We start from the raw sequence: 71603 nt of genomic DNA on the forward strand, positions 1-71603 counted from the left end.
AGGTCTAAAACTCAATTTGTTTGTCTCAAGTACTAAAGTAAAAGAACACAAGCACACACAGACGTACAGCCCTGTTTGTTCTTGTGCTCTCTGGTACTTTCATTGTAAAGAATCTAAGGCAATGCATTGCTGACACAACTCCCATGAATCTTAAAAAGAGAGATGAAACACACATGAGTCCTTGAAGGACCTGCACACTGCCCCACTAGCTGTCTGACTCTTAGTTTGGACTTAGTCAAGTGGGAAATGAGCAGAAATGGCTCAAACACCTAGCTATCACCCTGTCTGTGTCTGCTACCTTTTAATTCCCGCCTTTATCGTTTGTCGTCGCTTGGTTGCTTCCCTCTCTTGTCTCCCTTATATATTTTTTTTCCAATTACTTGAGTGCACAAAAGCCCTTGCCCATTTGGAGCGCAATAAATTATCGTCTCCTAATTAGACCGGGAGGCGGTAAAAGCATGTCCGTCCAAGTTTGTTTCAACCTCACTGAAGATTTTATGATTGAAAGGTGCAAACTAATTGGATTCATGACTGGCTGTCTGGATAAAATAGCTAGAATATCAAAGAGGGATTGAGTGAGTGATTGTGAAGGCCGGTATATAAATACAGTGTGTGGGTGAGTTTTAAGAGAAGACATACAGATTGCGAGAGAGGCGGGAGATGGCAGAGGATGTAAGGAAATGGAAATCTAGGATATGGGTTCGTACATAGCAACGAGGTGAAGAACATGTTTTGCAGCTTGAGAGTGTAACTTTTTGCTTCCTGGCTGAACTTTCCTAAAACATTAGGCATGTGGTCATTCCTTCATTTGGGCCTTAATTGTGCCCCAAGACTTATTTGATCAATAAACCAAATTGTTTATCACAAAAGCCTTTGGTGCCCCGTCTGGTGCAAACGATAAGAATGCAAGGCAGGGGCATACGTCGCAAGTTTTTGATTTAGATCGATGCAATAAGGAAGAAATTAGATGCTAAATGGGGGTTTGGCATGAACTGGGTATGGTTATGTGTCATTTGGAAGGTAGGGGGAAAATAAGGAGAGTCCTGATAAGACGCTGCGCCAGAACTCATTCTCATTCACAACCCTATATCTGTCTGCTCGATGGGACTCACACTATTGTGGGAGCATGGAGCGGTTGTTGAGCTATGGGTTGCAAGTCATGAGCACCATACCGGAATGGATAACACATTTGTTGAATTGCATTGATTTGTGGTAAGGCTTAGTGGTGCTAAAAGCTGGGATGAACAGGCAACAATGGGATACCTGCTGCTAACTCCAAATCCCCCAACAGCTAGCCTGTAATTAGCACAGGCTGGATGAAGGCTAATTGCAGGCTAAAGCTTTCATTTTAGCTTTCTACCCCAACATGCAGGGGGAAAAGACAGCCTTCTTGGAGGATTGTCTTGAGGTCAGCAGTAGCTAACACTGTCCAGACAGCTTCTGGGCCCCTGTGGCTACTCCACCTCCTCACAGAAGAGGCCCAACTAGCAGCTAAAAGCCTTGCAGCAGCCTCCCAGATGTCCTTAAGCCAAGTGAGGAGGGCCACTCTAAATCCAGACCAGGTCCTGAAGAGACAGCAGCCTGGCCTTCACAGATGTGCACTACGCTCTGCATCAGCCAAACGACTCGCTGCGCCCTCGCTGCGAGGGGGACCCAAGTTCCCATCGGCGAAAACACGTGGGTTTGCTGTCCTGGCTCTAAGATGGTGGAATGAGCTCCCCATTGACATCAGGACGGCAGATAGCTTGCACATCTTCCGGCGCAAACTGAAAACTCATCTCTTTCGACTCCACTTCGAGCGTTAGAACTATTAACGAAGCACTTTTATACTAATAAAGGACTGGCTTATCTAAAGCCAGTTGAGTAGCACTTGAAATGTTTGGCTCTATGAAACCTGATGTACTTTATGATTCTGTTTTCTTCAAGGTTGTGTCTTCCTGGTCGAATGTACTTATTGTAAGTCGCTTTGGATAAAAGCGTCAGCTAAATGCAATGTAATGTAATGTAATGTCAGCCAATATCCTGGTCTCTTGCTATAGCAACAGACGCTGACCGGATAGGGGGAACAGGTTTGCGATAGCTAGAAAAGGCCATTATTGACTAGCTATAATGGTGAATCTCGGCTGCAAACAAGCAACAGGCATGCTTTGTCTGACTGTTAGTCACAATAGCTAATAACATTTGCTGTGTTCTTAAAATAACTACGTACAATTAGCCTGTGAGGGCAAGTTGACATACACACTCAGTATTGAGCCTGAATCTTGTTTAGGAATAAAATGAAATGACCAACAACCCTTCTGATTGCATATTGATCTCTACAAAACTCTCATGAAACATTACGACTACAGTCACACCTTATGACTTTTTCTGGTAACTGTTCTCTGCCCACGTTAAAATAGACACAACCATGGCTTTTATCACTGCAATAGCTTCTCAAATTGAGGATTTAACAGATAGTGACTTGAAGAGAACGCTTGATGGAGGTCCAAATGAATTACTGACACAAGATCTGCCCGCATTTCATTTATGGATTTGTCCCATTTAAGTGTAATAAAGTTGAAATCAGTAAGCATGAGGAGATGAGATATGACATGATAAATGGACATGATCGATTTGTGTTTCGAAAGCCAGACCAGAGGCCTCAGCAATATTGAAATGCACGACGACTGTAGATTACCATGGATAACAATCAATTGATTTGTCTGCTTGGAAAAGGCATCTTTCTTTGACAAACGCACACACTCACATCTCCCAAGTCTAGCCTTAGCAGGGAGAAGTTCAATAATCATTCTCTTTCCAATTACTGTTCATTATCCAATGACATTTATGTGGGCTGCTTGTTTGCTTATTTTCTGAATCCGAACAGTGACATCTGCTGGGCATTGAGAGGATTGATTTTATTTATGCCACAGGACAGCATGGAGGGACAATCTTTGGCATAGCCCATCAGATATGCTTGCGGATTTCTATCTAATTCATCCATGACAGTTATACATTTTCCTTTATGTCTTTACCATATGGATAGCATGCATCTGGTGAACGGAGAGGGGGGGAAGTAACACAGTCGGTTGCTGCATCAAAGCATTTTTGTGTACAGTAGTTGTCCTCTTAAGATATACTATATGCTACATTTGTGCTTCTTGAAATATGTTATGGAGAACAAGCAAATGTCCTTAAGACTTAAAAAAAGAACGGACGCATGTAGCAGCTGCAGGTGTGTCAGCTCCTGGTGCTAAGAGGGGACAGGTGACTGGTTTGATTACTGATGTGAGGCACCAACTGACAAGAACAACACTGTGTGACCTATGCTAAATGCTAAATGCTTTTCATGATGAGTCCTTCAATCTGCGTCCAGTGAGGAATGTCTACTCTCAGAGGGGTCTTTCTGATTGATTGATTGATTGAAAAGTTTATTAACAGCTTGTATATTGGGTACAGTACAGCTCAAAACATACAATTGTTAAGGGGATGCAGACCAGAGAAAGACTTTCGTCTTGTTTACATCAGGGTCCCCCATTTCCAATTCATCATGTCATTTAAGACATATAAGACATATTTGACATACAGATGGCTTATTTACAATTTACATACAGGTGGTTTTTTACATACAGATTGCTTGTTTACAATTTTCATTTTAGATTTCGTTCTAATACATCCTAACCGGACATTTAAGACATACCAAGTCTACAGATATACAGTTAGTAACAGAGTCTAAAATGCGAGTATATACATAGATGGGGGGGGGAAGCTGTCCATTGAACGACAGGTTGAGATTTGTACCATTACCGGGCCAGTTTTGCAATGCTCTCCCCCGAAGGTGCTCTTTAAGAGAGGTTTTGAAGGTAAGTATAGTTTTACTTTCCTTTACAGTTGTGGGAAGAGCGTTCCACCTTGATGTGGCATAATTGCGAAACGTGTATTCCCCCTTTTTTGTGCCAAATCTGGGTTTCACATGATTTGTGGAGCTCCCTCTGGTGTTATGATCATGGTATTCCTTGACCTTTGGGAAGAATGTTGACATGTACATGGGTACCATAGAGGTGTAGTGGATCTTGTAGACCAGGCCCATTGCAAGTAGCTGTACTCTGTCGTCTACTCTAAGCCATCCTAGGTTGTCAAAGTGGGCAGAGGTGAGGTGGGTTCTAGATGAAAGGTCAAGCAGTAGTCTGACCAGTTTATTTTGCGATGTTTGAAGTTTTATTTTTAGCGCCTTGGAGGTGCTATGGTACCATGACGTGCAAGCATAGTCATAGTACCCTTGAATGAGTGCTCCTGCCAGAGTCTTCAGGGTGTTCTTGTTTACCAGAGAGGAGATCCGGTATAGGAATCTAGTTCTTTGATTGACTTTTTTATTACATTGGATGCCATTTTGTCTACTTGTTGAGACTCTGATTCTCTGTTACAGTGGGGACTGCAGACTCAGAGGCAGCTGTGGGACACGGAGGCCAATCAGACCGGCTCAATGGGACAACCTTCAGACCGGTGAGTACAGTAACTCATTGTACTCATTGAACAGATGTGTGTTAGCAGCTGCTGTGTGTTTGTGTGGACTCAGCTGAGTGTGAAGTTGCTTGATGCTGTGTGACTGTGGCTACATTGTTGTTGTCTGCTTTGTCGATGTTTAATTCTGCTGCAGTCTCATTTTTTATTCATGTTCAATAATACTGCTTGCCCTGTGGTGTTCGTGGCTTGTTGTATTTATTGCTGATCATTTTATCTTTTGTAATTAATTATTGTTGATTCTAGAGGACCCTTATTGTATTTGTCTGAATGAGAGTCAGTTGTATGATGTCTGCAAATGTCTATAGAGGGACTTTGTTGTTGGGTTACTTTTGTCAACAGATGAGAGTGCTAGCAACTATTTGCATTTGTGTGTGGCTTAATTAGTTTCTCTTTTTGCATATGTGTTTTCTATTATGCACGATCTCTGCCTGCTGATGTTTTATTCTGCTGTTGACTATACAAGTGTCATATTTAATGAATGTGGCTTGGCAATGCTTGTAGCACCCGCTGTGGCTCTTTTATTTATCTCTGTCAGGTGTTTTTGTTTATCACATGTATGCACAGGTTGCAAACATATAATTGGTTGTTAGTTTGTGGTGGGATGCTATTCCTCATATTGACCTTCAATGCTATTTACTTTTCACCCTAAACATTGATATAATGTATTCAGAAAACATTTTAACTGATATCGTAGCACTCTTTCCATTCTTGATAATGAAGGAATTCTGTGTGCTCAAAACTGTTTGGTTTTGGAGCACTTTTGTATCCAAACAGAGCAGTTAGTCTGAGGATCCAAAATATCTGACAAAGCTTTGTTTTATCGTTGTCTTCCCGGTGCTTTTATAACAAAAATCTGTCCCATTTACCAGATCTAATCCTGGGGGAGTTTCTATTATAGCTTCTCTGCTTATGCAGCTATTATCTTTTTGCTGGAGATTTGTCCACAGTAGCTTCAAATACATCGAGTTTGTTTACCACATATACTGTAAATCAAGGCCAGGAGGGCCCATACAATGCATGCAGAGCTCCTCTGTGAGCAGAGACACTGTGTCTTTTGAAGTCTCTCTCCATGCTGTGGCTCGGCTGTTAAAATCCTCTGGGGACGGCAGAGCTTCCAGGCTGCCCTTACAAGTGCAGTAGCAGTGGGAGCAGCACAAATGGCGGTGTACAAAAGTGGGCCAGTGTTTGCCTAAAGGAGAGTGGAAGGTCAGTGGTTCAAATTCCAAGATCCAATGGGGAAAACTGAATGACTAACAGTTTCTGCTTCTTGCTTAAGAAGGTGCCCTTGAGGCCAAAAAAAAAAGGCCTGAGCTCTTTAAGCTGCTAGACCGTCACAGCTCTCAAGTGTGAATATAGTGTTGCTATGTCATTGTATTTGAACCAGGTGGTGCAGAGAAAACAACACACAAGCTCAGCAATCCTTCCCCTGGCAAAGGTTTGGCTTTATATAATAGTTCTCAACCTTTGCATTACATTTTGGCCGAACAGCAAAATCCCAAGGGACATTGAGTTACTGTATCGATTTGTTTAAATGTCATGCAAAGTTTTGCATTTGAACACGAAAGGGTCAGCAAGCACATTTAACTGTAGCTCCAATTGGATCCAGTTGGTGGAAAAGGTTAGAATTTAGAGCCAGAGCAATTGTATTTTTGCATTTAAAAGGATGGGTTGTTTCACAATCTGAAGGCATACCTCTTTTTAGGCAAGGAATTCGTTATCTCATGTCAAGGGAACAACGTGTCACTTAAGAACAGATCTGTGGCATATTGTATAAAGTAGTTTCAGAGGCAAGTCTTCAGAAGATAATTGCTCTCTATGGACCAAACATCAAGACATGACACAATTCGTGCTGGGCTTGGTATAGTTAGAGAAGTGCAGATGGCCTAATATTGTGACTCTTGATTTATACAATACAGCATCATCGGGGGGTAGCCAAGAAAAGTGCCAATATTACTTTGTGTACTGCACCTCATTGAGTGACTACTTTCTTCTCCACTAATGACAGGTATCAAAGCTTTGAAACAAACAGTCCAGTCTTGTATGAACACTGAATTACTAACGCCTCCATCATTAGGGGAAGGTGACCTGACATTTGTTCTTGGGTCTTTTTATATGTTTACCTCAGTAGAGTAGTTCACTTGATAAACTGAACCTCGTCTTCTCTAGTGAACTGCACACGCTGAGGTGTGACATTAGCATTTGTCCGCATGATTCATCACGTGGAAGTACAGATGCTCTTGAGTGATTCAATGCCTCTCTTCTTTTTGTATGGTAATACAAAGCATAACTACATCAACTCCTGTAAAGTGATGGTTAGAGCCCACTTTGCGAGATGAATCTACGAAATCTAGTCCATTGTTAAACATCTGAGAGTGGTTTTGTGAATGGAGCGAAGTTTCTATGTGGGATGTGAGAATTGCTTCCTTTGTCCCCCAGAAAGAAAACAAACACGTGTGCTGGAATTTAACCCCGCCCTGCTTTATGAGACTGACTCCTGACATTTTCACACCGTAAACAATTGCACACTTTAATGTGAAAAGGAACAACGTTTACTTTTGACCTTCTCATAGACTTATCTCAGACGACAGTGATGCAAGCTCTCATATCCTGATTTCTATCAAGATGTCCACAGAGACGGAACAATACAACACCGTGGTCATACAGTTAAAAATTGAAACGTTAAATTAAGCACTACATATTCGTATCGGATACAATAAAATCATACAATTCAATTAATTTCCCGAGGAAACACAGATTTAAAGAATACTCTTCTTACTTTTTATGTGTACCAGGTATTGAAACAAAGCAACATTTAGAAATACAACCAAAGCTTTGTATTAACACTGAGGAGTGCCTTTTGTTGCCACAGTTCAACATAATTATATATATAACACTTTTGAATCATAGCACGTCGTATTAACAATATCCCCTTTTGTTATAGGGGTCTAACAATGTAGCTATATCATGTATGTCCCTTTTTGAAGTAGCCAGCCAATGAGTGACCCTACTGACATCATTGATGTGCGACAGGTCTGAGAACAGCCGCCTGTGGCTCTGTCAACAAAGTGAGGTATAATTCAACCTTTTTAAAGAATAATCTGCATGTAGATTTAATCGTAAAACCTCAGTGTAAACATGACATGTAAAATGTAGTATTTAGATAATGGGAAGACACTATTAAAAAAACTAAAAAATGAATGACGCTGGCACACTCATGTCCTATTAAACGGGAATATGCTTGTTTGATAGAAAAGTGAGAAAGACCCAATGTGCATTTTACCCCTCAGCTCAACTTGCAGAGCCTAATGACTGGAATTGTCTGGCTGCCAAAAAAAGAAAATGAACACAATTAATCAAACAGAACACAACACTGTCCAAATGTAATGCATGTTAATTGCACCAAAATGAATAAAGTAGGAACAATGTGCAAAAACAAGGTCTACGTGTACAGTAAGGGAATCGTCCATTTAATATTAGCATACTTCTATTTCGTCTTCTGTCATTTTAAAAAATATGTTTTTAACTTATGTAAAACTTATGTAAAGACATCTTACAGTAATGGCTACTTTGGTTCCTTTATAATAAACAAGGAGAAGATAAGGGGAGATTTGCGACACATTTACAAAAATATACATCTGTCCCTTTGCTCTTTCTGCCGCCATGATTGATTAAAGTTAGGGGTGTGTGTGTGTGTGTGTGTGTGTGTGTGTGTGTGTGTGTGTGTGTGTGTGTGTGTGTGTGGTGTGTGTGTGTGTGTGTGTGTGTGTGTGTGTGTGTGTGTGTGTGTGTGTGTGTGTGTGTGTGTGTGTGTGTGTGTGTGTGTGTGTGTGTGTGTGTGTGTGTGTGTGTGTGTGTGTGTGTGTGTGTGTGTGTGTGTGTGTGTGTGTGTGTGTTCTTTCTGGAGTTTTCAAAGTGCTATATCTGATAAGGTGATGTTAAAAAGGAAATGAGGAATTGATTTGTGGCTTGTATCCTAGTTGCCATGGTACAAATGCACCCATCGTGGCCCAAAGTGCCTGAGAGTAAGAATTTCTGGCTCAGCTCCGTCTTTTTCCTGGTCCTCCTGGATCGACTGCTGCTCCCTATAATCCGTCTTGAGTCAAACAATACATGAACTAGAGCTATATTTGCTATAAGAAATCAACTGAAAATCACATGAGAAGCTTGATAAGACATCACTCCAGACATCTCTTCCTCACATACTAAAGCTGCACTAGGTCATTTTGCACAACTGGTCTTGTGATTTTAAATGTTTTTTTTATTACCTCTAGGTGCAAACATGTAATATAACTAGAGCAAATCTGATTTGAAAACATGGGATACTCTTCTGTTCTCTATCCAAAGATGATCATCTCCACAAGTCCTACCCAATGCAGCTTTAACAAAATAACGTCCAGTTCATTCGTATATTCTCGCCAGTCCGTAGATTTCAGTTGTCGAGCTCCAGCCCCTCGAGGGTGGTCCGGGATGGGTAGGCCAGACAGAATCGTCAGACACTTATTCCACACGTTGAACACGGGGCACACGGGCTGCACGAAGGACACGTGGAATGTGTGCAGGTGCTGGGAGCCCACGGCGTCGTAGAAGCTCACGGAGCCGACGTCGTAGTCCAACAGGATCCCGACGCGCCGCAGGTGGGGCGAGGGCTCGATGGCCAGCTCCTTGCTGTTGTGGCGAACCACCCAGGAGTTGTTGCAGCGGCAGAGCACCCAGGAGGCCGAGTTCTTGCCAATCCACTCGTGCTTTGGAGCTGATTTGTAGGCAATACCCACAGCGTACCTGAGAGGGAAGGGAATATTCTGTGAAGCTTTACTCAAACAACCCCACAAACTCTCAATAGAAAGGTTTGGATCTGTTAAACTCACCATGTGCTCCCTCCGATCAAAGCCTCCCAGTAGTGGCGGCCGCTGTCGATGTAGACGTTCCCCACCACGCCGTAGCTGTTCTGGCTGGTGAAGCGCTCCTGACTGTGGCCCTTCTTGGACGTGGTTTCGTCGCGCTCCACCGTCAGGTTGTCGTGGGACACCTTCAGCTTCTTGTGGGCCGATTTGGGGTCCAGCTTGAAGGGCTGGCCTTGTGGAGGAGAAAGTGATTGGAAACATTAGAAACATGCTTTACACAGAACAGCTCATTTATGTTCCCATATCCATAATATATTAAACAAAACACTTGTAGTTTATATTATAGTAAAGGTTGACCCGATATGGAGTGCTCTTGTGCTTACTGTTGGTCTTCAGAGTCCCTGGCTCGCTGCTCCTGCTTCCTGCTTGGTTAATGGCCTTGACAACGAAGATATACTTGGTGCCGCTCTGCAGACCGTGCACCGTGTAGTGGTTCTGCTTGATGTTGGGAACAATCATCCAGCTCTCCAAAGAGTTACACAGACCTGGGGAGAGAGGAGAGAGGAGGGTGAGATACGGAGAAAGAGGCACACATGACAGGGAGGGGAGACTCTGTGTAGTCAGTTCATTCGCTAAGAAATCGTATTTTTTACCCTAAGATAATTTATTTACTTCAAAATGCCTCTGATGTACTGAACAGTACAGTGGCGTGAGAGCATGGTGTACTCAATGAGCCTGTGGCAGTGGTGAGAGGGTGTGAAAAGGCACAAGAGGAAACCTTTCACACCTCGTTGGCTTCATGGCTGCACTGTGCTCACTCAGGTTTATGTGGGTCATTTAGCATGTGTTTCATTGAACTGCACGTCATAATACAACATCCTAATGATTGCATGTATGTATGCTTGTTCATGTCATGGCTTTGTTCCCCCGAGGAAGGCAATCTGTTTGTTGGCGACACAGAAATTAATAATCTTTCACAACCAGCAGCCTCAGTTTTCCTTTCTTACAATGCTACTCAAGAACTGTCAAGAAATATACAAGGATGCCTTTTGTTGCCTACTCTTCTTATCTTAAGCAGTATCTTAAGATATTTTGGCAAATATGTTTTTGTGGAGTAGAATATCAGCCTGAAAATAACAGATTGTATATCATGATTTAAAGATGCATGTTTCCTTTCTGGTTCCTAGTCGAATCATTTGTGATAAAGGCATGCATTTAAAGCAACTACTGCTGCTATTCCTACTGGTATACTCTGAAAGACCTAAATGAAATACATAGTGATAGACTCACTCTTTCTTATCACATTAAGACACCTTTCCCACAGGAACTCTAATTAAGATAACTGTGCTTAACAATTACACTTAAGCATGTTGTTTCTGTGTTTTTATTAAGTCAACCTTTTTCCCTTCTCATTAAGTGATTCATCTGAGGGGGGATTTTCTGGCGTGTGACTCGGATGCCAACACTCTGACATTATGGGATGTGAAAACATGAGGTGAGAGAAATCACAGCGTCCCGGTGAACAGAAAGAGACAGGGATGTGAACGTGAGAGAGGCAAGAAAGGGAAATGTCACATTAGCTTAATAGCTGTCTGTTCCAAACATCCTTTAAACTAGGTAAAGTAATGACAAGAAGATGCAAAGATGTTAGCATAGTTTCCAACTGTGCTATTTAAACATTGAGCATGGATTGACGTAAGATCTTATCTACACCCATTTGAATTATCTGCTGCACCATTGTCGAACCACATCCTCCTTTCATCTGTCACTGGCTACAATCCATTGATGTGTGACAACATCAGAGGGTGATAGTGGCATAGAGGCTGCAGGCTTCACTTCAGGAGGTTCCACTTCCACCGCTACCTCGGCTTTTAGTGAAGCACTTCAACTCAGCTGCCTTAGGGGAGCTCGTGGCCACAAGTAGAGCGGCATGATTGTACTTCCAGACCTCAGATCTGTAAAAAGTCTTTAAATGGTAAAAGAAAAGTCTGAAGAGCATATTTTTATAAATATTCAAATGCAAGGTGTGGGACAACGGCCAGTCCACTAGATACATGTTGTTTTAAAGGGGCCCAATTGTGCTCTTTGGGGTTCTCCCTTCCCTGGCGTGTGTTATATAGGTTTGTGTGCATGTCAATGGTCTGCAAAGGCTAAAATCGAACCGGTTGAGCAATCACTACAGAGCCGGCCAGCTAACAAATCAGAGCAGACTGGAATCTGGTTTCAGACAGAGGGTGAAAATAGGTGCTGCAGCTTTTTGAACATTAAAGCATGGAGACATGTCACAGTAGAGGTACTTACTGGCAATGTTAGACTGTCCAGTAAAGATAGCATACTGCAGCTCATAAGATACCACCGTGAACTCATCATCAGACGTCCAGTGGACAGAGATGGTGTCGTAGGACGCCGTGCACAACTCTTCCCGTATGCACGGAGCATTCGGAGCTGTAGAGAGTGAGAAAAAGGAGAGTCATCGAACAAGATCTAATGCTTATCATTTCTATTGAACATAGTTGCAAATTCTAATATTGCAAAATGATCACATAGAGTAGCCCCAATTAACCTCGTACGTTTTCATTTATGAGTGCAAAAGCTTCATTACACAGCGGACTGAAGATGTTCTTTCCACTAGAGTGGTAGGTTGAGCAATTAAAGCGTTGCAGAAGAGAAATAATCAAATATTCACTTAAACGTCTCACATCAAGGCAGCGGTGAGAGTACAAATCATAACCCTTGTTGTTACATAAGCTTTCTTACACTCATGTGTCCGCTATGCATATGTTCTAGTTGTTTTGTGGGAAAAATAAAACTTTTGTATTCACAAAACCTCTACCAGAGAGAGTGGACTGAAGTAAGCTACAAAGGCAAGCCTGAATTCATTGTAAAGCCACTTCCTATCTCTTTCTGTGTCTGTCACTCTCCCCCTCTCCCGACCCCTCTGCCATGAGTGGCTGCACATAGTGGAGTGATTCACTTAGTGAAAAGGCCCTCCAGCGAAGCCCTCATGCGTCGCAGAGAATAAATATGAGCCAGCCATTTTCACAGTCCTTCAAATCCACTACACACAATGCCTTGTATTTGTCCCCGGCACGCTCATAATTCACGCTGTGACATTTTGATGGGTCCTCGCAAATGGGACGTCGGAAATGAATGTTGAAAATTATTTTTTTTAGTTAATGCTCCTTCAAACACAGTGCTTGAAGACGTGTGTTTTTTAAAAAGCCGGAGTAGAAGTTTGATTAAAGGCTTGTTTGGTTTTATGGTCAACGAGGAATGGAATAAAGGGCCAGACTATAGATCAGACAAAAAGTATTACTTGCTTTGGATTCATTTTTGCCGATAATAAAGAAAGCCTTTACGATGTTTGAGAATTAAAATGCCCATTCACTTTGACTTCTATGAATTAAAAACAATCAAGAAATAACTTTGATTCAAACACAAAGGTTTACCAGTAAGGTAATCCAGATTTTCCAGCAGCTTCTTCTCTCTGGTGAAGTCCAGGGCGACCGTGTCGAAGGTGTCCGTTAGGTTTATCTCTGGGATCAGCACTTGAGTTGATGCTGATGCCATGGAAACCCTAGATCATAGAAACAAGGACGTTTAGCGTGCTTATCTAACTCCTCAAAAGTTTAATTAAATCAGTCTCTGTTTCTGAAAGAATACTGTTGCTTGAAGGACTCCAGCATAATTATTTGTTTGTATTTCAGTCACTCCTGAGGATGCACATAATGGACACCAAGTGTTGTTCTCAGCTGCCAAATTAATTAGTCAGAAAGCTTGAGGAGGGGGTGGAATAAGATTATGTTAAATTAAAGATGGCTTCCCAACTTTAAAGTGTTGGCTCGTGGGGAATTCAAGCACAAAAAGTACTTAAATTGTTTCTGAAAGTGCACTCTTTGCCCTATCCTTAAAGCTTTAAGTTTGCAGAATAATATCACTGTGTGTGGGCTCTCTGACCTCTCGTTGATGCACTTGGCGGTCTGCAGGAAGCGAGCGTGATCCGTTTCTTTCAGCGTCTGATCGGCCTGCGTGATGAGGGCCGAGGACCTCTCGATGCACTGCTTGCAGTTGGAGATCTGTTGGGCGAGCTTCCGAATCCTTTGTGTCTGGAGAGACAGGGATCAAAATAATCAAACCAAGAACGCATGAAAACCAGGGTGGGGTTGATTAACGATGAGAACGTAATCAGAGCAGATGACAGGAAATGACCCCAGAGAATAAGGTTGTATTGCTACAAGACGATGGATGTTAACATTTCCAAGTCACACACAAAAGGTTGCATGATGCACACTTGTAGTACTTCATGTTTTCTTAATGCTATGAACATTAAAGGTGGTGATTTATAGCAAAGGGCATGAAGGCGTCTATAGTGTATAGAGGCTCATATGTTCTGGCCCTCCTTCTTGTTTTCTGTTTTCTGAGGTTTTGTATAAAAGGTTTCTTTTCAGTCTACATGAAACAGACACTTCAAGGTTACCTCTTTCTCTCGATGTTATGGAGAAAGTAAGAGGAGCTATGGTTGTGATTGCACGTCTAAGCTTCATGAGATTGAATAGGAAACAGTAACGAGTGGGTTGAGCTTCTCCCATGTCCGTGCTGATACCTGGTTGTCATGGCGTTACGATGATTCTATTGCACGCAAATCTGGGAATTCATTTTTCCCCTCGTTTGCCCCCCAGTTTCATTCCTTTCTCCCTACAGTATGAGCGGAGATGTAAAGAGACATATTGAGGTCAGTGACTGGGTTGAGGTCAAAGGACTTTTGATCAGCAGTTTGGCTGCTAGAGAACCCAAAGCACTGTCATTTCAATCCAAATGTTGTTCTGTTGGACTAAAAATAAATACCTCTTTATCCAAGTTTTTTTCTCTGAAGTGATACAAAAAGTAAAGTGCAAATGACACAAGGGAAATCAATCGCTCGTGGGTCTCGTGTCTTATTAGATGCAGAGAAAAAGATCCGGCTTTGTAATACACGTGCTGTCTCATAGAGTATGCTCTAGTTTTGGCCGGTCTGAGAGTTTCTCCCTTCTGTTCGAACGGAAGGGGTTTGAATTTGAGGCAGCTGAACAGTTTGCCGTCTGCTCACCATAGAAGGTCAAGTGGCTGTAACAAAGTATTGCAATAGACGGATAAATGGGTTCTGATGGTGACTTGGAGTGCTTTCAACGCGCATGGGATGCAATAGTGAGGAACAAAGAGGATGACATTAGCAGTCTGTTGCAATCCAACCTTTACTGTGAATGCCACACTCTGATTTGAAGCACATTTGGATATTTCATTGTATCCAAGCAGGAATATCAAATCGTCCCATTGATGATAATTGAATGTGAGGAAATGGTGAAATGAATTAATGTTGTTTGTAGTGGGACAGGAAATTGACAAGACTGCATGGAAGCCTTTAAAAAGATGGCACAGTGTAGTCACAGCTAAGAAAGGATATTAAAGTGAAATGTGGGTATAAAATACACAGAAAAGCCAAATAAATGTCATCCCTCGCCCCCGTGTTCACCTCACCTTCCCCTCCTTGATCTTGCTCCCGATGATCTGCCTCCTCTGCTGGATAATTTCGATCAGGACATCACACTCCTCCAGGAGCTTGCCCTCCTGACGGGACGCGTTCACCTGAGAACCGATTCACACACAGAGCATTAAATAAAGGGAGAAACTGATGGATGCTGCGAACAGAGAGCGATATCTACATTTAGTGGCTATGCAACATGTCGGCCGAGGGACAGGATGTCATTTCCATCCGTCAGCCAGCATCTGAAGCAAGTACTTGAGGAAGACGAGCCATATTCAGCCATTTTGTCTCCCGCTGGCTGGAGGGATGAGTGACAAGTAAAGTAAGCAGAAAGAGAGCAGACATGACACTCAGAAATATGCAGAAGAACCAGACACCAGTGTGGGACTAAAATAGAATGTAATAGCTTGCATTTTATTTTTAAATTACCTTTTGTGAGGCTCTAGAGCTGTCAGTACTGTATCTCAGTTTTAGTGTTAGCCACTCGTCCACCATTAGATAGAAAGGCATTCGATACTTTATTGCTTATAATTGTACCATCATCGATTTCCAATGACATTGGATAATTTTTGCTTGACTGACCATCTTATTAGGGCTTGGTTTTTTGGGGAAAAAGGGAGTGATTTAGGGAAAGAAGTAGCTTTTTTTTCCATGGTAGACATTTTGGATTTTGTAATGAAACATTTATCATTGTTCACATTATCCGATAAAAACAAGATTAAAATTAAATCTTTGTTATAAATTCACGTCTTAGGGTTGTAAAAACATTCAAATGTAGAAACTGACTTTATAGCTAAAGTCTATTGCTGTCGTAACTTTATATTAAAGGATATTAAGTGTGGTGGCAGTGGGTTCAAACCCAACAATGATGGCAATGAAACTTAATGGAAAAGGTTTAATTTAGTTGGAAGGTGTTTGGGAAAGTGCCGTGCTGATTTTATCCAGGGTTGTTTTGCCATGAGGGTCTTCAGAGGAAAACCAGCATGCCGCTGTATTCTGCGGGGTGTTTGATTCACTTGGAGCCTTTACAGTGTGCTATAAAAGCTGTTCAAATGCAATTATAAGACTGCAGGTCCTACCATAATGTGCAGTTTCTCATTTTGGTCATTTCCTAGAGCTCCTTTCAGCACCTTGTAAAGTGTGTTCTTCTCGCTGTGGTAAAGCGATAGCATGGGGAGCAATGAAAGTGAAGTCTGCAGTGAGTGTTGCCAAGCCACCAAGTTATTCATACACTCTCTGTTACACACACGCATGTTGACAGGTGTTTTAATAATGACATCACGGGGAGTCGTTTGCCTTTCCTACACCGAGCCAAACAAGGGCTGGACAGGACTTCTTCAATATCCTCAGCGTGGCCTTTCAAAACGGCATTTATGTGCTTTTCTGGGCCAACAGAAACAATTTGCCACCTGGGTTACAAAGCTTTCAGTATGTGAAGACGTGCTAAGCCGTATAATGAAACCGCCACTGCATCTGCTTTTCAACACTGCTAATTGGAGCCTCCGATGTCATTGTGACTGCTCCTGGGAAGCTGGAGATGTTGAACGGCTTACTCTGTGAAAAAACATGTATATATGGTATGTCTTTGTGGCATGTTGTACACATTTAACATACTTTATACAAATCTTTATATATTGGGCTGCCAGGCTATGAAGCCTCTTTGAATATAGCTCCCAACTAAACTAGAAAGTATTCTTTGCTGATTCACTTTGCCTGACATTTTATTATTAAAAACGAAATATGAATAAACATGACGTCCTCCAATATTGCTCATCTGACTGGAACTACCGCCCACAAGGCTGCAAGGACAAACACACACACACACACACACACACACTTTGGTCACAAATCATTCCAGTAATAACTAATATTTTAACATTTAGACAAAGAGTGTCAAACATTATAATAGTCAATAATTGGTTGATGTAGTAGAATGATTAAGTTGCCAAACACACACACGCACAGTGTTTTACCAAAGTACATCATGTGCAAAGATGTGGGGCATCTAATGGCTGTGGGCAGAGCCCTCTGGAGCATGTGAACAGTATGACAGATTGCTCCCTGGTAGAGACATTACGTGATTCATTTAGTCACAGAAACTCACACACACACACACACACACACACACACACACACACACACATACATTCATAAGTGACTCAGTCCTCCAGGATATGCAAAGTTGTTGAAAGGCACCCAAACTGAGCTTTCCTCGAGGGAGGTAACTTAACTAGTCCAATATATTTAGTGACACGATGCGTGTTTTCTACAACATTAAGCCAGAGACCTCAGCTGTGTGACTTTGCTCCAGTGTAAGCATTCATTTCCCCTCACTTGGAGTCAGTTTATTTATTGCATTTGTATACAGACACTGACAACTGCTGCATTTGACCCATATTTGACCATTTGTGATTATATAATGGATTGGATTCAAACAAGATGGATAGGTTGTAACATGATTAACAGTGTGAATTGAAACAACATTGGTTAGGTTCAGGCAAAAAAACGACTTGGTTACAAAAAATCATGTTCTCAAGTAATATGAGTTTAAAAAAAGTTGAAATAAGCTGACATGTTCTTCGTTTTACACAGGCACCAACAAAGGCCTTCTGGGTAAATAGTCCTGTCTGTGTTGGTAGTTTGTTGCTCATTTCACTGATACACCATCTAAATGTCAGTTTATATAGTAGCATAGTGCGATTGATCCACATGTTGCCAGCAATACAGAAAGGCCAGGATTTAAAATGGTGTGGTGCGGAAGAATTCAATTGTGGCTATAGTTAAACCTCTGCAACGTTTCTCAATTATAGTTTTCCTTTCTAAGTTTGACTGAACAATGTGCTTTTTCATTTAACAACAAATGGAGTCTCATAAATGTCAGAAAGTATCAGGAGCAAACTCCAGAGAAGCTTTGGGGAAGATGTGAAATATTCAGCAAGCTGTCAGTGCGATGCTTTTACTGTGGGAAACCTCTTTTAATCCCAGTCACATCCACGCATGTCATGGAGAGCTGCAGGTTTCTATGCATTTTTACGAGTTTATTTTTTCATGATCACCACCAAGTGCCATCCTCTACTCGTGCAATAGGTCTTTTCTCACCCACACAGTACACAAGCTACGGTGTGTGTAACGCTGTGACCATAATGCACTGGGGGTAAAATGGGTCAAGTTCTTTGCTCTCTCTTGATTAAAAGCATTATTTATACATTTCTAGGATTTTTAAAGTGGAGTGTTTCCTTTTTGTGAGAATTGAGGGTGTTTTTTTGTATTTCAAATGACTGCACTATAAACATTTAAGCAGGATGGTGACACCGAAAGATACAAAATAAATTGCACTTAAGGAAAACGTTTTTAAATCTGCTTAATAAATCACAATCCCCTCTGCTTGCAGTTTCTATATGGCCTGCCATGCAGAGAGGCTGCCCTCTATTTCTAAGCCAAGATGTCAGTGCGTTTTAACCCTGTGGCAGTGCTTTATTTAAAGCTCCTTAGTGGGCCAGCGTAACATGAACAGGCAGGCTTTACACTGAATTCCCTTCAGTAATGCTAAACCCACACATTTATCTTAATACAAATATTAGAAAAAACCAGTTGCTTTACAAATATTTTTTAAATTGAATAATTATTTCTTAGAGTTTTAATGTTGTGGCTAACCGTTGGCTAAATAATGTTAATTATGTCAAGTAAAATAGGAGATGTCAGTGTAGAATTAAAACTATTTATATGTTTTATATATAAAAGTATTTAAATAATAGTTCTGAAAGTAAACATACAACATGATGACAGTTTAGAGACGCTATATTAGAGTGGTGCACTTAGAGGACCGCTGTGACTCACCTCTACATGTTGACAAGTCTGGATCAGTTTCCCCATGATAGACTCCAGCTCATTGTTCCTCTTGATCAAATTGCTCAGGTTGGAGTCCAGGGCTTGCTGTGGCAAACACAAAACAACACAGAGTGAGAAAGTAAAAATAAATAGCTGGGAAATAAATGCAAAGGAACAGACGTGGAAGGCAGAGTCGTAAATCAAAGGAGGAGGAGAAATCAACAGATTCCCCCTCTATAGGTTTTTCTGCTTACACAAGAAGTTGTAAGAAAACCTCAGGTGATGCATCAACAAAGTTCAACAGCAAGTGGAAAACAACTAAACAAGATAAATTGAGCAAAGAATATTTGATTCCTCAGCAGCAAAGACTATCTTCCCTCAACTCTTCTTCCTAACAAACATCCCAAACTCACTTTCCTCCGTCTTTCTGACTAGGTGCGTTCAGTTTCCACGTACCTCTGAGCGTGCCGGGTACCCATCATCATCATCCCTGCACTGCCTCCTCATCCTGCCCCGTGCGAGCCTCCGACAGAGGAGCCTTCTCTAGGAGAGGATGTGACTGGGGCAGCCTCTCCACTGAGCACCAAGCCAAGAGCAAACCCGACCAAGCGGCAAATTAGGCATCAAAAGCCTTCCCTATGAGAGCACGAAGCAGCGCTCTCGGCTAACGAACCGGCAAACAGGTGACAGCACGTCAGCTCTGTCCCTTAACGCTCCTCCCTTCCTTTTTTATCTCCCCTCCCCTTTTTGCTGCTTTTCATCCGCTAAGGCACAAGCTGTCTCTATTGCTTTCCAGACCGTCGTGTTATTGCCAAACCGAGCATGCTTAAGCCGCTCTAATGCCACGTCTCCACCGTCCTGTGCAAAACTGTTTTTCTGAAGAATTTCAACTCACAACTGCTGAGATTTCCCTGCATGTTTTTGAAAATGCTGTAAAAAGGGAATTGAAGCAAGGCCCGACTGTCAAATACCAAAGATAGCTTGGATTAGAAAGCCCAGGTTCCTGAACACATCATGCATTTGGGTAAATCCTTCACTTTCTGCATCTACAGTAAAGTCAAACAAATATGGCAAGCAAACTAGCTAGATATGCTACATTCCCACTTTTTAAGCAGCAGTGTAAACGCAGCCAGGTTCAGATGTTACGTGGAGGATTAAAAAGGAGTTATCCCAGGGGGAATATTGAATGAACAACAACCACAGTAGACACAGAAAGAGACGGTGGGATTTGTGTGTGCTGCTGTGGCACTAGGGGGCTTGATGGGTGGCCTTAATACGCCGATGACACACAAAATCAAAAGCGGCATAAAGGTCTTCTCCGAGATGAATGTGGCGCTGTCATGGCCATTATCATCCATAGGGATAAAAATAAACCAGGCTTGTATGGGATGATGAGAAAAAGTATCACCACGATAAGTCAGCAGATGTTAAGCGGTGTATGCAGCAAAACGAATGCATGTAAGCGAAAAGGGCGAAACATATTTGTAGTCATGTATACGCTTATGGTCGTGCATCAAATGTTGAGAAAATAAACTCGACATCTCCACACGCACATCTAAAATAAGTAAAGTAACCCTGTGACATAAGGGAAGTAGCAGGGATTTAAAAAATGAAACCTGCTGTCAGTCTCATCTGTGTGTTTGTGGATTGTATGCACAGTTACAATTGGTCATGAAGGGGTTAACCCACATATTCAGCATCTATGTTGACTAGTATTAATCTCTGCCATCCAGCCGCTCACCTGGCTATCACACTGCTTGTTTATCCTGAGTATATCTCTCCATCTATCTGCTATCCTGCTTCTCCGTCGCCAGTGCAAGCCAGATGTGTACCCAAAAGTCGTTTAATCTCTGCTCTGAACCAACTACGCTAAACCATGTCGACTTGATGAGTTTTTAGATACACAGTAAACCAATAGATTTGGATTAAAAGTGTTGAGCTGCACGCCTGTAAAAATCATTTCACATCCCTAAACTAGAGGCGCGATTCAAGTACATATAGTCAAAGGAACAGTATGGTAAATAAAAAGGGGATCTTTAGGGAGAAATGGAATATTATGTTCAGCATTATGTTTTCAAAATCACCTGAAACTAAGAATATGTATCCTTTTGTGTAAGCCACCTTAAGTTTTCCGTTTACACTTGGAAAGGGGGTGTGATCCACAACCTCTAGATTCCCCTAAATGCTACAAACTAGTCCTTTAAGTATACTTTTGGAGTGAGCACTTCCATTGTATACTAGTTCCCTTGTATACTCTACTCCTGAGGGAAAAAAGCAGCTATAAATCTTGTTTTTGGTGACCTCCAGTGGTTACTGGAGTAGTCAGCAGTTAAGGGTGTGTCTGTAAACTGTGACATCACTATTTGGTGCTACCTTTTAATGAAATGTATACATTGCAAGATACATAGACATATAACCTGCCATGTCTTTAAAAGAAAGGATTGTTGACAGGTCTCTGATCTTCAGACGTCTTCCTGTGACAGAGGTAGAGTGAGTTTTGTGTGCATCATGCTGTGCTGCAGCGCTCAGATCTCTCACAGAATCCACCCTTTGAAACCGAGGCACACTTTGCATGTGTGTCATCCTGAACGCCTCCCTACTGGCTTAAAAATAGTGTTTGTGGCTCTTGATATTTTTATACTTTTGTAAATAACTATAATACTAAGTTTATAGGTTGTTCTCTATTTGATGTTGGGCGACGGTGTGTTTGCTCGACACACTCTTTCCTACAAGTGAACGCATGTGTAAATTGAAACAATATGTTTGTTTGTATCAGTCTGTGGGAAAGAGAGATGACTGCTAGAAAGAAAGTAGCCCTGACTTGGAAGCAAAGCACAACACAGAAACAAGGAAAGAACATTATGCTGGGGGAAACTGAAAGGACACAGAGGTGTTTGTGATTGTGTTTGACTGAGAGTCAAGAAGACCCCCAGCAAAGGGAACAATCTTTGCGGAAAGGAGACAGTGGGTGCTGCACTGTATATCTTCAAGTGATGGCTATAGAGAGAGAACCAGGGCTTTATTTGAGATGTTTACAAACTGGTGGATCTCTAACAAAACTGGGGCAAAGGACATGATAGACATTTTTTATTCAAATTCACTAGTCTGGACTTTGCAGAATCCAGCCCCAACATTATAATCCTTAAACCGGCTGTGATGTATATGTATTACGATGATTTAAATGATTTCTCACATTTATCCCTTTGGGATTGAAGCCTTTGCAGAACATGCACCAAATATGTATATATAATATGTACCTATATGACACACTACAGGAAAGAGAAAACCCAAAAAGCGTAATAGGGCCTCTTTAAAGGGACCTTGGTTATTATAAGGGATTTGTGGCAATACTTAAAGATGTTTTGCCCTTTTGGCTTTAGCACTTTTTTGGCTGCTTTTTAAGGAATTTCTAAGGATGTCAAAAATGTCAACATAATATATACAATATGAGGAACATAAGTAAGGGAATGTGTAGCCACGATAGAACAGATGAATGAGACAGCTGGAGGACATTAAGGTTATATTGTGCTTATCCACAAAGCTTTGAAATGTTATGTGTCTGTTCATGTTTTATTGTGCATGTTGCCACTTGACAACCTAACGTTTGTTGTTCCAACACTGAAGGGCGGCTGCAATTGAATACTACATAAACACAACAAACCTATGATTTGAAACTAAAGCTGACAACACACACAAACACACAACTGGGCTCATATTTTTTACCTCAAGGTTCTTTCTCCTCACACCCAGAGCCAAGGACTTTAAAAGCTATTTCCAGACGCCTTCTCCGTCAATTTCCTGTGACGGGGGTAATGTTATCTCTGAAAAAGGATGGGTGTTCCCACAATAACCTCCACGGCTCTTATCACACACCACAGCACTGCCACTGAAAAAGAAACTATTCCAATCATCTTCTTTCCCCCCCTGTGCTGAGAGGGGATATCTCAAATTCTAGAAGATCAGTACAAAGAGCGATGTGTATGAAATGGTCTGGAAAATATGACCAAAACAGTTTGGACTTATCAGACTCCAAAATGAGAGAAAAGCACCATATCTCAGGGAAAGGGCTGTCTGAGACATCTTAAGTATTTCAAGTTTGAACCATTTGGGTTACCTGACAAGAGTGTTTCGTGCCTGTTAGCACTTTCTCTCTTAAGAAGTTCCCCCAAAGTTTTCTGTACTTATGAATTAAAAATCAAATGTGTTGTTCAGCATGAATATTGCAGGGCTGTTGGGTTGTTTTCAGAGCTAATTAGCGTACATCGAGACCTCCATTTATTTCCTACCCTGTTTCTGCTCAGTCAAAACCCCGACCATTTGCAACAAAACTCTTAAAAGCGTCGACCTAACTCAGCACATTATAATGTATTATACATTTTACAACTGACATGTTTTGCTGAAAGTTTCAAACGATTACATTAAGATTACATGTGTTATATAACCATAATTGAAGATGAGTGTTTCTGTCAGGATTTGTTTGCATGTTTTTGACACGTATGGAGTAAATAGCCTAGCTGTGATTAAGTAAACTAAGATTGAACTGACATACAGAACTTAACTCTCTACGTTAAAACATAATTCAGCCCAAGCCTGAGATATATTTTATTCAAGATGCGGCAAAATAATAAATAAGCATATTGCGTGTCTTCCCTTAAATGCTGGGCCTAGATTCTTAATCTAACAGGGTCTTAACCCGTAGTGTGTATCAAACTCACGTTAGGTGCCAGATGGCTGTCGTGAGATTTTTAAGGGGCTGACAGTTGGTCAAATCCCCCCAAACTAATGCGAGGAAGATTTGTTTTCTGTGTGAGAAAGAAGATGCTGCCCGTGTTTATACAACTATTGTAAGGGTAGAAGGTAGTCTCGAGTGTGAGTGTGTGTGTGCCTGGGTGTGTGTTTGTGTGTGACAGAGGGCAGGCTCAGTTAAGTTAATGAAGCAGTCATACGTGTATCGTTTCTCCATCTGCACGCAATGTCCTCATTACGACTTTATATATAATCCTCAACATAATTCAATCATAAATAAAGTAAAAGATAATTTCACTGAACCAGCAAGATTTGATGTTAAAATAGTAAGTTCCCAATAGAGTGCACGTTAATGAACATTTAAAAAAATGGTTAAAATGGACTGTACTTATATAGCGCTTTATCCAGTCTTTACGACCCCTCAAAGCGCTTTACATACTACATGTCATTCACCCATTCACACCCATTCATACAGAGCAGTACCACTTGCTCTAGGACCTAACATTCACACACACTCACACTCACACACCGTTGGCCATCGGGAGCAACTCAGGGTTAAGTATCTTGCCCAAGGATACATCGACATGTTGGCTGCACGGGCTGGGATCGAACCCACAACCTTCTGGTTGAAAGACGACCGCACTCCCTCGCAGCCACAGTCGCCCTTTTTTTTGGTTGCCAAAACTGTGGTGATAGTTTGGTTAGGTGTATTCACAAACATAACTTGGTTTAGTCTTGGAAATATCCTGGTTGACTTGTTGGCTGTCTCTGAAGTAATTGCATAGTTTTGGATTTTGGAAGTTAATAAACCGTTTTTTCTTTCTCTGCAGTTGATATGGACATTCTACTAAAGCTGTTAACCCCAAATGCGTATACGTTCAGCATCTCAAACTGTAAAAGACACACAGTTTGAATGTCCTCAGGCAGTTCATTTAAATTAACATGTATAGTGTGAGTCACAAGTATATGGTGTCATGCAACCTTTAATAATGGGATTAATTATACTTAGTGTATTTCTTCAGGGGTTGGAAACATGTATTGAACTGCACGTAATAGTACACAGCAGGGATTCAGAGTACGTACATAATGCATCTATGAGGCATCATGGTTGTTGAGTCTCGTTTGCGTGCACAGGCCATATGTTGCTACCTGTGAGCATGTCAGAGCGACGAGAAATCTGCTATTGCGGTGCTTTTTAAATGACAGCAGATAAGTAGCCTGTATGATAACGGCTGGGTGTGCTGACCTGTGCTATGTTACGTTCTCTCTCTGGATGAATGGAGGGAGCAGGATAATTAGATGATGCACTGACCTGTAGCCTCCCCGCTAAGTATTCTTCTTTTGCTGATACACTCAAGATGAGGAGGCACAGACCTTGTCAGCCATGATGACAGGACATAAAGCCCGTCATGTGGAGCAGAAACACTTGGAAACCAGCAGCGGACGTATAATAACAGATCAATGAGTGGGATGTTTTTTTGCTGATTTTCTTTTTCTTGAGAAACAAGAAAAGTGCTGACACTAAAAACGTTTCAAGTGTTGCTTTTGGCTATTTTTTGGTTTTCTCTTTTACTAATTTAACAAAGCTACATGTACACATGTCTCACTAATACCTTTTATTCTACACAACTAAGATTTTGTTGCTGTGTTTCTTCCATTATACCACCAAAGTTGTGCCTCCGCTCTGAGGAAGTATTACAAACAACCCACTTAAGATAAAATGGACTTTTATTAATCCCTCGTGGGGAAATTGTTTTTCTGCATTTGACCCATCCTAGTGTTGGGAGCAGTGTGCTGCCATTTTGAACGGCGCCCGGGGAGCAGTGTGGGGAACGGTGTCTTGCTCAGGGACACCTCGGTAGCACTTGGTCTTGCCGGGACTTGAACTGGTGACCTTCCAGTTGCCAAGTCCCTATCGACTTTGCCACCACCACTTGAACATGTGTTTCAAACCTCTGGTAAAAGAGAAACCTGTTTCTCATAGAAGTCAAACCACAGCTTTGCATTTTAAGCTTAGCAAGGCTGAACAAACATTTTCAGAGTCAGCGTGCAAGAGGGTACTGATGGAAATGTTCCCTGGGTAAATTACGCTTTGGAAACGCTTTTGTTCGCATTGTTCTGCGAGAAAGTCTGTGATATATGGGATTATCAGAATTTGACCTTCATTGGCTGCATCTGCTGTATTATAGGAGTTACATGACTAACCCCGAAGTGTATGCAATTCTAAAATAGTCGCGTATCCCTTTAAGAAATGTTCTTTATTTGTTATGATTATGGGATTATTTTAGAAAAAGCATCCGGTGGACATTCAGAGTAACACATCCTTCTTCATGAGCTCTGATGTAACACACAGATATATACACACACACACACACACACACACACACACACACACACACACACACACACACACACACACTGCCTCTCTGGCCATCACCAGCACACTCTAATAGCCATGCACAATTAAGCACACCTACACCCTGCAGGCAATTGGCACTCATTAACCTGCAGCCTCATTGAAGACACCATGCCTCGTCACTAATGACACTCCACATATTCACTGTGTGTGCATGCCTCTGGATACCCTCCTGGCACACTGGCAGGATATAGTGATTATGCTAATTGCTTAATTATTCAGCAGATATATTAAGTCAGCATGAGATGATAAAATCTCACTTGATAATCGAGTTAGATAGCTGGGTAAGGATAATAGGATATTGCAAACTGCAGAGCAGCATAAAATTACAGCTTAAAATAAAACATTTTTGTTAATGGAGTGTAAACTGTCCAAAAATGTTAATATAAAAACTTTGATGTATCTGCCGTTAAAGGCTCCAGGTTAATTAGAGTTCAGGTTTTAGAGAACTTTGATAAATCTTTTAAAGCCAAATCATCCCAAAAAGGAACAAATGAAAAAGAACTTGGAACAAAAGAAAAGTCAACCAAGGTCTGTGCTTACCTTGAGTTTTTCATAGCGGTCGCTCAGCGCTGCCACCTGGTGGTCTCGGTGCCTTCCCACCAGTTTGCACAGCGAGCAGATCAGCTGATCGTCCGTGACACAGTACATGTTCACCTTCTCCTCCTCGTGCTCCAGGCACTGCAGCCCCCTGAGGTGGGAGTCTGGCATGGGCTCGATGAGCCGGTGGGCGGTGAACGGCTTCTTGTTCGGGTGCGTTGCTCGGAGGCACTCCTCGCAGTACGACACCTCGCACGTCACACACGTTTTCACGGCATCTTGTGGCGGGTCCTGCTCACAGAACTGGCACTGGATGGGCTCAGGAGGCGTGCCCGGGCTGGACATGGCGGCACTGAACGGGACCAACGCCAACCGGTCTCTCCCTTCCTCTCCGGGAGAGTTGGGCCCGCTGTGGGGCGCAGGCAACGCCAGCGGAAGAGGGATCCCAGCCGAGGATGAGGCCCTCTGTACTCTATCAATAATGTTCTGCAAGGTCACGTTTCTCTTTAGTCCTTCTAGTCCACGTTCAGGACTCAAGGAGATGACATATCTACAGGTGGGGCACTGGAAGGCGCCGATGCTCAGAACTGATTCGTTGGTGGTACAGTGAGAGATGAGGATGCGATGGGCGCAGCCGAAACACAGGCTGTGAGCGCAGGGCAGCAGCAGTGGGTCTTCAAAGAGCTCCAGGCAGATTGGGCAAGTCAGCTCTGACTCCAGTGTGTCCATCCTGCTCAGAGGAGGCCAGGCGGGACCAGGCGCAGCGTCAGCGAAATCCAGAAGAGCCGCTCAGCTGTCTGCAGGCCGGAGACAGAGAGATGGTGGAAGGAGAGAAAGGGGAAAGAAAGCAGAGGGATTTGTGATTAAATGGTGTGAAACTGCTTTATAACTCAATGGAGCAGATCACTGAGCAGACTTAAAGAATGGAAGTGTTAACTGCTGGATTATCTAAGTCTGTGTGAAAACGGACCATGAAAGCAATTGATATAAAATACTAGACAAATAGAATAGCTTCAAAAAATGTGACATCTTCAAATCAACGGCAATGATGCAATCATTAGGTAAAGACATGCTGTGTGTTGACCAACGTTTGCAGATGTGACCGGTATTGTTTCTGGCTTTGCAGTTGCAACACTTTAGTTCAGATTGAGCTTGGTTTAACAAGACTGTTTTTCACAGCAGACCCTTAAATGCACCACTAAGGAAGGGTTTTCAAAAAGTGCACGCATTCCAAAAGCTCCTGGACAGACACCATGTTGTTTAATAGTGTATCTCCATGTTTAAATTAGCAGTTAATGCGTAGTCATGTGTTCTCTGCAGTAAAGGTAATGCCCTCTGTGAAGCTCCGTGGTTTGATTAGAAAGTTAAACTGTGCATGTCAGTAATTGAGAATGGAACCATAGGGAGGGGTATAATGTTGATCCTTTTAATTTTAAGTTTCAGCACTTAGCGCTGTGGCAGTAGGGTGTAGTTCTGAATTTGGGTGCAGCAGTGGCAGCTGCAGGCACAGCTGTAGTCAATTGGTAATTAGTGCAAATGTCCATTTATTCCCCCGCAGAGGAACTCGGCCTCCATTTCTGTTTGACCCTGGTGCTGAAAGTCACCCATGTTCAATATGTGGGATACGTTTGTCTGTGCACGTCTGCATTTTCATTTGAAGTTTGGTTATGCCTCAGAGGGAAAAGCCTACATTCAAAGCATATGAATGCAATCAACATATAGTTATTATCGTGTAAGAAAAGTCACAAAACAAACTTTTTAAGATTAGATGAAACCTAAACAAACCCTTCAAGGGAATTAGATTCAAAGAGATTAATTTCTACAGAAGCAAAGAAAGCGATATATAGATAAGACTAGCCCAAATGCAAACTATTGAAGATGAAATAACACAATTGAACTTGTGCTGTTTGAATGCATAAGAGAAAAAGCCTCAAACATAGTGAAGATGTGTTTTTCCCAAGTGGAAAATGCAAATTGAAGCATAGCTCAAACTCATATTTAATATAATTCTAGTCTAAAAATGATAATAATCACTGTAATTACTGTTCTGAATCGAATGCATGCGTCACTGAGGCACGGCCAGTCTACCGTATTTGTTGTTTCAGTAGATGTCGGATCGCCACACTCACATTATCCCTACCCCCCATATCACACTATCTTTACGCATGGTTTCCTTTCATCCTCTGTGCCTCGCCCGTCATATCTGAGGTTAGATAACATTAATTTGCAGATGAGGATCAGTAAACGGATTGAAGGAAAAAGAACATTCTTAGGTTTATCATCAAAACTAAAATTGTGCGAGTCAAGAAACTCTGCTGTCCAAGATAGTCCGTATGTTAACATATAGCAGATAGCGTTTAGAGGGAGAAGAGGGCAGATATTGAGTAGGAGAGATGGAAGAGATGCAGCAATCACACGCTCCAAACAAAATGAAATGTGTTTGGAGGGCCTGAAAACACAGCAAATCCTCAGACACTCACATCTACACGTGTCCATACGCATCGATACACACTTAGATTCCTTCAAACACACGGCAGGAGACACAGAAGAGCCTCCCTCAGGTGTTTGTGTTGCCAGAGATATTATATCAGTCCAGTAAAACTCAGAACTCATGATGTTTAAGCCTTTTTGCTCAATTTACCACAACATTAATACATGAAAATCATCATGCTCTTGAATCAAGCTTTGTTTGCATGCATGTTTACAAGTGTGCAGTCTTCTGTCTGGTATTTTCTTCTGGGGCAATACAGCACATATTGGTGTGTCCTTAATATTGTATTATTGAAAGGTTTGGCATATTAACATGTAGGAGGCCAGGTCCAGGAATAAAAAGCACCAGCACTGGATCATTAAGTCTCACTGCTGGCGACTGTTGAATATGAGCAATAACCTAAAGTCAATGCTTGAACACCTGGATTGAATTATAACATGTTTAATATGGCCATCATCTTACATAACATGCTAACACCGTTTAAAAATCCTGCAGCACAGTTCCCTAATTGTATACAGTATCCAGTTATAATATGTTGAAAACCATGCCTCAATCAAAATCTATAACAAACAGTAATGTATGATGTGTGTAATGTGCATTAAGTTAATTTAGGGTATACATCGAGGTGATGTGTGTTTGCTGCAGTCGATCCCTGTTCACAAATGTCAGCAAGGAAACATACAGCATTCTAAAGAAGCAGAGAGAGGAAGTGAGTTGACAAAGAAGGTGAAGTTCGACACTGATGGAGCTCTGACAGCTGACACCTTGACAGCTGGGGACATATGTGGGCGCCAAAGCATAAAGGGAATAAATCCATCTCATTCTGACAAAAAACAAAACATATAATCCTACATTTGACATGCAGAGTTAGATGGATCCAAACTGGCTGGGTGAAATGCCTCTTAGCACACCATAGGTGACACTGTTGAACCGTGCATCGAGGTGACGAGGCACACAACACACGGAGGAAGAGGAGCAGAGAGAGGAACAGGAAGTCAGACTGGAGGAGGAAACAAATCCAAGTTGTTTATTTTCCCACCATCCCCTTTCGCCTCATGACTGTCAGAGCTGCCACTGTGTAGAAAGACTCGTCTAAAGTGCTGGCAACACTAACGTCAGTACCCATTCTCTTCAGTGGGGGGCAATACAAAACAGAGTGAGCATCAGTGGGAGCATCATCCGGCTATTTCCCTTCAGCGTCTGCATGTGAGCAATAAACAAGGCGTCTTACCCATCAGAAAAAGACTGTTTATATGCTTGTGCATTATGTGAATGGGCCATAATAATGTAAGAAAATACACAAACATTATATGTGTTTTTTGTAGTTTTTCTTCTGCCAAGTATGGTAACAAGTGTTGCTTTGCATTAAAGTCACTTAAAAACATATTTAATATTCAAAATTGGCACCACACATCATGTATCGGTATGTATCCTATTTGAAGCCTAATTGCTGATATGTCAGCTCTCCAACTGTCATGGGGACAGCTTATGGTTGCATATTTTTTCATTATGAGTTCCTTATATAAGATAAGATAAGATGGACTTTTATTAATCCCTCGTGGGGAAATTGTTTCTCTGCATTTGACCCATCCTAGTGTTAGGAGCAGTGTGCTGCCATTTTGAACGGCGCCCGGGGAGCAGTGTGGGGAACGGTGCCTTGCTCAGGGACACCTCGGTTGCACTTGGTCTTGCCGGGACTTGAACTGGTGACCTTCCAGTTGCCAAGCCAAGTCCCTATCGACTTCGCCACCACCGCCCCCATTATAATGATTTCTGTTACTTTGAATGTCCTTTGTAGCCTCGTCTGGATGCATAGAGCCTTTCCCTGCTCTTTAGTTGATGTTGGGAATTGGGAACCCGAGCAAATGTTCACCAGCACGGTACTACATTTTCCAATCATTGATGAGTTATCCTAAAGCCTTTTAGTAAGCAACATTTAAATGTATTTTCTTTTTGCCCGGGGCATGCAGCTTCACCTTTAATATTTTAGCACAAGTTGATGTACGTTGCCATCAGCTAGAGTAAGCTGAAGACAAATTAACTGGAGTCTGTCGGGGAATGTATAGGTCAAGTTGACGGACGGTGTTTGGTAAAAACTGAAACCAAGTGCCTGAAATGACATCTAAAAAATAAGGCTGTATCAAATTGCAGTTAAATGTGCACATCTTATAGTTCAATGGGAAGATATACCAGTAAAATAAAATGTTTGGCCCTATTACAGTACTTTTACTTGACATACTGTACTGTTAACCTCTGCACACAGCTGCAGTTGAAGTTCACGTCCTTACCGTCTACAGATAACAGAATGATATCTGACAGATATGATATGCTTTGGGGTGTGTCAGACGATCTGTGGTAGAGATGCCCTTCCTTCAAAAAGAATCAGATTCCTGCATCATCTTCTTCTCCTTCTATTCCTGACACTTCTTTGTATTGCTCTGCCTCTCTCCGGTTACAGAGCCGTGTAACCAAGGTCCAAAATGTTACCTTTCTATTTTGAGAGGAACAAATGTCATTTCTCTGATGCTACTGGTAAATGTGTACTGTTCTTATTTTTGAAATAAAACCTTGTATATGGTCTCTCATCCGTAAATGTCAGCGAATAACCTTTTGCTTTAGAAATGTTTTCAGTGTGAAAGAGAAAGCTCACTTTTGATATTTTGAAGAGACCCTAAGAAAACAAGAAAACACTTAACCATTTCAGCACTCCGATATGAAAGGGGCCCTTAACTGCCCTGTAGTGTGTTATACAGGTTTTAGTGCATGTAAATGGTCTGCAAAGGATACAATCGCTTTGTTTACTTCTCTACACATCTAAGCGGTTGACCAATCACAACAGAGCAGCCAGCTAACCAATCAGAGCAGACTGGGCTTTGGTTTCAGACAGAGGGGTGGTCACAGTAGAGACACTACATACAGATATGATGAACCTGGAAATGAGCATAATAGGGCCCCTTTAAAACTCTTTCAACCTGTTTGTATTTGGCTAGAATTCGTCTGCGCTCTTCTACTAAATATTTGATTGACTTTGGGTCAAGGGAGGTTGTGGCTCTCCCTTCCACTCGCAGTTTAAGCTGTTCAAATTTTTATAGGAGCTCTTTCTATCCATCTTCTAAAAACTGATTCTACACGAGCACAATGCGGGCAAAAAACAGGGGCTGTGTTTCTGAAATGGGAAAATGATGTGAGTGGTTTCTGTGGTTCTCCATAATATATGGTGCAGATCAAAATGTACTCCTAATGATTGTAGGACGCTTTATTCGTCTGACTTTATGATATTTTGTCCTCTTTAAACTCTGCTTCAGGGGGGTTATATTTTACTTTTAGCGTTTCGGTTTGATTAATATTTTATAACTAGACCGTCTTTTGCCAAATTGAGCTGAAGAAGTTATTCCGCAATGGCAGAGGGGAGTGATTCAATTTCCAATATCACTCATAAAGATACAGCGAGGAGCCAAAAGCTATTTAACACTCCTCAAAAAAACATTTTGGTGGGTGGAGGGGGCATTTGGTGGGTTGATGTGAGCGGCTGTGGCAGTCCATGTAGCAGAAACTAGAAGTAGGTCATCCCCATTGACCTGACTCACACAATCATCATACACTGTGTGTCGCTGTATGATTATGCTGTTCCAATTCTCTCCACAGGAGGCAGAACATAGCAAACACACAGTGAGATGTTGGTACCAAGCGAAAGAGGGCAAACCATCCGCAGCTGAGCGTAACCATTATCACATCTGCGTCTCGTAAAAAAAATCCACATTTGGACACAATTTCTCTGAAATATTTTCACATGGGATTAAACTGAAGGTGGCAAGACTTTTAAGAAATAATTCGGACATTTAATACATTTACAGCAAAGGCGTTCCAAATGTGTGGCACAAACATCTCTTACTTTCACAGTAGAGACTCACCAGTGCTCCATTATTCAAGTATTTTGTGAACCCTGCATAAATGATTGAAACTTTTCCTGAATTATAAAACACAACCTTATTTTTTCTTTCTCTTTTTTAAAAACGTCCCCACTCTTCATATTGTACAACATCTAAACATTTCCACACCTTGTTTACCTCTCTTTCTGTCGAAGAATTTGAAAGAACCCTCAACCGCTTATGGGATTTGATATTCACAATCTGCTTTCATAGCAGCAGCGGATAGCCCGCATGGAGAGATTAACCTCGACCTCACGGAGTCGTGGAGAACACGTTGTCTTTTCAGGGTCACGCTCTCCGGGCCAAGGTCAAAGCAATGTTCCTTGCAGATTTATATTTTGCTTGGAAACAAGAATGTTATCGTTCAGCACACAGATATGCAGCCAAGCAGAAAGTGCTCCCTGGCATGTGGAGCTAAATATTATTCTGAAGCATTTCCTTGCTAAATATTTGTCTTTGGCACTGCTTGTAGGAAGTAAATTGTGCCACCCAAGTGCTGGAAGAAATTAATTAAATGTCGTCTACACTGCATATCGGAGCGCAATGAAAAAGTGAGTTAAAAACTACACTTTTAGGTAGTGTTTGAAGTCCAAATCAAAGGAGAATTAGATTTGAAAATCTCCCTCATCTCCTCACATCTCAACTCCCTCTCCTCTGCCCTGTACAGTTAACTAGACACACACACAAACACATTATGTCTTTGTCTGATTCCAGTCACCCCGCCATGTTGATCGCTAATCCGCTTCCTACCACACTATAGCCGTGACCAATGGTGGCCTTTCATGTTGCAAAGCGGTCAGTCACACCTAACAGGATTGGCTGGTCGTAGCCAGGGATGCCGAGGCTATTAGTGATTATGATAAAGGGTGACATTTGTGATTTTCTGTTTGTGTGTGTGTGTGGCAGGGTCTGCCTGGACTCTTGCTTGTGTGACCTAGATTGTGTGTAGAGCTGAATGTGAAATGAGATGTGATGTTTGGGGACAAGAGATTATACAGAAGGGGACAAAAACAAGGCTGGTGATGTCAAGGACGTATTGAATCAGGGTCAATAATCTCCATACCCCATGACACACACACACACACACACACACACACACACACACACACACCACACACACAGGGAGGAGAGTGTGAGATGGAAATGAAAGTGCTTGTTGTATCTTGAATAATGAAGGTGACTGTGTCTGATACTGAAAAGACAAACGTTTGAAACGTATTTGTTTATTTTAATCTTTATTTAAACATGTGCCAAAGGGGGGTTTAGATAAAGTGCTGCCTTGGATGATGGAGTAATAACTGATCATTTGATAAACTGATGATTTCAGACACATTTAGTTAACGCCTCCCTCTGTGATCACAATTATTCTATAATGTTGCCTCAAAATATGTGCTTAGGATCCCCTGGTGGAGATGAAAGTGATTAAACAGCGGTAATTCCCCAAAGTGCTAAATTATCATCGCGACTCTGATTGGATAATGAAATGTTTTCAGCATTAAAGCGGCCCCAGAGAGCTGGCAGACGAGGTGAGCTACTTAATGCATATAAACACATCAGTAGTGGGATGAATATAAATATATATGCTGCAAAGAGAGTCATGCAACAAGTTAACTTCAAAGTAGACACCGCCAAAGTATCCGTCTTATCAAGTTATGCTCGTGCCGTATTTTGAATCATTTGCAATCCAATTTTGTGCAGAATATTTGTTTTAATGTTATTATTGACACCTGTTTTTGTATCTCTTTCTGTTTATTTAATTGATTTACTATTTACATTATTTGTGTGTATTTTATTTATTTATCATTCTTAACATTATTGTTGTGCATTTCATAATTTTAAAATGTTTCTTTAGATTTTTTGAATGTAATTTTCAATTGATGTATTATTCTTTACATTACGTAGATGTTGTTGTTTTCTTGATTCTATTCATTTAAAGAAATGTAACTTGTTGAAATACTTAATATAAAGTGTTCAAATCCCCAGTCAAAATGAAATTGCTCTTTGGAAGAGGGTTTTTATGGAGCTAAGAATAAGAAAATAAGGTCTCAATTATGGAGAGACACATCTTGATGATATAGGAACTTTCGTAAGAGTTGCTGTTGAGTGGAATTTCCTTTGAAAGCTGCTTCTCTGCACATGTGACCTCCGTTTAACCTGAGCATGTCTACAATGACCCTGCTTCATAGAGCACCTTCATACCAAAACACCCACCATATGGACGGCTTTAGAATATGCTTACAATTACACAGGCTTTTGAAGCGTGCATTTTTGGAGTATGACTTTTCAGAGTGAAGTGAGACTCGACATGATCTCTGTTTACATTAAATCTGAAGGGAAGGAATGTCAAAAAAACACACATACGATGATTTTGAGTTTGAGAGGCCCCTCGAGTGGCAGATCTTCCAAAAGGATGTGACTTTTTGAACATCTGCCGGTCTGCAGCAGATTACCCCAAAAGCCTTGATGCATATCAAATGGCTGCGACATAGCTTCAAACTCACAATCTGGTGTGGGAAATGACTAACACCGAGCTGCGTGTGGCACCTGTGAAGGTTGTTTGTCAGGGCTGTTGGTTCCAAAGGGAAAGCTGTAAAAGGTCGTGTTTTTATCAAATCATTCAAAGGATGTGAGCTTTGTTTGTCAAGTTGGAGGACAGTCTTCAATGCAGAGTGGTGAGTTTTGTGAGGAAGTTATGTGAGTTAAGGGTTACACTTTGTAATATGACACAAAAGGCAACTTTTTAGCACTAAAAAAGCAAACAAATGTAGATATATACGACAAATGGCACCAGAAACACGCCTACTACAGCACACTGTAGGAAAAAAACTTTGAGGAATCACTTATCCTCACCACAGGACTGCGCACGCTGCCAAGTCCCACAAAACCGATTTTTACTCATTGTCACAAGTTTCCATGGCAATATTGCACTCTCATCTTATGCGGTTGGTGATTAAAGAACGCACTGGGGTGAATAAAATGAACTGAACTAGAGTGGAAGTAGGGGGGGAGGAAGAGAGGGAAAAAGTATTCCAGTCTGTCTTTGTCCTTTTCTTTTTTTGAAGGATGTTTAGATAGCAATTAGCAGTTATCCCCTCCAGCGTCTGAGGTGGGAGACTGCTGACACTTTGAAGATCAAATTAACCAATTAGGGGGAGATAAGAGTCTGAGTTACACCTCCCCATTTTAACATGTAGTGAGATAGCAGGATATTTAGAGGGCAACATGGGGGCTAATGCTATCAGCAACCAACAACAAGGTTTTTTTTTGTTCTCGTGATTACGGCAACAACACCCAAGAGGGCACCTTTCCCCCTACCAAGCCTAAACAAAGTGACCCCCACTCAGGAAGAGCCATGACGATACAGCCAGGGCTATATTTGTCTACGTGGTTCCCACAGTCAATCTTCAGGTTTAAAAACAGAATGATCCGAGAGCTGAGATGATTGCACGCCCAGGCTGACAATGACACTAAAAAGTGTCGGGGGAAACAGGAAAAGAAACGGCCAACAATACTATTGTTGCTATATCGGTCGGTGTAGTGACAACTACCAACAAAACATCAGACATAGCCTTCCTTGTCTCTGTTTGTCAAAACAAATGTGGGATGCATGTGGCAACCTGCAAGCTTTTTATTATTTAAAAAACTTTGTTTAAGACCCATATGTGATCTAAACACTCGCTGTAGGTCAAATCTGTTTAATTTTGCGACAGATTTGAGACTTTTCATGTACTTTTAGTACAGAATGTTGCATTATTTTGGACTGAAATCTTAAGAAGTTGCTACAAAAGTTGCACAAGTTTATTTTAATCGCATCCTCCCTTAAATTAGTCCCTTAAACCACAGTCCCAGTATAGTGGCCTCCCTTCCTTCAGTTTCTCATTGTCCGACAGATCGAACACTGAACCTGGATTTCCTTGATCTGTGTGACCCGGAGCAGGTGGACAGGGATCAGTAGTAGTAGCACTGAGCCTGTGGCAGCCAGCTGTCACACACACACACACACACACACACACACACACACACACACACACACACACACACACACACACACACACACACACATGCTTCAGCGTCCGCAAGACGCATGCACACACACTTGCATAGTTACTGTACACTCATAAACACGCCTCAGCACACGGGAGAGGCTGTGCAACTGAATAATCTGACATCTGGGTGGTTCATTTCAACTGACGGAGTGAAGAATGACATGCAGAGTGTATAGCATGTGGATGTATGAGCATAACGCTGTGTTACATTCACATACACATTGAAAACATTAGAAACAACTTTCCCCTTTAATTGTTAAATAACACTGTCAGACATGCTGCCTCTTAAGTGCATAAAAGACCATTCAGGACCTTTTAAAGTCATGCACACACACACACAGCACTCTGAAGTACACACACATTTTAAGCATCCCTCAAGGCGCTGTCTTCCATCTTTATGTATCTTGGGCTTTAAGCAAGCACCAAAACACAGTGACTCCTTGAAATTAGGTCACGCAAAACAGACTCTCATACGACCTAGACCCCAACCCCCACCCCGCCACCATCACACACATAATTGGAAGTGTGTGTTGGGTCAATATCTGAAAGTGTCACAATCCATACCAGTGAATCTTCAATTTTCACTCAAACACAACCATTTCCAAAAATCCAAACAATTCAGCATCAAGCTAAGTTATTACACTTTTCAGGGAATAAACATGGAGGATAAAACAGAAAATTAAAGTTCTTTACATAACTAAACTTGCTCTGAACTCCAGGACTCATTCATAACTCATTGTTAAAAATCTACATTTGGTTACTACAGAAGTTTCTCCCTGACCATGATACAGATGGCTCCACAGCTTTCAGCCACTGCTCTATCATTATCATTCCTGTATTGCTGGCACTCAAAGGTCCCATTCCTCATTCCCACTGAGAATAAAACCTGAGACGGAGGGTGAAAGCATGCGGGAATCCCCCAGGGACACACACACTTAAGTAAACTAAAAAAGCACACAAACTCCCCCAGAGACAGGCCCTGTGTACAGTCTGCGAAAGGACACAAAAACAAGCTTCCTCTTACCTTCCACATGATTAAAATCCTCCACAAACAAAGTGAAAACAGAGAGGGAGAGAGGAGGCTATATTTGGCTCTCTCTCTGCTCTGTGGGACGCAGCAGACGCAGTGGCGAGCGGAGAACCTGGGAGCCAGCGAGGATGTGGATCTGTCTCCGTGGCTGTGTCATCACCTCTCATGACATGTTTCCTCCCCTGCCTGTGTAAGCCTTTCCATCCTGACCCGGCAGGGAGAGAGAAAGAGAGAGGGAGAGAGCAAACCACCCCCCTCTCTATCTCCCCTCCTCCTCCTCCTCCTCCTCCTCATGTCCATCCCTCCCTCTCTGTGTCCCTGTATTCAAATATGCCAGTAGGCTGCCCTGCCTTTAAGTAGGCCAATCACTGAGCCACCGGGGGCGGAGTCTGGCCCGGCTGTGTGCAAGTGTGTGAGTTTGCAGCCATACGTGAGTAAGTGTGTGTGCATGTCCTTGCTTAAACACTGGCTTGCATGCATATGTGGACACGTGTGTGTACACATCCAAAGCCAGCTTACATCATGCTTCGATTAAAAGGACCTCACCGTGATCTGAACGCCTTGTACCGCTGTGGCTCAAATCTGCCGTTGTGTTTTATGCCCAGCAGGAACAAATAAAGCACAGCCCCTCCCCAAGTCCTCCCATTCAGTTCAGTGAAATTCAAGCATGTCTTTCCTGTTTTGGTGCGATCTCATCTAGTTGAACTTTTCCAGCAGTTGCAGAGATACTCGTGCATGCTGTTCGCAATTTGAAATGGCTCTGCTCTGTATGCATTACCCACATTGGAGCCATGACATCCATTTTCCGTGTAGAGGGTGGGACAATTCTGTCGAACAGAAGGCTCGTGTCACATCTTTAAAAAGGCTGGGTTGAAAAACACTACTGGGGTGGAAATGACCTGCTATAAGGGTGGATTTAGAATCATTCTCGCCCTTGATAAATACAAAAAGAGAGTCATCAAAGACATACTAACAATTTTCCGATTTGTCAAAAGTGTTCACGCCAATGCAAGTTGTTCACAGACGTGAAACATACATTTTTATAAAAGCTCAAGCCGAAGTTGGATTTATATCACCACAAAAACCAATGACAGCAACTCCCAACTGTCTATATAATAAGCCTCTTTCAAGTGGATGGATCTCTGCAGTTGAAGGTATTCAACTATTTTGAGATGTTACTGTATCCTTCATCTGCCTCCACTTTTGCGTCCGTGACACGTCCCCAGCATCAATTCAGTCTCTGTAATTTTGAATGTCCCTCCCCTGTCTCCCATTCTACCTTGAAACCTCAGCTGTTTTGGCTGCTTCTCGTTAAAAAAAAACAACCCCCTTTCTTTATGCGGCCCACAAGGAAAGCAGCTTAAATTAATCTCTAGTCAGTCATTCAGCCTCCCACACAAAGCACTCTGCCCTGCCAAACTGAGTGCAAAGTCTGATCAGCAGTCCTCAGCTATCTCGCTCCAAACGATACCTCACGGTCATGTCTGATTCACGCAGGATGCTGCTCTTAGTCCTGCCAATTGTGCATAACGGAAACAAGCGTGAAGCCAAACAAAGAATTGTCAGAGCTAACCATTATTTAGGACTTTATAGAGTGTGTGTGTTGGGTTAGAAATGGGACTCGAAGCTTTGAAATCTGTTCGTTGGTCGCTAGATCCCAAATAATCCCCAACATTTTGCCGTTGGGAAGTGAGTCATGTAGTTGGACGTTTAGAACATTGCAGAGGACTATGGGTTAACTCCATACTGTATCCTAGAATGCAGGATCCTATAGAGGTTTTTGGAAAACAAAGACGTTTTATTACATTTAAACAGTTTGTTTAGGTTTGATTCGTTTTAGAAAGTGTTTCCAAACTTGAATGCACCTTTTAATAGATATAGATAAAGTGCTTTAGACGACGTGTAAGGTCAATTTAAAGTTATTTTTGATTAAGTGAATACATGTAGTCTTCTTAGATCTCCCTAATTCCATTGATTTCCATTGATCATGGTTATTAGCAGTGGTGTGGATGCTATTTATTGTTAACTTGTATCATGGGTGGACTGTTAGTATCCTTTGTGCGACGCAGTGTGTGCCTACAATAGGTCCATGTACAGATTTGGTGTGTGTGTGTGCTGTGGCGGGGATTGTGGTGGTGTGTGTCTGGCAGTTGGAGTGGGATCAGTCGAGGTGAGGCTGCTTCTTAAGAATGCACTTCTGGAAAAGGACAAGGAAAAAGTTTCCAACTCGGGTCAGTTCCCTGCGAGAGTAAGACCACTGGCTTTGTGAACACTGCTAGATCCCCAAGAAGGGGATATATAAGATATATATAAAATATAAGCACACACACTAGTCTATTCTATAAGATTATTATGATGGATGGATCTGAAAGGCTGAATTCATTAACAACATTTGTAGTTTGTAACTTGATATTTGTGTGCTTGCTTTTGAATTACTAGAAATTAAATTAATTATAATTGTAGTTTACTCAGTGTTAGTTTTACAACAGCTGCAAGGCAAAGGCAAGTATAATCAAAAATCACTAGTTGGTAAGATGTGTCTTTATGCATCGTGTTCTGCTATAGAGATATGTTTACAAGTAACACAAAATGGGTGGAGGCCTTTTTCAAGAATGTGTATGTCTCCTTACTTTCCATGTTGAATGCTATCCTTTTAAGGATGATGTCATTAAGATCTGGGAAGAGACACCACACAAATACAGTATTTGCACTAAGTTTGGTGACCCTATTAGCACAGCAGTAAGCATGTGGAAATAAAACTCAACTCTTTGGAAGTTGGAGACCTTGTACATGTCTCTCTTGTAAGTTTATTTTTTGTTTAATCCCAATGGGACTTCCTGGTACCATAAGCTTGAATAAAACGTGTTTTCCTGCAGGGAGACAGCTATGCACACACAAAGTAGATATAGATACTGCAAAGTGGTTACATTTCCCCAAAGTTGGAGGTTATCCAGCAGCACTCTTCAGAATTAAAGCACACAGATGCAAAGCCTCTTCATTCATTCAAGTCTCATCAGCCTCCGTACTACCGCAAAGTCGAGTTTTTCACCTTGAACTACATGTTCCCGCCTTGCTCCGGGTGATATTTCAGTTTTAGCTTCAAATGACATTGTGCGAGTTACAGACAGAGGGTATTGAGTTCAGCCGTAATCACAATGGACAACTTTTTTTATTTTTGAGGAGAAAATGTACATTGATAAATTGAAGCCAAAAGAAAACGTAATACCAGGAAGATGATGTTGCAGTTATTTGGCATACTTTATCATGATTTTCACTTGAAATGGCACAAGATAAATCAAGCAAAGAGATGATAAAACAGGCTGTAAAACAAAAGCTCAGCTATGGAAACAAGCCTCTTTGAAACTACTTTTTTATTGTTTGCTTTACATAAACTGCTTTGTGTGCAATGCGGGGGGGGAAAACCTCCTCTTGCTTTTGATTCCCAACCTCCCAATGACCACTCTGTTAGTTTAGGAAAGCTGGTCTCGGCTGACTTTAAAGAGGTCTTATTTTTAACAACCAGGAATGAGTGGAATGTGGTGGAGTCCGTCTCTTCTCTCGGGGTGAGACCATTTCAGGGATAAAGCAAGACAGGGTTACGACCAGGACCTTTGGAGAGGTCACCGACGCTGTGGGTAGTCTGGGATTGTGGGATTTTACATCACACGTGTGCAAATAGACACGTGACCACAACACACAGGGTTTAGTCAGTCCCCAACACAGGGTTTAGTCAGTCCCCTCTAGGTTTAATTTGTGCAAAAGGACACATCGATGCATATGAGCATTACTTACACATATCCATGAGCTCCATCTTCAAGAGGCATCTTTACGATTTAGATATACAGTGTCTTAAAACCCCTCCCAGTTGCTGATCACTATCTTGGACAGTACATTAGATATGCATTCATTTTTGCATGACTCATGGGAGGCTGGGAGCCGGTCTTGCATACATTTGAGTGCTTTAGTGTCTCCCTTTGGCGCCCTGACTAAACATTTTTTTTACTCATTTAAAGTTAGTCAAAGTTTGGGCACTTTCGTGAAATGCAAAACAGATCTACCCTCTCACTGACCTCTGGCCTTTTGAACTAAGTTGACATGCGGGCAGTAAAGCATGGCTTCAATCAGAGAGGAGAAGATGCAGCTGGTGCCAGCCGGACAGAGACTCTGCGGCTTTAGATTATGTTGTAGAGTCTGCGAGATATCTGTTTCTGTCAAGTGAAATCAGGGAGTAAACTGATCTAATCAGGGACAAACTAATACAGAAAGGCCCCCGAAAACAGGTTTAAGAGAGGAACAGAGGGGGAGGGGGAGCCATGCAGATAGATGAAGAGATACAGAGGGGGGAGCAGGAGATAAAGTCGTGATAAACATCAAATAACGCTGCACTACTTCCTCTGAAGTGGATGTTTTTGGTAGAAGAGAAGTGATAAAAAGTAAATGGATTTACTAGGAGTCACTTTAATTAGTGTAGTTTTGGTGAACTGACCCTTTAAATGTGCCCACTAGGAGTAAGTTGCAAGCACAGAAGAGACCACTCATTATGACTGAGAGTAACGCGTTTATTAGGTGATTCAACAGACTTGAAATGAGGATTCTGAAGTGTGTGTGTGTGTGTAATCATGTCCATCTGTGTACGTGAACTGTCCGTCAAACCTGGCAAACATTCCCTCCGGTGATTCAAGAGTACAGAACATGAGATTCTCTTAAGAAAAGGAAGCATTGTGCAGATTATTTCAAATGCCATTGTGAGTCAGACAATTCAAAAAAGGTCAGGCGTTCAACGGAAATATTTTGATTCACTGCTGTTTGTGAATATAACAACGAACATGAGTCAATTGAGTTCAAAGTGAGTAATGATAAACTGAATCTTCACTCTGCCGGCTCATTTTGAATAGGACATCAAAGTGGATGTGATAAAAACAGCATCCTCCAAAGCGATAAAGAAGAGCCATTTCCTGTCACATTTTATGACAAAGCTGAGAGCATCCAGTAGCCATTTTTGGACATGATGCATGCATACCAACAACCACACACACTCTCACACACACACACACACACACACACACACACACACACACACACATAACTAGGTCCATTGCCTGAATCTGACACATTCACCAGCAGCAATGGCTCAAGGTCGTCCTCGGCACACGGACACTTCAATGGCCAAGAGCACACACAAAAATACTGATAAACATACTCACAGATGGACACACATAAACACTTGGATATATATATATATATAATATATATATATATATATAATATATATATATATGCGTGTCAGACAGCATCATCATTAGCTGCCAGCAGAGCCAATGTGTCCTCAAACTGTCACGGAAAGGAGTCGCATCCTCTCTGCTCGACCTCCACCCAAACCAACACCAGCTGGCACACCATGACAACGTTATATATTCCCAATGAAAAACACCTGATATCCTAAAACAACGAGCTTGTGATTTAATTATTTTTCTTATATTGAGAGGGGGAAAAGAAGGTAGGAAGGTTTAATTCCAGGTCAGGTCTCATTCAGGATGTTACCAGCTCCTAAAATACATTCTCTAATCAAAGTTAATTAAAAAATTTGCAAAAATGAGAGATAATTGTACATGCTACTGTTCAACATTACCAAAGCTAATATCATATCAAGACTAACATGAGATAATTGCACACCCACTGCATTTAATAAGTCTCTGGATATCATGCAGCGTGTGGGAAGCATCAGACGTCCACCACTGTGACACACAGCTGAGTTTGTCTTCAAGCTAATGTGCTATTTCAGGCGTCACTGCATTATCTATTAAAAAGCTCACACAGAGAAAGTGCAGCAGTGGCTGTGTTGAGTGAAATAATGGTGTGATGAAGCAAAAATAAAAACAACCTTCACTTCTTATTGTTGAGCCCAGAGTGAAAGCTTATCATTAGGGTCTCGTATTCTCCCGTGAAGTATTGTCATATTCAAATTAAATTCCTAATTATGTCCAAATGTAAAACCCTCCAATTAGTGCATGACCATACTTTCCCACAATGCTCTGCTTGTGTTTTGCACCCAGTCACCGTACCATTTGTCTCTGAAGTTGTATGACTCCTGAATCTCCTGAATAGAGTTCAGCTCAGGCTCACTTCATCAAGAACAGCAGAAGCTCTTGTTATTGTCATTATAAAATGACATAAGACATATTTATTCTGACTATTCATACGTGGGAGAAGACTGTTCAGTAGCACTTGTGACCTTTCAGGGTGAATCTTTCTCGATGAGTCATTCCGCCGAGCCTGAAACTGCTCCAGCTGCGACACAGATTCCTACCGTGTGCACAGAAATTCATTGATAATACCATACCACACTTTGGGTGGCTCAACTTTTTCATTTGGAGCCCTGAAGGAGGCAATAGGAAATACTATTTGATAGCAAGCCGTTATTTTAAAGTCATATACTGCTGCTACACTCTGTGGTGATAACAAATTGACTTTTACCCAGTTGTGCCCAATGACAGTATGAAGCATGAATAAGTTATAAGTGAATGTCAGCCTCTCCGACCTCCCTTGCTCCAGTGTGTGTGTGTGTGTGTGTGTGTGTGTGTGTGTGTGTGTGTGTGTGTGTGTGTGTGTGTGGTGTGTGTGTGTGTGTGTGTGTGTGTGTGTGTGTGTGTGTGTGTGTGTGTGTGTGTGTGTGTGTGTGTGTGTGTGTGTGTGTGTGTGTGTGTGTGTGTGTGTGTGTGTGCTAAATGTCATGCTATGGTTATTGTACTATAGTTCAGCTTGGCAGTGAGGAAATATTCAGATTTATGGGCCTGCCATCACCTGTGACAGGGAGAGTGCACACACTCACACAGGAGAAGCAGGAAGTGGGAACATCTCACTTTGCTTATACTGAATGTGAAAGCTTGTACGGCCATAAAAAGAATCCGAGATGTAAGCGGGGAATACAGATGACTATGAAAGTCGGTGAGAGGAATCCAAAGCGGGAACATTAATCAAAGTGTATGCATTTTGTATGAAGGTGGGGAGGGGGCTTCGTACAGTGATGGCAGGGGGACTACAGTATAAGACAGCCATGAATTATAAATGGGATAAATTATGGTCCCAGTTGGATCATTAATAGTTTGAAATATTTAGCACTGTATTCAAGCTCAGGTGTGATTTTAATCATCTTAAATGATCTGCTTAGCAGGTTTACAGCTGTTTGAAGGCATGTGAGATCCAAATGTAAAACCAAAGAATGAAACATTGTCTCTTTTGAATTAATTTAGGAACATTGAAATGTTTGTATGCGGCTCATTTTCAGGCTCATATTTGTATGTAGTGTCTCTACATGTCTCCATGCTTTATGTTCAAAAAGCTCTTTATTTGTATCATACTGCCTGTGCTGCAGCACCTCTTTTCACCCTCTGTCTGAAACCAGAGCCCAGTCTGCTCTGATTGGTTAGCTGGCCGACTCTGTTGTGATTGCTCAACCACTCAGGCTAAGGGGCGGGACATATCTATCACGTACAATGTGTTGGAGCAGGGAGTGTGTTTAAATGATTAGATTGTGAAGTTAAGGAAGAGTTCCTGAGTTCCATGTATGTGCTGCACAAACCAGTGTCTCAACTAACACTTACTTTCTCACAGAATTAATAAACAAATGGAGAAGGTTCAACACATATATATAAATATGTCTGTGACTTCTAATGCAATATTTAGACAGGCTGACACTCAGGTACACAGACAGATCGACGTGCGTCCCGGGGAGACAGAGCTTCTTTAAGCGAATGACATTTGCTTCCAACAGGGTCGCTTGCCCTTTCTACATGTGTTGTTTATGTATCGAACTTGAGCTGTCCCCTCAGGCTGAGCCAACACCTCGTCTCTATTCTTCTAACATCAGCACAGATAAATACTGCCAGGCTCACACACACACACACACACACACACACACACACACACACACACACATACATTGTCCTCAGAAGTTCAATCAAAAAACCTCCCACAGCACTTTTCCAAAGCTTGGAAAGAGACATTGTTGGACTGTGTGTGTGTGCTTGCGTGCTCTCCAAAACAAGCAAAGCAATCTATAAGACCATTAGTGATATTGCATTACTCTCCCTTGAAATTCATAGCATCAAACATTTCAGTATGCCTTATCTGCTGGCACTAAGTAATCGGTTCTAAACAAGGTGGCTAAAAACAGAGACATGAGTGTGTTTGACCCTTCCATGCAAAGAGCATCCTCTCCTATTTAACACTTTTCAATGTATAAATGCAGTAGATCATGAAGAAGCCAACACTAGTGATTATGTAAATAAATATATGGAGGCGTGTGGCGCAGTGGATTAGTGCATTGGTGTTCGGATCAGGGGAGCACAGGTTCAAACCCCACTGCAGTCAGCATGTCGTTGTGTCCCTGGGCAAGACACGTCACCCCAAATTGCTCCTGTGGGGATTGCCCACAGTGTTGAGTATGTAAGTCCCTTTGGATAAAAGCGTCTAACAAATAACATGTAATGTAATATATTGGCACAGGGATTTGCCACAAACACCAGGGTTCCTTCACGATGGCCCTGTGGTGCACCACTTTTTGAAAAAAACAATGCAACATTGACTGTAATGTCATATAGTGTCATAATATAAGATATACGCAATACACATTGAAGGTGCGTAGAGAAACTTGCTAAATATGTTATTTATGCAAATCAATATATGTTGTCTAGATGCACAGAAGTCCGAAATAACACTGTCATATAAGGTGATGGAAAATTGCTCAGTAACTAAGAATATGTTACCTTATCATAAAGGAAATACATTCCTATTGGACGCATCAGGTTGTACCCTTTTCTTGCTGATGCTACATAGATGCTTTTACAGTTCAGATGTAACTTTTATCGCTACATTTGGGTACAATTTTCCCAAACAATGTGGTTTCTCAGTGACTGTGATACTGTTGACTGGACACATTCCTTCTGTGGTTTTCCCTCAAGACCAAAAGTGATCAAATTGCTTGCTCTGTTTTTGCAGATTTCTCGAGAAATGGTCATCCAAACAACTCAACACTAGATTTCCTTGGTTAGCAATAAACTCGCCAATTGCGAAGTTGATCAGATGCCAAGATGTTCAAAGGACAAAGACTTATTTCAGTTTAGTTAGTTACAATCTTACTGTTGTTAAAATCCCGGTTGTCTTGGCATATGCGAAAGATTGTGTTGGCCCTGGGTGCCATAATGTTTGGATTCATTGGTGGCAGTGCTGCCGGCCAAAAATATGTCTGTGTCCATTCTTTTGCAAGCTTGTCTTCATTTTTGTGGAAGTATACTTTGAGGTTTTGGTTATAAACCGCAACGCTGCACCTGAAACATCGATCCGCTTCTGCTTGTCGGCCCGATATTGACTCTGAGCTTCAGCTAATCAATGAGCTGATTAGTGCAGGCAGCAGTATGTACACACTGCTTTAATCAATGCATTACTAAGATGCACATGCACCCACTTTGTGAACTACATGAGACAAATAGTGTCCATTTGTTATGTCTTTGAGAATAATCTTCAAATTATATACTGTTGGTTTTAAGGAGTTGGTTTGTTGTTTTCTTTTTGACAAACTAAGATCAGGGTTATGTTGCCTCTAATAATCAATCAGATAATCAATGTCTTCCCTTCAATGATAATACTCCATCGCTAAGATCATTCGTTGAGTCTTTTAAGTCATTCAGGGTCACATGGGGCAGCGTCTTATTGCATGAACAACAAATAGGCAAAGAAGTATGTGTTATTGCCCCAGTTCAACCATGAGTTTTATGGTGTACATCAATAACACTCGTCGTGGAGACATTTGGAGAACTCTTCTAGTCCAGTATATTTCCGTTATTTGCCTCCAAAATATTTTCAGTGAATTACCGCCAAGTAGGCCTATAGACAGTTTGTCTGGCCAATGACGGTTGGTTTTAGGACAGCGACACTGTGAGGAGGTCAGTGAGTGGGGCAGATTGAACAGATGGACTCTTCAAGTAGCAATTTTGTGGCGCTGAAGTCTTGAGTCTGGTGCGAAGTCTTTGTTAAGCCATGTTCATAAAGACAACAGCACCGCGTGAAAAAAAAAACGCACTAAATCATTTTACTGGGACGGCTGACTTGGCTCAGCAGGGGTGCCAATGCAGATGGCGCCTACAAAGAAATGCGAAAGTGTTTGACTTGGCAAACACATTTCGGCATTACCAAGTGCACATTCCCGGTGGATTACTTTGTAACATGAACACAGTATTTCCACTCTTTTATTTTTAGAGTTTTATATTGGTTGTGTATCGCTTCAACGCCTAATTTAAAGTTATGACCTAAAAGTTAACTTTGACTGCTTGGATTATATGTCTGACCGGTACCAGAAACTGCATACCAACATGAACACTGCTCTTGCATTGCTTCAATATACGTCTGGTTTCTATGGTAAACTATAATCTCGCATTGTATCCTTGTGAGATGAAACTGATTTTGAGCAACCAGCCCTAGTTTGCTATCATGTCATTTAGTTAACACCAGCTACAATACACAAATGTAACTTTTTATTCAGAAATGAACTCGCTTTTCTCTGTTGGTGTAACCCAAATCAAAGTGTTGTTGATTGATATTGCAATTGGCTGTTGCACAAACTGCATCACTTTTGATTGGCTTTTGCATGAACCGTGTTGAAGATAAGTTTGTCAAGCAAAGGCTGATCTGGATAGCAACTCCTGAAATATTATGATACCTATTATGTATTACAGATTATTGTCATTCTGACGGGAGTTCTTAGTAGTAGTGCTCTCTTCACAAGTTTCCCAGCACATTAAACAATAGTAAGAATCCACTATTGTCCTGAAGTGGCTGGCACAAGGACACAATGCATTGAGAGAAGTTGGATCGCCTAAACGTAGCTGTGTGTTTGAGCACAGGCAGAAGAGAACCGGGCACTTGACTAGTTCACGGTCCATCTCATTGCCAAGTGTCTTTGGCTCTCTCAAGCTTTGTCATTGTGCAGACAAACATTCAAGTGCCATGTTTGGTCACCCGGAGAACAAACCAGCCCATTCATTAAGCCCAATCACCCGAGGGTAGATTAAAGGCTTCATTGCAAATAAAATGCCTTTAAAACTCCCCCTATTTTTTTTCCAAGATCTCCCCCCTGTCTTTTCTTTCTATTCATTTTCTTGAGCTTTGGTGTAAGACAAGGAGGTGGCAAGGAGCCATAGTTTGGCTGCTGGGGAGCTGAAACGTGAATGCCAAGCTCTCAAAGTCCTCAGCAGAGAGATGGGATTTTAGAGTTGGAATGTGGGGGGTTTGGCTCGGCATGAAAAAGATTGGACACATTGGCAGTCGCTGATTCCATGGCCTCCTAGCTTGATACCCTGCTGGGCTCCAAATATGGCAAACAGGGTGTTCAAACTGGAAATAATTTGAGCATACTGCAGACAAACAGAACTGCGAAAGGGACTTTTTTAATGTGTAATTTAATATTTAAAAAATCAAAGCAGTTTTTCCTATTACTAACCAAAATGTAATGGAATTTATAGACATTTTCCTGGAAAAAACAACAACAGCGAGGAATAGACAGTCGAAGAACTGCACTTCTAGCAACAGCAGCTAGCAACCAAAGGAGAGTGTTACCTACAACTACTCATACAACTCAGATAAACGGCTCTGGGCACAGTCTTAAAGGTTTGTGCCTTAAAAACAACATGCCCTCTCCTTTACTTTACCTGTACGTCATTCTCACACCGTTTCACTTCATTTTAGCTCAGCGCCAGTAGCTCCAGGTACCCAACTGTCACATGCATTCAGGAGCACCATCCTCTCCACTTGTCAGGACGGATAGAGGATGGAGTGTGTAGAATCCATAATGAGAAAAGGAGTGACTGAGGATGTTATGAAGTGCGAATACGTCCATGACTGCAGCAGTAATGGCTACCTCAAACGGTTTATGTTGGCTCGCCTAGAAGTGAATAATGAAACATTTAATCCGTCTTCAAGGAAAAGGTCAATGCACTGCCACGACTGCTGGAAATCTAATCTACAAAAGATAAGCATAATGTGGTCCGGGCCTTATGAATAAAGTAAAACAATTCCTCAAAACATGTTAAAACCTCATAACATCATCAGTGTGTGATTATTAAAACACTTCCTCACTCTCTTTGGCTTGCAAAACCATCATTAAAATGCATGAAACAGGAATTGCCATTTGTCTATATGACAGGGTTGTTTTTCAGAGTTTCTGGAGGGGAAAATACAATTTCGATGATTCATAGGTTTTAGTCCACCGCCGAGATATGTCTTGCATTTAAGTAAGTTGTAGATTACCGCGGCTCAATCGGCCAAATAGACATCCCATTGATTGCATCAACAGCTCAATCAATTTGACATCATTTTACAATATTCAGAGCTGTGTGTGTTTGTGTGGTGACTTTCATGAACACTTTGCAGAGACCATTGCAACAGTCTGAAAATACAGAGCAAGCATTTACAAAAATAACCTGCTAAAGAGGAATGCAGATAAACACACATGTTCACTATAAACCTCTGTGTTCAGCATGCAGCCTGGTTTTATAATTGATAACAGTGTATACACTTCTGTATTATTCATTGACCATGTCAGTTGCAATTCACTTCAGACACATTGCATTGCAGTGGGAGGATGTTAAATGCTCGAAGCTCACAGAAATGCATGCAGACCTGAGGGAATTGAATGTGAACTGTACTGTTTTGCAGAGAGTGGGTACATATTTGCATTAAAACCCAGTAGCTCTAATCAGGGAAGGAATTTAATGAAGAAGAATGCATTCAAAACTGAATAATTCCACAAAACACATCAATAGAGTGAAATATAATGAGAAGCGTATCGTATTGTCAATCAAAGTTGTTGCTTTAAATGAGAAGATATGCTTGTGCATTCAAAACATTGCTTATATTAGTAGGCGTTATAAACTGTATACAGCTCTTAGAAGAATCCTAAAGAGTCTGTATCTCTTAGTATTGAGTATATGCATCTTATGTTTGTTTACTCCGAGGTCACCAACGAGAATAACAAGGTATACAAACGAGGCCCATTATACTGACAAACTGAACATTTAGCATTATGATTTATTTACTTCAAATGTGGAACATTGGCTTCCATTATATGCACAGAAGTCCAAACAAGCAATTTGCCATTGGCTCATGTACACAAAGAACACAGAATAAATTGGGTAATATGTTGGCATACATAAACAAAGGGCTTCTGGGTACTTGCAGGATACAGCTAAAAGCTAGTGGGAAAATCACGCAGGATAGAAAGAAATGTCATTTGGTTGAACTGTGTTTCAAACAAAATACTCAAACACACTTCACCATGTAAATATATGACCCAATGAATTATTCACAGGTACAAATGCATTGCAATCAGATTGTTTAGTTTAAGTGAAAGCTGTGGACAAATCACATTTAAGTACATTAAAAGTGTGAAAAACCTCTGAAGTACAGTGGGGCAAAAAAGTATTTAGTCAGCCACCAATTGTGCAAGTTCTCGCACTTAAAAAGATGAGAGAGGCCTGTAATTTTCATCCTAGGTACACTTCAACTATGAGAGACAGAATGGGGGGAAAGAATCCAGGAAATCACATTGTAGGATTTTTAATTAATGAATTGGTAAATTCCTCGGTAAAATAAGTATTTGGTCACCTACAAACAAACAAGATTTCTGGCTCTCACAGACCTGTAACTTCTTCTTTAAGAGCCTCCTCTGTCCTCCACTTGTTAACTGTATGAATGGCACTTGTTTGAACTCGTTATCAGTATAAAAGACACCTCAAACAGTCACACTCCAAACTCCACTATGGCCAAGACCAAAGAGCTGTCAAAGGACACCAGAAACAAAATTGTAGACCTGCACCAGGCTGGGAAGACTGAATCTGCAATAGGTAAGCAGCTTGGTGTGAAGAAATCAACTGTGGGAGCAATTAATAGAAAATGGAAGACATACAAGACCACTGATAATCTCCCTCGATCTGGGTCTCCAGATCTCAACCCCATAGAAAATCTTTGGAGGGAGTTGAAAGTCCGTGTTGCCCAGCGACAGCCCCAAAACATCACTGCTCTAGAGGAGATCTGCATGGAGGAATGTGCCAAAATACCAGCAACAGTGTGTGAAAACCTTGTGAAGACTTACAGAAAACGTTTGACCTCTGTCATTGCCAACAAAGGGTATATAACAAAGTATTGAGATGAACTTTTGTTTTTGACCAAATACTTATTTCCCACTATCATTTGCAAATAAATTCTTTAAAAATCAGACAATGTGATTTTCTGGATTTTTTTTTTTTCTCATTTTTCTCTCTCATAGTTGAGGTATACCTAGGATGAAAAGTACAGGCCTCTCTCATCTTTTTAAGTGGGAGAACTTGCACAATTGGTGGCTGACTAAATACTTTTTTGCCCCACTGTATAGTATGAAGGCATAACATCCCTATGTTGAAGTTATTTTGTGTATACTTATACAACAAACTATTGCATTTCATTGTTTCCATTTGAACAATGGTTGTTCGTCTCTACTTACAGTTAAATCAAACTCTTGCATACTTTGAATGAGGAATGTTGAGGTCCTTACTATCATATACAAAGCCAACCAAGAGTCAACACATGTAGAAAAACCCGGTTTCAAACTGAAGACAAAGCTGTGCAGAAGCTGCGGTGAGACAATGACAGCAGCAGAGACGTGCATACAACTCCCACGCTTGGACCACATGGAGCAATCAAGCCCCCGAAACACCCCCACCCGCTCCCATCCCAACCCACTCCGCCCCTCCGATGGATAACATCCCATTGTGCATGTGCTGCGAGGAAGAAAAAGAGAACAGACCCTAAACCCATTGCCTCTAAAGGAATGGTCCCAATGAAAGTGAATTAAGCAACAAAGGAGGCACTTACATTGAAGAGCCTCACATGGTCCTCCGACAGAAAGGAAGAGAAGCGTGCAAAGATTCCAGTCGGAGAGAAACAACAGTGAGTAACCTTGAAAAGAGGCAGAGAGTGCTGGAGAAAGTGAGAAGAGCAGAGAGGGAGGGATGGAAAAGCAAGGTGAGAGTGAACGCGCAGAGGCATGCATCCACACACCCCGCGTGCTCGCAAATCAAAACACTTAGGATCTTTTCTTACATCTCCCCTCCTCCTCGTGTGCAGCCTCGCCAGCCCCCCCCCCCCCCCCCCCCCTCCGCCCACCAACCCGTGCTTTCGGGTTTGGCTTGTCATGTGTTCAGGCTCAGGCAAGCGTGAAGCGGGCAGAGGGAAACCAGCGCTGCAAGTGCTTTGTCCAGCGGTTGGGAAACTCATGCTCACAATACGTGGAACATTGAGCTTTTTTTGGACCTTTCCGTGAGTTTGATCCAGAGCAGATGGACGGACAGGCAGGAGATGATATCCAGAATGTTGGCTTTTCAATCTCACCTTCCTGGGATGTCATCCTTGAAAATAAAAATAAAATCATCTCCTGTGGAAAATGTTTATAAATCTCTTTCACAGGCATGTTTCCAAAAACGACTTTACGTCTGACGTTCCCAAACTGCAGATGCGTTGCTGCAATTCAATTAACTAAAGAGCTCTTGCTGTGCAACCATTTGCTGAATACACCAACAATTACAGTCCTTATGTATATGTTCTCTCTCACTAAAGTGATGATGCAAGCTGTTTCCATGTTGTGTAATGTTTGCATTTCCCCCTGCTTTGAGTTGCTTTTAGTTTGTAGTTGTCACCAAATCATTTAGTATTTGACTTACCAAGAGCTTGTGTTTATATGTGCTCAAAATGTATGTCCAAATCATGGTTTATCTTACCAACAAGACAAAGTAAGGGTTAACATGCAATGTGTGGGCTTGAATGATTGACAGGTGTCTCAGTCTGTCGCACTCAACTGTGGCATTCACCCCACCCAGCTTTCAAATGTATTTTAGTAGCTCCAGCGAAGATGGTGAGAACAGATGAACCCAAACCCACGCTTCACAACATTTAAACTTCAAAACTGTCAAAACTTCAAAACATTTCTCCACACTCTGTGGCAGAAATCTGTGTTTCGACTCACACTGCCCTCCACCTGATGTCTATGACGAAAAAAAGGGGCCTGAGGCTGAACATCGACACACAGATTCATCCACACTAACCACGGCAAAGTCATGAAATGAAACCGAAGACGATTGCATGAATGAGCATCCTTTTCTTTCTGGTTCGCGTCGTTTTACGGTCATTATACAGCATCACAAATGTGTCTGGAGAGGAATGCGTTGGGCTAAATTATCCAGATTAACCCATGTTGTGCTTCAGGAGAGCTATTGGGACCCCCCTGCTGTCAGCGGTTAGGATTTGAATGACCTAAGCTGTTCCAACAGCCCCTAACAACCTCATCAGCAGCTCAGTCTGGCCCCAGCAGGGAGCCTAAGACCTGCTGATGAGGGCGGACAGGCCCAATCATCTGCTGCAGTGCTAGGGAGGGCAAAAAAACAGATTAAAGTGAATATTCAATGTGCCATGCTTTTAAGAGACGACTATTTCATACTGCATAAAGATTACAGAGGATGTCGAGCTGATTCTCGTGTCCATATCTCCTCTCCCTATGGACATGCAGGGAGATAATCTTGAGATGTGCTGGGAAGTGGTAGGATAATCCTAAATCCATCGTTTGGTTTCCATGTGATTTACCTTGGTTATAGATTACGCATGTGCATCTAGCTGCAAGGCAAACTCACTGCACTGTTGTTACACATTGCTTCCATGAAGGTGGTTCTTGTGTGCTGTAAACAATGCTAAAAGAACTGATCATTGAGGGATGTGGGGACAATGTACAGTGGAGCTCCCACGAGGCATTCAAAGACATTTCAAAGCTGTATTGCTTTTGTGTGGGTTGCAGCTGTCTCAGTATTTCCCCAGAGCACAAAGATCATTCCTAATATGTTCCAAGCCAACCTCTGGCCCTTTTATAGTGCTTTCATGGAACATATGACAAAAGACCTGATGTGACTTACATTACTTCAACCTGGAGGTGACCGGGGAATTTGCTTTCCCTCCATCATCTGTGCCTAAGATGTTGTCTCATGTCCAGTTCTCAGGCACAAGAAGTCCGCAGGGCATCCAAGTGAAGTTAAAACTCTCCATATAATCATACCTGAAACATTTCTACACCTATTGTAGGCTGCAAAATCCTAACACCTCTATTTGTATCATGCCATATAGATATCAGCTGGCCCTTATACTGCCGTCAGGTTTTAGTTGTGTGAAATTGCAACATACAAAATGAGAATGTCCCCACTAAGCCAGCCAAATCTGAAAAGGTTGAAAATAGATGTACTTGATGAAGATAGCCTCATAATGTTTTCATTTATGCTTTTTGTATTTATTTTTCTGTTGGCAGGCAGCTTAACCTCAGGGCAGCAGCGACAATTGAGGACGCTGCTAAGGTCATGTCAGAGCGACTGTGCACATGGTGTGTGTTTGTCTTCTAGTGATCATTTTATGCAATTTGACTACATTGTGACAATTCAGTAGTTCTCCAATCTGTGCTACTTGTCACCAATGTAAACTGTAACTCTGGTGCTCCTACAACAAAACACTGAGTCTTAAATCCATCAGATCAAATATACATTCCTGTTTCGTAGCATTGCTATGTTGCCGGTCAAACTTATGAAATACCATGATTATGCCACCAGCCACTAAGAAGCATATTTGAAGGGGAGTACAAACAAACTGCAGTTTAATCACATCTTGTTGAGTTTTATAAAGCTTTACACATATGTGCTGCCCCAAGGTGTAACCTGTCCTCATATAGCATGAGCTAAGTTGGTCTATAACCTCCAAAAGTACTGCACATCAGAGAGAATAATTAATGGCATCAATATGTTCCACAGTGAGTTTATTTCGGAGCAGATTACAGCTGTGCACTGTATACAGTTTGAAAGTGAAGCAAACAGGTCAAGGCTGCTTTTAGGCCGCGTCAGCAGCTTGTTCTCCGCTGAATCTCCACAGGCAGGAGGTCTGGACCAGGAGGGAAACACTCACACGCCCCGTCTGTTGACACATTTAGCCCATCTGTATGGTAGGTGTTGTGGAAATAATTATCATAAGACGCCAATTTGTAACATACAGGACAAACCTCGATGTCTGTTTACCTTCTTTAAGGACACAGGCGGCTTAGCCAATAATGTTATTGTTCCCATTCTGTGACCGGTCAATACTGGGATACAGATGGTCTGTGTTGTGGGTACACTGGGACACTTCCTTCTCTGTATTTCTGGACTCCAAGGTAAAATCTTCGAGGTCATAAGTGTCCGAGGCAAGTAGCTCTGTGTTCCCACACTGTTTAGGCTATCTCCTCAAATATGTTGTTTACTCTCTGCGAAACCAGTTAGATGGGCTGGCAAGAGAGAGGCTCTCCAGAATTGACGTGGCAACTCTACCGTGGAGTCAGAACCTCTGACTCTTGGATTTGTGATGTGAATACTCTGGTACCAACTCCAAATAAATCACAGTGGTTTGACATCAAAGCTCCGACTCTTCCCGTGTCTCCTTCCTGAGTCGGTGACTCCACTGCATGCTACACAGAAGTTTCCTCTACAGTAGGGAAAGGCCAAAAGGCACATTACTGGTATTTGGATCAGTGTTGTCGTCATTATGTCCTGGTTTTTAAGGCCCTTCCATAGTAAACATGTAACAATCTCCACAAAATCCAAAGAGAAAGTGAGAAAACATGATGGAGACGAGTGGCAACCTTTTATAACTAGTATGTTATTAGATTGAGAAATGTAATTTATTTCAATTTCACAGGTTTTGACTGGATTTTCATGAAATATTTGATGAAAACAATCTGTATTGTTCTCTTTCTTCAGCAAAAGAGCCAATGCTACACTGCAGATGTTTTTGTCTTCAGGGCTTGTGGACAATTAAGCTTATATGTTGTTGTCAAATGCATTTACAGTAAAACATACAAGATTTACATGATGCCATTGCCGTGTCAGAGACAAAGGAGCGTCATGGCTGGAGGGCAACAACAAAGGAAGCCAGAAAGCAAATGTTTGCTAATACATTTTTACAAAGAACCGTTTGTCCAAGTTATTGATCAGAGTCCATCTGCGTTGTTATGTAAAAACATCCTTATTTGTTCCCACACACTCTCTGTTTACTCGCTCTCTCCGACGAGGGGTCTCCTTAAATAACTCAGAAGGCCGTGCTAGCCGAGGGATGATGCAGAGCGCAGTAGTTTAAAGGTCCTCGGGGACTCATCATAAAAAATAGAAACATTATCATAGCAAAGGGCGAATGAGATGTCTGTGTTGCCCATGTAACAATGCATGGCTGATTTACTGTATGTGCTCTTAATATTTTATAACCCTATGAATCCAGTGACACAATATTGTTGTATTTATTTGAAAGCCTGGAGGTTTTTAGAGAACATAATTTAATTTAAAGCCATAAATACCCGTAGCACTCCTGTTTTCCTGTTGTGTGTTACATAGATGTGTGTGCATGTGAATGGTCTGCAAAGGTAATAATCTGAAATATCCCTCCAGACGGAGTTTCTAAAGAGAATTGTCTTCATTAACACTTTATAATTAAAGCTAACACATTTACAACCTATGGAAATGTCCACTAGATCTGGTTTGAACAGTGTGTTGTCTGATCACTTGACCTCTTCAGACATCGCTGCTCTCTCATCTCCCTCTGCATTCATTCCTTCAGAGCACTGTAATTCAACCCCACAACACAAACTGGCATTTACGCTCTACATCTCAATGCCCAGGCTTCTGCGGCTTTTCCACTTGCCATATTTCTCGGCATGCATGCATCTGCCTCTTCCCTGAGCCTTCCTGACACGGGGCGAGGCCTCGGGGGCTTTGGAACATGTGTGGGGGGGAAGGGCAAACATGTCATGACCACTTACTCCTCTGTGCCAGCTTCTCGTGCCCAACTCCCTTGACCCATGGCCCGTCTTTAATCATCCTATATGTGCGGTGCTAACAGTAGGCAGCAGGACTCAGCTGTGAGAAGCAAACAAGCCAGCTGACCTGGAAGAAAAATGCCTTTACTGCGAAGGGCCCAGAGGGTTTAAAGGGCACTATATAGTGTTGACACTATCGCTTCCATCAGTGGTGTTTGCTCACCATGCACGGCTGTTTGAAATGTGCAGACACACGAATGCTAGCATTAAAGATGGCTGCAGTTTTTCTGGTTGCCAAAGTTTTTTCTCTACATTAAATCCAGATTTTCTGAAAGTAAGTGGACCCAGAGGACACTTAAAGATCTTTGAGCGTCCCCGTGGCTGTCATTCTCATTAGATAAGGGATTGCACGCTCCGTTTTACAGGGCCATCCTATAGCTTCCCTCCTCCTCCGAGCGTGCGTGGTAATTTAATTAAGTCCACTGACTTTTCCAAAGGGCAAGTGCTAAAACTAACACAATTAATAAAATGGGTGACTTCTCTGCTCTTTGTTGCTCTTTGTTCCCCTTTCCTCATTTGAGTGGCTCAGCACAAATCCCCTCTCGGCCCCCAGACTCCATTGCATTTAGAAAAGTCAAATCTAGCCTTTCCTATTATTATTCATAAAGTTAAAGCACAAATTAAATAGCACATCGAGAGCAAGTTGAGTTTCTCTTTTAGGAATTTATACAAAAGCAGGAATAAGAGATGTGACACAGAAGCAACCTATAGAATCCTATAGAATCTGCACTGTTGCGGCTCCATAGCATGATTTAAATTAATTGGCTCAGTGCTGGTGTAAACACATCCATGTTCCTGTGGGAGTCTACTTATCCTTCTCAAATGTCAGTGGTTAACAGATGATGTCGCTTGCAAAATGGTCGCTCCTCTTTGGGATTTCTCTGTGAAGCCGAGTGTTATTAGCAGTCTGTCTGCGGCGCATAGATGGCTCAGGGGTCCCATAGGACAGTTCAAAGTGTAACGAGGTTAATTAGCACAAATCATGACCTAGACTAAAGAAAACGATGCATAATATACAGCATAAAATGTGTGTGTGATGTGATATTACTTTGAGTCAAACACAATATACTTTTATTATTCTAAGGGTTGCACATGACTTGTTTTATCAGTTTATTTAGCTTTATGTTATATTTTTTGTACACTTATGATCCTAAAATCCAACCCTGATTTAATGAAAAGCATTCTCTCTGACTAATGTCAATTTAACCCGCATGCTATCCATCCTATCAGACATGAATCATCATCGCACAAGAATGTTTCTTTACACCGGAACAAAATAGGAATGCACATTTTGGAATGATCCACAGCCTAACAAGGAAAATATTCCCACTTTGTACTGGACACACATGACATTAATAGTGAAGATCTGGTGCTATTCTCTGCCAAGGCTTAACAGCTGTACATGTGGCTGTTACACACCAAATGACATCAGTATCATGTAAAGTTGAATATAAATCGTGCAAAAGGGAGTTTTCAGAAATTCTAAATCTGTCAATTAAAGCTTAAAGAAATCATGCATAAGGGCGCACATCAACATGGATAAAAATGTGGGCTGCTCATTTATTCAACATAATCCAGTCAGAAATCCCTATTTACACACACACATATACACACACGCTCGTCTATAGGGGTTTTTATAGGATAGGCTCATCACCAGTAGAAGGTCAGCGTCTAAAGCTCTGCTCCCCACGGCGGTAGGAGGAAAGGTTCTAAGGTCAAACGTAGAGCAAGCACCACACATCGAAACAGACAGAAAGTAAGCGCTGTGTGTGTGGGTGGTTAACGTATGTGTGGTCAGTTATTAACACAAGCAATTTGATGTGTGGTCACATGTGGTTAACATTTCATAATTTTGTTCTGCCTGCACGGCTTTCTGCGCTGCACATGTGGCACTGTTGACACTCGGGGTATACCAACAGCTGGGGGATCACCTCATTTGAATTTCAATTAATTATTTAAAACTCTTAAAGGTTGTCGGTTAGCAAACCAATTGAATATTTATAGGTTTAATCATAGGTTTTATTGTACTTTTTATACTACCTTTAAACTATTATGCATCTTATGAGTTCAACTGCACTTCTCTTCATTGCTGTAATAAAAACCATAAAGGTGTTCTGTTAACCCAAAGCACAAAATAGCATTTCTATATTTGCTTTATCATCCGCCTCTAAATTCCCAATTGAGATCATGTTGAGAGCTTTTCGAATAAAAAGGCAAACCACAGCATCCACTTCCCTTCATGTATATTTCATGCTCTCTGATTCTTGTACTGTATTTCTACATCTGAATAAGTCCATATTTTTACTTTTACCAAGCAGGTCCTCTGAACAATGCAGCCTTTGGCTCTTAGGAAGCATTAGGGTCTGTCAGATGAATCGGAAAGATCACGCTTGGAGAGGGAAAGAAAAGCTCTCAAAAGCCATGAAATCTTAAACACTTTTTCAGCTTTTTATTCAGCGAGTGGTGCTAGCACTGAACACATTTGAAGGTCTCACTGAGCGAACAACACGTCACAACACTGTTTGTAGATTGTTTGACTTGTTTTCATATCTGGTGAGAAATTTTGACCGTCAAAAAAGCCCAAAAACTTCAGAAAGTGTGCAAGGACTTTGGTTCAGCCACTTAGAAAGTGTGAACCCAGTGAATGGTTTTATGAATAAGTTGGAGATTGTAGTGCACTTACTGTAGTCACATCGACGCCCCAGAGAAATGTAATTTAACCTTTTAAAAGGCACTTCAAATCTATTGAGGGCCAAGTCATGTGCATACCATGCACTTGCAGGGATAAAAACCCCCCTTCACTGTCACATTATTTTACATTTTCCACCTACCTTCACTCCTCTGCTGGAAAATATAAATTTGGGTTGGGTGGTGTCTTACCTGCTTTATTCCGACTCAGTGGACAAAGGGCACATTTACGAGGTGGATCATTTTCTCTAGTCCTAGCCTCTCTGTTTAAGCCTTGCAATGCAAATAGTTGGCCTAATATACGTTTGTTCTGTCCAATTGTTCACCTAAGACCTTCTCTATCCATAACCTTTGAGAGGTAGTGAAACTCAAGACCAATACCTCTCCTGAACTCACAATTCACACCATCAACCAATTCTAAATCCTTTGAAATACATGAAAATATCTTCAAAAAAAGTCTAGCGGGTCATTCAAAGGGCAATTTATGTCCTAAAATTAGTTCCACTGCAAGTTTGCCGAAAATCCTTTTGCAAGAGTTGAATTAATGAGCTTATATGTTCTGCTGTTGCCCCTGATATGGAAATGTGTTTGGCAGATGGTGCACCCAGACTCGTTGATCTTTCCCGGGCGTGTGGGTCCTGTACAGGAGTGCAATGTGCTGTTACAGTGGCTAATGAAGATGGCGCGTTTGCACACGCCACAGGACAGAAGCGGCCTGTTTGAAGTACATGCACACCTTTTTAATAAATGTGGAATTGATGTTCAGATCTGTGTGTGAAGAGGCAAAACATCTGTTTGTTTCATTAGCCAGAAAAATAGCACGGTGCTCTACTCCTCTGATGCATGTGGACCCACATCGCAGAGGATGTCATGCTGAGATTTTTACCGCAAACACTTCCAATCTGCTACGGAGGAAGATAAAAAAAAAACTAATTACTGAACCACTGAAAGGTAAAATATTTCAATGAAACCTCCTATCAGTGATCAGACCAGACTGTTTTGCTCATGAGGAAATAATCCTTTTTTAGGGATTGATCCCAATACGGGATTTAAATCCTATTTGGGCTAGACTCAAACACACACACACACACACACACACACACACACACACACACACACCACGTTAGTCACTTTTTCCACTGTATTACCAGGAGCCTTTGGCTATCTTCAGCAATTTGTTGGCAAGCAAAGCTAAACAATCTTCATGTGCTCCAACTTTCCAGGAGTCTTCTTCTGTCGAAAGGGAATATTTGCAGATTTTCAACAAGCTTTTTATTTCTGCATTGTGGGTGGTATTTGGGAATATTTGGTTCCCCTCCATGTTGTAGGCGCCTGAACTGCCCACCCATTAACTGGCACGAAAGTTAACCCACATAAGCATGAGATTACTTTTATATTTAGCTAAATAATTGCCCTTGACATCACAAGAGCAGAGTTTGTGACATGGGGGGATAACTTTTGTTTATAGCCATGGTAGTAGTATAGCTCTTGGGATGGCATTTTCCCACACTAGATTGGCGTCAAATAACTAAAAAACTAATGCCATTAGTTTGTGTTTGTGTTTTGTGTTTAAGAATGCTAGCTCTGAGCATGTTAGCTTGCTGAAGTTAGCATTTATTTCTAAGCCAGCCAGCTCAAAGTACAAATGCATTGTTTCCTCCACAGTCACATTATAGGAAACAGGAAAACTTTCACTGTAATTCTATCCAATATTTATTAATATTTTTCTCAGCCTGTTATAATTGAGTTAAATAAAAGCCGGAGCTAAAACAGAAAAATACAAATTTGCATGAAACTGCAGCCTCTGTGGGAGTCCACAAAGACACTTCCTCATTCATTGTTAGCACTGTAAACAGATACAGAATTACACAGCAAACTGTGGTCCTGGAAACAAGCACGTCGGACACAAATCGTTAGCAGATGTGACTTTAAATCTGTGGGTTTACCATCTTAAACTGCGACTAAATGATCACTTTGGATTTCCATCAGCAATTGACACACTGAATGTTTGTCATATTGAAAGCAACAGCAGCATATGATCCTGGGCGCGGTAAACAATGAGACAGATGTGCTCTGTAAGGGGAAAGGAAAGGACGGGATGCTGATGCAGTCGTTTCTGACTCGGTGAAAGACCACAGATGTGGACCGCCACACCCTGCTCTGACCACACGATGGATATTTCCACTCACTGAGGACATGGAGACTTTAATTGGCTCAACTGAAAAATAAAAGGAGTATAATTTCTTTAAACATTGATCATAGAAGTTTTGCTTTGATGCGTGAAGGTTCTAAATAATGCAGTCTTCTTGTAATGCTCTTAAGGTATTACAAAATTGGGTTTTGTAAAATGAAGTTGTTGCAGAGAAAAGTATCTATACTGAATGTGCCTTCAGCAAACCAAGGCTTTAGACATGAGGACAAAATACTATCGACTCGCTTTCCTGTCTTTCATCAACCAAGGGCGAAATGCTGTCTTTGGGAAAATGGCAAAAACATAAAAAGCTTTTGTGACTACGAACACTACGTTAACCTCCATCAGCCTTGAACACCCTTTTGATTTCAAATAAGCTGCCATATTTCAGGTATGGGTGCGGCCAACACTCGACCCTGCAGGTTCCTTTGAGGGCGACCATCCAAGGTCTTTTTTTTGTAAAGCTGTAAAAGAGAATACAAGAAGAGGTTCGATTATTCATGAAAAAGAAAAAGGTGAGATGTAGACACAGGCTGTGTTTGATGAATACTTTGAAGTGTTTTCATCTCAACTCAAAGTAGATTGGTTCTATAGGAGTCATCAGCTCCTGCGTAAAGACTGCCTAATCGACACAGATAGAGCCGTACATTGATGTTTTTATGTTGCTGTGTATAGCGTTTTAATGGCAAGGCATTCATTCTAAGACATTTGTAAAATTGCTGTAAACAAACAAAGCCCTTGCCTAGAAGAGCTGCAGCCATTAGTCATCCAGCAGGGTTCATTGATTGCTTAAAAGAAGATTGCTTATAGCTGCAGAGTTTCAGCTTCGCTTTCGCTGACCTCGTCTTTGCAAATGTACAATCTTCTCATTTTAGTCCCTTAATTATAGTCTGTGTTCTTGCTCTCTAAACAAAAAGCAGGACATGGGGAATGTATAAAAGCTGTAGACTTATTTCACCATGCCTCTAAGTGTTGTTGTCTCTATAGCCTCACCACTATTGTGTCTAAAGATAACACAGCTCACATAAAAGAGCATATCCCAGAGGAATACAACGATGTAAGTGAGATGTGCCATAACTAAAAAAGCTGTACAGCCTCTGTGGCTTTAAGTCTCACAGTTTAGTAATTCATGAGGAATCATTTTCTTCTCTTCAGTGAGAAGAAGAACTTTGAGAAAAATTCAAATTAAAAGGAAAAGTGGAAAAAGATGGAAAAAGTGGAGAACAGACGACACACAGCTCGGCAATGAAATATGAATATGCCCACTGTGTATGGCATGGGCATATCTGCACAATTCTGTCTGACTCATTTCCTGTTGTAATAAAATGGAGGCATGCTTATGTTACACTGTATGTATGAATCCGTAAAATACATTCATACAAACCCACATTTTTACTGCAGGAATTTCCTCATGCTTCATAAACACAAAACTGGCTGGCTGAAAATGTAAGTAAGTTTCCCCTTCCCGGAGAAAAGCAAAGGCCGATACTTCCCACGAATCAATTCAGTGGGAATGTGCAGGAATGTTCTGAAATGCTTGATTTTTCTGGGCCCACAGTGGCGTTTAGCGACCGTTAGCATGAGCCAGATGCCTGTTCGACTGCTACAGCTAACTTAGCTTTGGAGTCAGCGTCTCCTTATGCCTGCTAGTATTAGAAAATAACAATGTCCACAGTCTGATAACAGCCGAAAATGTATCAGTAGGAAGAGAATCCAGCAGAAAGTGTACACTCAAAAAGGATGCTGGTAAAAAAAAAAAGGGTATATGCCGTGAGGAGGAGTAAGAAGGTGAAGCAAGGCGACGTAGCACCATGCTTAAAGAGGAGCAGAAGTGACAGCCAGGTTCTCATACTCTATAATTATAGCACTGCCATAACCTCTCCTGTCATCCCTCCTTTTTAACCCCCAACCTCTCCACAATCGCCATATCTCCTTACCTCTCGCCCTGTCACCCGTCACTTCCATACCACTCATCCCCCGGCCCCCCCTCTTAGATATATATTAACATGAAATAACACAGCTGAACTGAATCTAATGCACCTTTTTGAGCTTTGAGTATGTCTATTTTTTGTATTTGTCTTGAGACAAAGCCACATTTAGATTGTTTCTCGATTACTTCCGGGTACCCTGCTTCCAGTTTTTACGCAGTTTCACTCAACAGAGACTAAAAGAGGCTGAATGTACCTCAGGTTCTTGTTTCATATCATATTTTCAATGTCTTAATTTATGCTTATGTGGTTTTTGACTCGATTTTGAGACCTGAAGTGTGTCCGTCTGTCCAGAAAGAAATCCCTTCCCAAATTCTACGAGCCAGCCAACATCCACACAACAACTTTTAAGTGGTGAATCAATATTTCACAAGGTCTCCTGTGCTGCACCCTGCGCTGCAGAGGGCCTTCACCAAACAATAGGACGCTGACCTGCATTATTCATCCCTCACTCATTCACTCCTCTCTGACTCAGACACACAGGAGAATTCAACTTCACCAAAGTAAACTTCAGATAAGAAAACCTTTCACAACAGCTGCCCCTCCATCCCCAAACCTCTGTGGTATTTGGAGTCGCCCCATCCCTAATAATGTTAACCACGCTGAATAATGCATGGCTTATTCCTATCGTCAGGCATATCAGAAGGTCCTTGTTTCGACTGAATGACAACGAGTAAAGCAATCACAATTCACTGGCAAGTTTTACAATCTGTCGTGAAATCGTGAAGTTTGAATCACAGAGACATCCATCTAATATCACTAATGGATACAGATCTATATTTAGAAGTACTCCAATCATCATTAGGGGTCCAATAAGCGTATCTCAGTTATTACAGAACGGCTCAAATACTGCAGCAGTTTTTTAATGAACTTGACATTTAATGCTTCATGGCTTTTAGTATGTTTCCTCTGATGTCTTTTCATAATGTGTCATTAGGCGCGCGCTTTAAATAGCATGCGTGTGCAACGGTTCCTAACGGAGGAGATGAGGATAACAGCCAGTGTATTATCTCTGCTCTGGACCATTACTCAAGCAGGCTGCCTAATAGCCTCTGAATAAGATGTGGACCTGATTGCACATTGATTATAAGTGAATGAGGGCGGGGTGTCAATAGCACACATCCAAAGGGACCTTAAAGGGCAAAGAGAGAGACAACAGAAGAGTTTGTAACTGCGTCAGGAGATATGTGCCCCTCAGGTTTGTCCCTGAACATCATCTTGAAGTAATCAGGTTACTATGCTGTCTCTACCTGTTAAAATTGGATGAAATTAGTAAAAAGAGTTTTGAAGATTTTCCGAAAATCGGATGTCAAATGTTAAAGGTGACATGTCATGCTTTTCCGGTTATTACCCGTCCCCTTGTGTGTTATGAAGGTTTGTATGCATGTAAACGGTGTGCAGAGTCAAAACCCTCAAAGTACACCCTGTAGCGAGTAAAAATCTAACACAGAAAATACCTCCCCAAAACGCCTCGTTGGAGATACGTCATTGTCCATTTGATTCTTCCGGGTACGCATGATGTCATGTCGTCCCCGGAACTAAATGGACCAATCCGTGGAGCCCTTACGTTACGTCCACGGAGCTGTTACGTTAAGTCCCCGCTGATTGGTCCAAATTGACCAATCCACGAACTTCCTCACACACTCAGTGCAGGCAGCTCTGCTGATTTCTCCTCCCTGGCTGCAGGCTGATAGCAGACAGTTGGGATCGCGGCGAAATTCTCTCTGCAGACCCATTCTCACTGCAGACCCATTCTCACAGCGTTTATCAACCTTTTTCTTACTCAATATCAAGCCACACTTATTGTTTTTACTTCGGCTGTGACTTTGTGTGTGCTCAGGGTGAGTTTGGCTGTGTTTCGCTGTGTATCGCTAAACAAGGAAATCACACCTCCACGGAGTTCAGCGCGATTCACAACGTCCCGACTGGTCCCGACCAATCGGAGCACACTGTGCTCACAGGGAGGGGGGGCAAGAGCTACAACGAGCCGTTTAGTGGAGAGAGTAGGCTTGTTTGAGACGCGTTGCGGCTCGCCTCGAAAGTAGACGAGAGTAGCCGATCGCAGCCGGGGGAGGTCTCAAAAAGCTCGCCTGAAGTCGGACAGCTCGGAGTCGGCTTCGTCTTCTTCTTCTTCTTCTCTCCGTTTTTTGGCGGATTGCAAACAACTTTAAGCTGCATACTGCCGCCTCCGGAGTCGGCTTGACTCGGTTTGCATTTATAAAGAATGCACACATGTGTTTAATCGTTAATGTCAGATATGTACTAAGTAAATACATTTGTTCCTGCTCAAGATTAGATTCAACGTTATTGTTATTGCACATATTACAGGTACTGAGACAACGAAATGCAGTTTAGCTTCTAACCAGGTGCAACAAGCAGTAAAGTGAAAAGTAATGTACACAATAGACAGAATAAAATATTGAATGAATTGAATGATGAATAAACAGTGAGGGGTATGAATACACTAGATATACACAGCAGCCTGAGAGCAGTATGAACAGTGTGTATGAATATGCTAAGATATATAAAGTATGAAAACGGTAAGCAGTATAGTATAAAATATATAGATATTAATTTCATGATGATAAATATTGTGGAACAATGATGAAAAATGGGAATGGATGTGGCGACGTAAAACTGACACAAAACAACAACAAACTTTTGCCAGCCAATTGGAGAGTTTCATCAGCAGAACGTGGTAAAAACCACCAATGAGCGCTCAGCTCGAGATACCAGCGAGCCGTTTCCCATCAAGCATTTCGCTTCCGCAGCCCTTGGAGAGGAACTGCGCCAACTCGCCTCGCCTCGCTCTCAAGGCTGCGGGCGTCTTTGTCCCGCGAAATTTCAAAGTCTCATGTGGGCGGGCCTCCAGAGCAAGTCGGACAAAATGACTAACCATCATGCAACGCACTAGCAAGACGTTGATCGCAACTGCGCAGGTCTGCGCAGGTCTTGCTTGTCTCAAACAAGCCTAGTGAATACACGTAGTTTACAGAGATGCTGTATGCGAAACCAATGTGAGTTTGGAAAATTGCACAGTATTTTTCTATTCTAGTAGACCTCAACAATGGAATTATGATCAGTGGAAATGGCCATGACATGAGACCTTTAAGCTTTAGAGCTACTTATCTCAACACACAGTGCTCTAAGGTGAGTAATTTGCATTTATAGCAAGAGATTGTCCTGCACATTTTGATATGTAACACATGGGGTGCCATGTATAACAAGTACACTTAAAAGGTGATTTAAGGAAACATCTAAAAATCGAGAAAATACCTTGAGACTCCAGAGGGTTAATAATATTCAGAGAAGAAGATAGCCTGGAGGAAGCATTTCGCTGCTAAGCCTATAATCAACATTTCCATTGTCTTCTTCCTGCTCTCTTTGAAAACCCACTTGACAAGAACCTGAATCTCTGGTGAATGTTCTTCACCTCTGCCTGCAAACCTCTCCAACAACCAGAACAGGAAACCAGGAGGAAGCGCTGTCACATCAACATGGCAACGGACCCTGTTTCCTGTTTTAAAAGCCAGCAGGTGAGCGAGGGGTGAAGTGACCTCAGTGGAGCTCTGTTTGGAGCGGCGGTATCGCACGCCGCACCGCAAATGGAAGCCAAATGCTCAGCTGTGATTATGTGCCAGACAGAACCTTCTCACTATCACAGCTCTGCACACAGCACAGCAGAGGATTCAACAGAAACCAGCTGGCATCCAGGGTCAGAGGCTCATCCATCACTTGGATGCTCCACTTCATCTGGATTTTCAAAAAAGTCCTTTTGGAGACAGAAGAAATCTGCCTGACAACATTTTTGCAACACCCCGAAAGAAATATGTGTAGAAATTGAAACAGAAACATGTGTAGAGCAGCTGGAGGGGGATCATTTAAAATGTTATGATAAATTACACAACTTAACATTTGGAGTTGATTTAGCTGACACATTTAAGGGCCCCTGAAGTGGTCTCTTCATCTGCAATTTATAGTACAAATGTTTAATTCAGCTACTATACTTTATTCCAGTGAATTTATGAATGACTTCCCCACTTTCTCTCGCCCACAAACACGGCTACAGTATGAATCAATACAGAGATTATAACAGGATGTGGAGCCGAATGACAGTCTTAAAGGACAGCAGAGTGTCTTCACATGAATATAAGGGGCCCTATTATGCTTTTTGGAGTTCTCCCTTTCCCGTGGTGTGTTTTTTATGTAAATGGTCTGCAAAGGCTAAAATCCCACAGTTCCCCCTAAAAAGAAAGAAATATTTGCATGAGACTAATACTTGGCTACAATCAATAATCCATTTGGTGTTAGAGTAATTTGTGTTGTGTCTTGTTACATCAGGGCAATACATTTCGGCAGGCATTATTCAGAGGTGCGGGGGGGAAACATTCCATAAGTAGCAAATAAAATACACATTTCCAAATCTCTTAGAGTTCAACTTTGGTGACCTTTCAGTGTGAACTTGTGTCAGCAGGCCATGGTCACACTTCATGTCTGACCTTCACCACAGCCTAAGCATTGAGCGATGAGGAGTGTCTGAACCGTTTGCTGCATTTGTTAATTTGCAAAACTTTAATCAGAATCAATGGCCAATTAATCAGCTGCATGATGGGAGTGTGTGTGTGTGTGTGTGTGTGTGTGTGTGTGTGTGTGTGTGTGTGTGTGTGTGTGGTCTAGCATTACTATACTTGTGGGGACCTAAATCTGTTTACACAGTCGCGTGTGGGGACTCGCCGCCCTTATGGGGACAAATTGGAGGTCCCCATGAGGGGAATCATTAATTTTGGGGGGAAGACTTGGTTAGGTTTAGGGTAAGGGTTAGGGTAAGGGTTAGGCATGTGTTGGTTATGGTTAAGGTTAGGATAAGTCTCCAGGAAATGCATGTAAGTCAATGTAATGTCCCCTGAAGTGATGTGTGTGTGTGTGTGTGTGTGTGTGTGTGTGTGTGTGTGTGTGTGTGTGTGTGTGTGTGTGTGTGTGTGTGTGTGTGTGTGTGTGTGTGTGTGTGTGTGTGTGTGTGTGTGTGTGTGTGTGTGTGTGTGTGTGTGTGTGTGTGTGTGTGTGTGTGTGTGTGTGTGTGTGTGTGTGTGTGTGTGTGTGTGTGTGTGTGTGTGTGTGTGTGTGTGTGTGTGTGTGTGTGTGTGTGTGTGTGTGTGTGTGTGTGTACATAAATCCAGCATGGTCCCTGGGGCAGATCAGTATGTCATGGTTGGTTGGACAGTGTCCTCCTGTCACATGGCTACAGCACTCACACTCGTGAATGAACAAACAGCGGGGAGAATAAAGCGTTGTCAACACGGCGTGTTAATCCAACCTTTTTTATCATTACTTTCTCATCTTTTTTCAAGTTGGGAACTTTACCAGCTGTCATCCAAGGCGGCTTGACTCATCTGCACTTTGGAAAAAGCGACATTTAAATGTTGTCTCATTAGATCATCGTGTTGTGGCTTTGAAGACTTCCTTCTTCTGGCAGCAAATAATTCTTCCAGTTTAACCAGGAAGTAGTCGACTTTGGGCTAATATCTCGGTGCTTCACGTTCCCTCACATTTCTATCTCCAGGCCAGTTTTCGGGCTGCATGAAGGAACACATGGTGAGAATAAATCCACTGTGCCTATAATGAGGACCTTGTGGGTATGAATTCCTTTCAAGATGTGTGTGACCATGTGTTTCTGCATGTGTAGGTGTAAGAAAATCGTGTTGTGCTCCAATTGTTTTGCTCATAAAAACAATGTGATAAAATGCACATTTTGTTTATGCGCACTGGCTCCAGGAGTGGGGCTGAACTCTTGTACTGGCAATTACAAGTGTCTCTCTGTGGATGAGTTCATGCATACCTATTTGTGCGTGTGTATTTTTCTGGCATATTGTCTTTTAGCTCGGCCAACTGGATAACGTTACTGCGGGCCAAGTCATTAGCCACAGAAATAAAGTGGCTTTGTTTTGTTGTCATGGTCCGCAAAATTCTATTTAAATTCAGGCTCCCTTCCAAAAAACAGACAAAAAGGGGACGAAAGAGAAAAGAGGCAGAAGCGCAGCCGGAGTACAGTATCTCTGCTTTCATTGATCACAATTAATCATGGAATTCCTTGAGCAGAACAAGACATGCTCGTTTCAAGCAACAGAAAGTAAACGGCAGAAGATTTAATTGGTGTTGTGAGGGACACAATGGAGGATTGATTTCCTCAGAGTAAAGGGTAGCTGACAAGGAGAGATAAAAATGCAACAAATAGAAGTGTCTGATTTCAAAATCGAACAAAATTACTTTCCAAAGTTTCAGTTAATAAAAACTCAGATAAGCTCTCAGTAAGAAACTGTTTAAATTGACTTTATTTTCATTATTTCTCCAGGTCTGTCTCTCACAGACAGATAGACACGCATCCATTACCTGTTCCAACGTGTCCTCGCAGCTAATTTCCCTTCTCTGGGGGTCTGTGAGGTGATTTAATATGCTATCAGGCAGGGCTGAGGAGAATTGAAACCAAAAGCCATGAAATCCAGTTAATCCTTTTTTTTTTTTTATCCCGTTGTCTTTCCAAATACAGACGTACCTGTATTTGACACCTTCTATAACTAGTTTTGTGTAATTGATTCTTTATCAGATCTCAATCTCAAACATTGTATCTGCTTCTAACAGTTATTCAAGGCTCTTGTCTGACCTCTAGTGGTATAGTTAACACATTACAGCCAACACGTCCTGCACAGATTTCAGATGTAAGAACTGTAAAATGTTCCAGGTTTTCCCCAGACACATTTAATCAAGGATAGTTGCCCAAAGGAATGAAAAAGATACTGAATGTAGCTGCCAAAAACACATACAATTATTGGGTTAAGAGCCACATACAGACCACCACAACAGGAGGTCTTGTTCGGCAGATACTGTACAGTTTCCCTG

At 41.7% G+C, this 71603-nt stretch overlaps 1 protein-coding gene across 1 annotated transcript; it reads right to left on the minus strand.

Annotated features, from left to right (window-relative positions):
* Positions 1–7009: 7009 nt before the first annotated feature.
* On the minus strand, positions 7010–37939 carry LOC117546722 (E3 ubiquitin-protein ligase Midline-1-like). The gene is given in 11 exon segments (XM_034217069.1): positions 7010–8959; positions 8961–9282; positions 9369–9576; positions 9728–9889; positions 11646–11789; positions 12794–12921; positions 13302–13450; positions 14859–14966; positions 18703–18798; positions 26399–27192; positions 37886–37939. Coding segments are annotated over 10 exon segments (2070 nt in total). The 5' UTR covers positions 27125–27192; positions 37886–37939; the 3' UTR covers positions 7010–8932.
* Between the last annotated feature and the right edge of the window lie 33664 nt (positions 37940–71603).

The sequence above is a fragment of the Gymnodraco acuticeps genome, unplaced genomic scaffold (assembly GCF_902827175.1).
Source record: "Gymnodraco acuticeps unplaced genomic scaffold, fGymAcu1.1, whole genome shotgun sequence".
Taxonomy (NCBI): domain Eukaryota; kingdom Metazoa; phylum Chordata; class Actinopteri; order Perciformes; family Bathydraconidae; genus Gymnodraco; species Gymnodraco acuticeps.